Here is a 72089-nt window from a genome sequence, read left to right on the forward strand (position 1 = left end):
TCTGACAATCCTTTTGTGATGTGTGCATTCATCTTACAGAGTTGAACCTTAGTTTTCATTAAGCAGTTTTGAAACCCTCTTTATTTATTAATTATTATTATTATTATTGTTATACTTTAGGTTTTATGGTACATGTGAGCAATGTTCAGGTAAGTTACATATGTATACATGTGCCATGCTGGTGCTCTGCACCCACTAACTCGTCATCTAGTATTAGGTATATCTCCCAATGCTATCACTCCCCCCACCCCACAACAGTCCCCAAAGTGTGATGTTTCCCTTCCTGTGTCCATGTGTTTTCATTGTTCAATTCCCACCTATGAGTGAGAATATGCGGTGTTTGGTTTTTTGTTCTTGCGATAGTTTACTGAGAATGATGATTTCCAATTTCATCCATGTCCCTACAAAGGACATGAACTCATCATTTTTGCAAATCAAAACCACAATGAGATACCATCTCACACCAGTTAGAATGGCAATCATTAAAAAGTCAGGAAACAACAGGTGCTGGGGAAGATGTGGAGAAATAGGAACACTTTTACACTGTTGGTGGGACTGTAAACTAGTTCAACCCTTGTGGAAGTCAGTGGGGCGATTCCTCCGGGATCTAGAACTAGAAATTCCATTCGACCCAGCCATCCCATTACTGGGTATATACCCAAAGGACTATAAATCATGCTACTATAAAGACACATGCACACGTATGTTTATTGCGGCATTATTCACAATAGCAAAGACTTGAAACCAACCCAAATGTCCAACAATGATAGACTGGATTAAGAAAATGTGGCACATATACACCATGGAATACTATGAAACCCTCTTTTTGTAGAATCTGCAAGTGGATATTTGGAGCTCTTTGAGGCCTGCAGTGGAAAAGGACATATCTTCACATTAAAACTAGACAAAAGCATTTTCACAAACTTCTTTGTGTTGTGTACATTCACCTCACAGAGTTGAACCTCAGTTGTCATTGAGCAGTTTTGAAACCCTATTTTTATAGAATCTGCAGGTAGACATTTGGAGCGCCTTGAGGCCTGTGGTGTATAACAAAGTATCTTCATATAATAACTAGACAAAAGCATTCTGATAAACTTCTTTGTGATGTGTGTACTCATCTCACGTATGTGAACCTTTCTTTTGATGGAGCAGCTTTGAAACACTCTTTTTGCAGAATCTGCAAGTGGACATTTGGAGCACTTTGAGGCCTATGGTAGGATAGAAAATATCTTCACATAAAAACCAGCCAGAAGCATTCCGACGAACTTCTTTGTGATGTGTGCATTCGTCTCTCAGAGATGAACCTTTCTTTTGATTGACCAGCTTTGAAAAACTAATTTTGTAGAATCTGCAAGTGTACATTTGGTGCACAGTTAGGCCTATGGTGGAAAAGGAACTATCTTCAGATAATAACTAGACAGAAGCATTCTGACACACTCCTTTGTGATGCATGTGTTCATCTCACAGAGTTGAAACTTACTTTTCATTGTGCAGTTTTGAAACCCTATTTTTGTAGAATCTACAAGTGGACGTTTGGAGCGCTTTGAGGTCTATGTTGGAAAAGAAAATTTCTTCACACAAAAAGTAGACAGAAGCATTCTGACAAACTTCTTTGGGATCTATGCATTCAACGCACAGAGTTGAACCTTTCTTTTGATTGAGCAGTTTGAAACACTCTTTTTATAGACTCTGCAAGTGGACATTTGGAGTGCTTTGAGGCCTATTGTGTAAAAGGAAATATCTTCACCTAAAAAACACCGAGAAGCATTCTGACAAGGTTCTTTGTGATGTGTGCATTCATCTCACGGAATTGAACCTTTCTTTTGATTGAGCAGATTTGAAACACTATTTTTGTAGAATCTGAAATGAATATTTGGAGCGCATTTAGGCCTATGTTGGAAAACGAAGTATCTTCAAATAATAACTAGAGAGAAGCATTCTGACACACTTTTTTGTGATGTGTGCTTTCATCTCACAGAGTTGAACTTTACTTTTCATTGAGCTGTTTTGAAACACTCTTTTTGTTGAATCTGCAAGTGGTCATTTGGAGCGCTTTGAGGTCTATGATGGAAAAGGAAATATCTTCACATGAAAATTAGACAGAACCATTCTGACAATCTTCTTTGTGATGTGTGCATTCTTCTCACAAAGTGCAAACTTTCTTTTGATTGAGCAGCCTTCAAACACTCTTTTTGTAGAATCTGCATGTGGACATTTGGAGTGCTTTGAGGTCTATGGTGGAAAAGGAAATATCCTCACATAAAAACTAGGCAGAAGCGTTCTCACAAACTTCTTTGTGATGTGTACATTCATCTCACACAGTCGAACCTTTCTGTTGATTGAGCAGTCTTGAAACACTCTTTTTGTAGAATCTGCAAGTGGACATTTGGAGCGCTTTGATACCTGTGTTGGAAAAGGAAATATATTTACATAAATACTACAGAGAAGCATTCTGACAAACTTCTTTGTAATGTGTGCTTTCATCTCAAAGAGTTGGAGTTGAACCTTACTTTTTATTGAGCAGTTTTGAAACACTCTTTTCATATAATCTGCAAGTAGACATTTGGAGTGCCTTGATGCCAATGGTGGAAAAGAAAATATCTTCATATAATAACTAGACAGAAGCATTCTGAGGAACTACTTTCTGATGGGTGCATTCATCTCACAGAGTTGAACATTTCTTTTGATTGAGCAGCTTTGAATCACTCTTTTTGTAGTATCTTCAAGTGTACATTTGGAGCGCTTTGTGGCCTATGGTGGAAAAGCAAATATCTTATCATAAAAACTAGACAGAAGCATTCTGAAAAACTTCTTTGTTATGTGTACATTCATCTCAGAGAGTTGAACCTTACTTTTCATTGAGCAGTTTTGAAAAACACTTTCTGTAGAATCTACAAGTGGCCATTTGGAGCGCTTTGAGGCCTATGGTGGAAAAGGAAATATCTTCACATAAAAACCAGACAGAGGCATTCTGACAAACATTTTGTGATGTGTGCAATCATCTCACAGGTTTGGACATTTCTTTTTATTGAGCAGCTTTGAAACATTCTTTTTGTAGAATTTGAAATTGGACACTTGGAGTGCTTTGTGTCCTATGGTGGAAAAGGAATTATCTTCACATGAAAACTATACAGAAGCATTCTGACAAACTTCTTTGTGATGTGTGAATTTATCTCACAGAGTTGAACCTTACTTTTCATTGAGCAGTTTTGAAACTCTCTTTCTGTAGAATCTACAAGTTGACATTTGGAGCGCTCTTAGTCCTATGGTGGAAAAGGAATTATCTTAACATAATAAGGAGACAGAAAGATTCTGACAAATTCCTTTGTCATGTGTGCATTCGTATCACAGAGTTGAACCTTACTTTTGATGGAGCAGTTTTGAAAGACCCTTTTTGTACTATCTGCAAGTCAACGTTTGGAGTGATTTGATGCCTATGGTGGAGAAGGAAATAACTTCTCATAAGAACTAGAGAGAAGCATTATGAGAAATTTCTTTGTGATGTGTTCATTCATCTCACGGAGTTGAACCTTACTTTTGATTAAGCAGCTTTGAAACACTCTTTTTGTAGAATCTGCAAGTGGACATTTGGAGCGCTTTGTGGCCTATGGTGGAAAAGGAAATATCTTCACATAAAATTAGACAGAAGCATTCTGACGAACTTCTTTGTGACGTGTGCATTCATCTCACAGAGTTGAATTTTTCTTTTTTTTTGAACAGCTCAGAAACACCCTTTTTGTAGAATCTGCGAGTGGACATTTGGATTGCTTTGAGGCCTATGGTGGAAAAAGAAATATCTTCACATAAAAACGAGACAGAAGAATTCTTATAAACTTCTTTATGATGTGTGCGTTAGTCTCACAGAGTTAAACGCTACTTTTCATTGAGCAGCTTTACAACACTCTTTTTGTAGAATCTGCAAGTGGATATTTGTGATGTTTTCAGACCTATGGTGGAAAAGGAAATATCTTCACATAAAAACTATACAGAGGCATTCTGACAAACTTCTTTGTGATGTGCGCATTCATCTCACAGAGATGAACCTTTCTATTGATTGAGAAGCTTTGAAACACTGTTTTTGTAGAAGCTGCAAGTGGACATTTGTTCCGCTTTGAGGCCTTTGGTGGAAAAGGATATATCGCCACATTAAAAATAGACAGAAGCATTCTGACAACTTTCTTTGTGAAATGTGCATTCAACTCACAGAGTTTAACCTTACTTTTGATTCAGCAGATCTGGAAGACCCTTTTGGTCCTATCTGCAATGGACATTTGGAGTGATTTGATGCCTATGGCGGAAAAGGAAATATCTTCACAAAACAACTACACAGAAGCATTCTGGGAAACTTCTTTGTGATGTGTGCATTCATCTAACAGAGTTGAACTTTAATTTTCTTTAAATTCCAATAAATTCCATTGCATTAAATTTCATTCCCTTACTCTGCATTTAACTCCTCTCCATCCCATTGCACTGCATTCCACTCCACTCCTGTCCAATCAACTCCATTCCACTCCATCCCACTCCATTCTACTCCATTCCACTTCACTCCACTTCCCTCCATTCCACTTCATTCCTCTACACTACATTCCTTTCCATTCCATCCCATACCATTCCACACCATTCCACTCTACTCTGCTCCACTCCACTCAATTCCATTCCATCCCATTCCTTCCCATTCCATTCCATTCCTTTCCATTCCATTCCAACCCACACAACTCCACTCCAGCCCACCCCACTTCACTCCATTCCATTCCATTCCACTCTTTTCCCTTCCATTTCTTTTTTTGAGAGGATCTCACCCTGTCACGCAGGCTGCAGTGCAGTGGCACAATCTAAGCAAACATTTAATTTCACCATTCCATTCCATTGCATTGCATTCCATTCCATTCCACTCCGTTCCACTCCACTCCATGCCATTCCATCCCATTCAATTCTACCTCATTCCACTCCAATCCACTCCACTTTCCTCCACTAAACTCCACTCCATTCCGTCCCATTTCATTCCACTCCACTTCACTCCACTCCACTGAATTCCATTCCATTCCATCCCATTCCATTCCGTTCCATTCCATTGCAATCCGTTCCTTTCTTTTGACAGTATCTCACTCTGTCACACAGGCTGCAGTGCAGTGGCGCAATCTCAGCTCACATTTCATTTCACCATTCAATTACACTCCATTCCTCACAACTCCACTCCACTCCATTCCATCCCACTCCATTCCATTCCACTTCATTACTTTCCAGTCTTTTCTTTTGAAAGTATCTCACTCTTTCATGCAGGTGGGAGTGCAGTGGCACAATCACAGCTCACATTTCATTTAAGCATTCCTTTCCATTCCATTCCATTCCATCACATTCCATTCCTTTCCACTCCAATCGACTCCACTCCAATCCACTCCACTCCATTCCATTCCTTTTCGCTCCACTCCATTCCATTCAACACCGTTCCATTCCATCCCATTCCATTCCACTCTAATTCACCCTACTCCACTCCACTCCATTCTATTCCAATCAATCAAATTCCATTCCAACTCATTCCAGTCCACTCCACACCACTCCACTCCAATCCACTACACTCCAATCCACTGCACTTCACTCCATTCCATTCCATTCCATTCAATTCCACTCCATTCCATTCCATTACTATTTTCCAGAGGATCTCACTCTTTCACCCAGGCTGGAGTGCAGCGGCACAATCTCAGCTCACATTTAATTTAGCCATTCCATTCATTCCATGCCTTTCCATTCCATTCCACTCCATTCCACACCACTCCACTCCACTCGTCTCTACTCCACTCCATTTAATTCCATTTCATTCCATTCCACTCCATTCCAGTCCACTCCACTCCACTACATTCCAGTCCACTCCACTCCACTACATTCCACTCCATTAGATTCAATCCCATTCCTTTCCACTACATTCCACTCCACTCCACTCCACTCCGCTCCATTCCATTCCATTCAATCCCATTCCTTTCCACTCCATTCCACTCCACTCCACTGCACTACAGTCCACTCCACTAAACTCCAACCTATTCCAATCCATTCCATTCAACTCCATTACATTCCACACATTTCTTTCAACAGTTTGTCACTATTTCACAGAGTCTGGAGTGCAGTGGCACAATCTTAGCTCACATTTCATTTGACCATCTCATTCTATTTCATTCTATTTCATTCCATTCCAACCCACTCCACTCCACTCCTCTGCACTACATTCCATTCCATTCCACTCAACTGGAGTCCATTCCACTCCACTAGACTCCACTCCATACCATCCCATTCCATTCCACTGCATTCCACTCCCCTCGACTCCACTCCACTCCATTCCATTATATTACATTCCATTCCATTCCACTCCATTCCACTCCACTGCACTCCACTGCACTTCACTACATTCCATTCCATTCCATTCCATTCAACTCCATTCCTTTCTTTCGATAGGATCTCACTCTGTCCCCCAGGCTACAGTGCAGTACAACAATCTCAGCTCACATTTCACTTCACCATTCCATTCCATTCCATACCATTCCTTTCCATTCCATTGCATTCCTTTCCATTCCATTGCAGTCCACTCCACTCCACTAAAATCCATTCCATTCCATTACATTCTCTCTCATTCCAATCCATTGCATTCCACTCAACTCCATTCCACTCAATCCCATTCCTTTCCACTCGATTCCACTCCACTCCACTCCCTTGCATTCCATCCCATTCCATTCCACTCCACTCCACTCCCCTGTACTCCATTCCGTTCCACTCCATCCCATTCCACACCACTCTGTTCCACTCCACTCCACTCCACTCCATTCCATTCTTTCCACTCCCTTCCATTCCATTCCTTTCTTTCAACAGGATCACTCTCTGTCACCCTGGCTGCAGTGCAGTGGTGCAATCTTACCTCACATTCCATTTCACCATTCTATTCCATTGCATTCCATAGCATTCCATTCCATTCCATTCGACTAAACTCCACTCCATTCCACTCCACTCCACTCCATTCCACTCCATTCCATCCCATTCCATTGCATTCCATTCCCATCGATTTTACTCCACTCCAGAGCACACCACTCAATTCCATTCCATCCCATTCCATTCCACTCCATTAAACACCAGTCCATTCGACTGCACTCCATTCCACTCCATCCCATTCCACTGCATCCCATTCTATTCCACTGCATTCCCCTCCACTCCACTGCACTGCAGTCCACTCCACTCCATTCCACTCCATTCCATTCCACTGTATCCTGTTCCACTCCATTCCATTCCACAGTATTCCACTCCACTCTATTCCATTCCACTGTATTCCACTCCACTCCGTTCCATTCCATTCCTTTCTTTCGACAGGATCTCACTCTGACACCCAGGTTGGATTACAGTGCAACAATCTCAGCTCACAATTCGTTTCACCAGTCAATTCCATTCCTTTCCATCCCATTCCATTCCATTACATTACATTAAGTTCCATTCCTTTCCATTCCACTCCACTCCGCTCTGCTCCACCCCATTCTATTCCATCCCATTACATTGCACTCCATTCCACTCAACTTCATTCCACTCCACTCCACTCCTTTCCTTCACATCCCATTACATTCCACTCCAAACCACTCCACTCCACTCCACTCCAATCCATTGCATTCCATTGCATTCCATTGCATTCCATTCCATTCCTTTCTATTCCATTCCACTCCTTTCCATTCCATTCCTTTCTTTCGACATTATCTAAATCTGTTACACAGGCTGGAGTGCAGTGGCACAATCTCAGCTCACATTTCACTTCACCATTCCATTTCATTCCATTTCATTCCATTCCATTCCATTTCATTCCATTTCACTCCATCCCACTCCACTCCACTCCATTCCACCCCTTTCCAATCCATTCCGTTACACTCCACTCAACTCCACTCCACTGCAATCCATTCAATTACATCCCCTTCCATTACCCTCCATTGCACTCCACTCCACTCCCCTCCCCTCCACGCTATTGCATTCCATCCTATTCCATTCCATTCCATTCCACTCCAATCCTGTCCACTCAACTCCACTTCACTCCATTCCTATCCATTCCATTCCATTACATTCCACTCCATTCCTATCTATTCCTTTCTTTTGACAGGATCTCACTACATCACCCACGCTGGAGTGCAGTGGAACAATCTCAGCTCACATGTCATTTCACCATTCTGTTGCATTCTATTGCATTCTATTGCATTCCATAACATTCGACTCCCCTCCACTCCACTCCACTCCATTCAACTCCATTTCACTCCATTCCATTACAGTAAAATCCACTCGATCCCATTCCATCCCATTCAATTCCACTCTATTCCACTCCACTCCATTTCATTCTAATCCATCCCATCCCATTCCACTCCATTCCACTCTAATCCATTCCACTCCAGTCCATTTCACTCTACTCCTCTACATTCCACTCCATTCCACTTCATTCCGCTAAATTCGATTCCATTCCATTCTTTCAAAAGGATCTCACTCTGTCACTGGGCTGGAGTTCAAAGGCACAATCTCAGCTCACATGTAATTTCACCATTCCATTCCATTCCATTCCATTCCATTCAATTCCATTGCATTGCATTTCAATCAATTCCTTTCCATTCCACTCCACTCCACTTCACTCCATTCCCTTGCATTCCATTCCACTCTATTCCAGTCCACTTCACTCCACTACAGTCCACTCCACTCCATTAGATTCAATTCCATTTCATTCCATTCCATTCCACTCCTCTCCACTCCACTCCACTCTACTCCACTCCATTGAATTCCATTCAATGCCATTCCTTTCCACTCCATTCCAGTTCACACCACTACACTCTAATCCACTCCACTCCACTCCATTCGATTACATTCCATTCCATTCAACTCTATTCCATTCCATACTTTTCTTTCAACAGGATATCACTCGGTCACAGAGTCCAGAGTGCAGTGACACAATCTCAGCTCCCATTTCATTTCACCATTCCCTTCTATTCCATTCAATTTCATTCCATTCCAACCCAGTCCATTAAAATCCACCCAACTCCAATCCACCTCAATACATTCCATTCCATTCCACGCCACTCGAGTCCACTCCACTCCAATCCACTTCATACCGTCCCATTCCATTCCACCCCATTCCACTCCACTTGATGCCACTCCACTCTATTCCATTCCATTACAACCCATTCCATTCCACTTCATTCCACTCCACTGCACTCCCCTCCACTCCACTCAACTTCAATCCATTCCATTCCATTCCATTCCACTCCATTCCATACCATTCCATTCCTTTCTTCCGACAGGATCTCACTCTGTCACCCAGGCGGGAGTGTAGTACAACAATCTCAGCAAACATTTCATTTCACCATTCAATTCCATTCCATTCCATTCTATTCCGTTCCACTCCACTACAATCCATTCCATTCCACCCCAATGCATTTCATTCCAACCCGTTCCACTCCACTCTACTCCACTCCATTAAACTCAAGCCCATTCCATTTCACTCCATTCCACTCCACTCCATTCCAGTCCACTCAATTAAACTCCACTCCACTCCATTCATTTCCACTCCATTCAACTCCACTCTACTCCACTCCATTAAACTCAAGCCCATTCCATTTCACTCCATTCCACTCCACTCCATTCCACTCCACTCAATTAAACTCGACTCCACTCCACTCCTTTCCACGCCATTCCTTTCCAGTCCATTCCATTCCTTTCTTTTGACAGAATCTCACACTTTGATAAGGCTGGAGTGCAGTGGCACAATCTCAGCTCACATATAATTTCACTATTCCATTCCATTGCATTCCATTTTATTCTTTTCCATTGCATTCCATTCCATTCCATACCATTCCATTCCATTCCATTCTATTGCACCCCATTCCATTCCATTCCTTTCTTTTGACAGGATCTCACTCTGTCTCCATGCTGGAGTGCAGTGGCCCAATCTCAGCTCAAATGTCCTTTCACCATTCCTTTCCACTCCATTCATTTCCACTCCATTCCTTTCCATTACATTCCATGCAATTCCATTCCATTACACTCCACTCCACTCCGCTCCATTCAACTCCACTCCAATCCACCCCATTCAACTCCACTCCAATCCACCCCATTCCAGTCTTTCCAATTCCAGTCCATTCCACTCCACTACACTCCACACCACTCCATTCAATTCCATCCCATTCCATTCCACTACATTCCCGTCCACTCCACTCCACACCACTCCACTCCACCCCATTACATTCCAACACATTCCATTCCACTAAATTCCACTCCACTCCACTCAACTCCACTCCACTGCACTCCATTCCATTCATTTCCTTTCTTTTAACAGTATCTCAGTCTGTCTCCCAGGCTGAAGTGTAGTGGCACAGTCTCAGGTCACATTTCGTTTCACCATTCCATTCCATTCCATTCATTTCCACTCCTTTCCATTGCATTCTATTGCTTTCCATTCCACTCCACTCCACTCCATTCCAGTCCACTCTATTGCGTCCTATTCCACACCACTCCATTCCACTCCCGTCCACTACACTCCACACGACTCCACTCCATTTCATCCATCCCATTCCATTCCATTCCTTTCAACTCCACCCACTCCACTCCATTCCATTCCACTCCCTCCCATTCCATTCCACTGCACTCCACCACTCCATTCCATTCCACTCCACTACATGCCATTCCACTCCACTCCACTCCACTCCACTGAATTCCGTTCCATTGCATCCCATTGCATTCCATTCCATTCCATTCCATTCCATTTCATTCCATTCCATTCCATTCCATTCCATTCCATTCCATTCCATTCCTTTCTTTTCACAGGATCTCACTCCATCACACAAGCTGGAGTGCAGTGGCGCAAACTCAGCCCACATTTCATTTCACCATTCAATTACACTCCATTCCGCACAACTCCACTCCACTCCACTCCATTCCATCCCACTCCATTCCATTCCACTCCATTACTTTCCATTCCTTTCTTTCGAAAGGCTCTCACTCTTTCAAGGAGGGTGGAGTGTAGTGGCACAATCACAGCTCACAATTCATTTAAGCTCTCCTTTCCATTCCATTCTATTCCATCGCATTCCATTTCTTTTCACTCCAATTAACTCCACTCCTATCCACTCCACTCCATTCAATTCCGTTTCACTCCACTCCACTCCATTCAACACCATTCCATTCCATCCCATTCCATTCCACTATAATCCACCATACTCCACTCCACTCCATTCCTTTGAAATCCATCACATTTCATTCCACCTAATTTCAGTCCAGTCCACACCACTCCATTCCAATCCACTACACTCCAATCCAATCCACTTCACTCCATGCAATTCCATTCCATAACATTTCACTCCACTCCATTCCATTCTTTCCTTTCGAGAGGATCTCACTCTTTCACCCAGGCTGGCGTTCAGTGGCACAATCTCTGTTCACATTTCAATTCATCATTCCATTTCATTGCATTCTATTCCATTCCAATCTATTCCATTAGATTCCTCTCCACCCCACTCCACTCCATTCCACTCCCTTCCATTCCATTCCATTCCACTCCACTCCACTCCACTCCACTCCAGTCCATTACATCCCATTGCATTCCACTCCATTGCACTCCTCTCCACTCCACTCCACTCCCCTCCGCACCAGTCCATTCCATCCCATTCAATTCCACTCCGTACCACTCCACTCCACTCAAACCCAATTCACTCCACTCCATTCCATTATATTCCATTCCATTCCACTCCATTCCATTGCATTCCTTTCTTTCTATAGGATGTCACTCCGTCACCCAGGCTGGAGTGCAGTGGAACAAACTCAGCTCCCATTTCATTTCACCATTCTGTTGCATTCCATTGCATTCCATTCAATTCCACATCATTCGTCTCCACTGCACTCCACTCCCCTAAACTCCACTTAACTACAATCCATTCCATTCCATTCTATTCCAGTCCATTCCACTCCACTCCACTCCAGTACAATCCGCTCCATCCCATTCAATCCCATTCAATTCCACTCCATTCCACTCCAATCCACTCCATTCCATTCCAACCCGTCCCATCCCATTCCACTCGATTACACTCTACTCCACTCTCTCCACTCCACTTCACTCCACTCCACTGCATTCCAATCCGTTCCATTTCATTCTGTTCCATTCCATTCCATTCCTTTCTTTCGACAGGATCTCACTCTGTCAACCAAGCTGGAGTACAGCTGCACAATCTCAGCTCTATTTCATTTCACCATTCCATTCCATTCCATTCCAGTCCCTTCCATTGCATTCCACTCCACTCCACTCCACTCACTCCACTCCACTCCATTCCATTCCATTCCACTCCATTCCAGTCCACTCCACTCCACTCAACTACAGTCAACTCCATTAAATTCAATAACATTCCATTCTACTCCATTCCACACCACTCCACTCCACTCCACTCTACTCCACTTCATTCCATTCCATTCATTTCCATTCCATTCCACTCCATTCCACTCCACTCCACTACACTCCAGTTCACTCCAGTCGACACCATTCCATTCAACTCCATTCCGTTGCATACCTTTCTTTCGGCAGGATCTCACTCTGTCACTGAGGCTGGAGTGCACTGACACAATGTCAGCTCACATTTCTTTTCACCATTCCATTCCATTCAATTCTCTTTCATTCCATTCCAACCCACTCCACTCCTCTCAACTACACTCCACTTCTCTGTATTCCATTCCATTCCACTCAACTCGAGTCCACCCCACTCCACTCCATACCATCCCATTTCATTCTACCCCATTCTACTCCACTCGACTCCACTTCACTCCACTCCATTCCATTCCATTACATCCCTTTCCATTCCACTCCATTCCACTCCAATGCCCTCCACCCCACTCCCCTCCACTCCACTTCACTCCATTCCTTTCCATTCCATTCCATTCCATTCCATTCCATTCCACTCCATTCCATTCCATTCCATTCCATTCCATTCCATTCCATTCCATTCCATTCCACTCCATTCCATTCCATTCCATTCCATTCCACTCCATTCCATTCCATTCCATTCCACTCCATTTCATTCCTTTCCTTTCTTTAGACAGGATCTCACTCTGTCACCCAGGCTGGAGTGTAGTACAACAATCTAAGTTCACATTACATTTCATCATTCCATTCCATTCCATTCCAGTCCATTCCATTCCATTCCACTCCACTCCACTCCACTCACTCCACTCCTTTCCATTCCATTCTACTCCATTCCAGTCCACTCCACTACACTCAACTACAGCACTCCATTAGATTCAATCCCATTCCATTCCACTCTATTCCACACCACTCCACTGCACACCACTCCATTCCATTTCATTCTGTCCGATTCCATTCCACTCCATTCCACTCAAATCCACTGCACTCCAGTCCACTGCACTCCACTCCATTCCAATCTGTTCAACTCCATTCCGTTCCATACCTTTCTTTCGACAGGATCTCACTCTGTCACTGAGGCTGCAGTGCAGTGACACAATGTCAGTTCACATTTCTGTTCACCATTCCGTTCCATTCCATTCTCTTTCATTCCATTCCAACCCACTCCACTCCAATCCACTACATTCCATTCCATTCCACTCAATTCGAGTCCTCTCCACTCCACCCCACTCCATACCATCCCATTTCATTCTACTCCATTGTACTCCAGTCAACTCCACTCCACTCCATTCCATTCCATTACATCCCATTCCATACCACTCCATTCCACTCCAATGCACTCCACCCCACTCCCCTACACTCCACTTCACTCCATTCCATTCCATTCCATTCCATTCCACTCCATTCCACTCCATTTCATTCCTTTCCTTTCTTTCGACAGGTTCTCACTTTGTCACCCAGGCTGGAGTGTAGTACAACAATCTAAGGTCACATTTCATTTCAGCATTCCTTTCCATTCAATTCCATTCCATTCCTTTCCTATCCATTCCATTCCATTCATTTCATTCCAATCAATTCCACACCCCTCCCCTCCATTCCACTCAATCCCATTCCATTCCACTCGATTCCACTCCACTCCACTGCATTCCATTCCATCCCATTCCATTCCCCGCCATTCCACTCCATTCCACTAAACTACACTTCACTCCACTCCACTCCTTTCCACTCCATTCCATTCCATTCCATTCCTTTCTTTGACAGGATCTCACTCTGTGACACAGTCTGGAGTTCAGTGGCACAATCTCAGCTTACATTTAATTTCACTGTTAGATTCCATTGCATTCCATTTCGTTCCATTCTATTGCATTCCTTTCCATTTCATACCATTCGACTCCACTCCACTCCACACCACCTTAGTCCACTCCTTTCTGTTCCATTCCATTCCATTCCACTACATTCCAATCCACTCAACTCCATTCCACTCCATTCCATTCCATCCCATTCCATTTCACTCAGTTCCACTCCACTCCACTGCACTCCATTCCATTCCACTCCAACCCATTCCATGCCATACCATTCCACTCCACTCCACTCCAGTCAACTCCACTCCACTCCACTCCATTCAATTCCTTTACAATCCGTTGCACTCCATTCCATTCCATTCCATTCCTTTCGTTTCTTTTGACAGGATCTCAGTCTGTCACGCAGACTGTAGTAAAGTTGCACAATCTCAGCTCACATTTCATTTCACCATTCCACACCATTGCATTCCCTTGCATTCCATTCCATTCCATTGCTTTCCATTCCACTCCACTACAGTCCACTCCATTCCACTTCACTCCACTCCATTCCACTCCATTACATTCCATTCCACTCCACTCCACTCCATTCCACTCCATTACATTCCATTACATTCCACTACCCTCCACTCATCTCCATTCCATTCCATTCCATTGCAATCCATTCTATTACATTCCACTCCACTTCACTCCACTCCATTCCATTCCATTCTATTACACTCCATTCCATTCCCTTCCTTTCGATGAGATCTCTCTGTCACCCTGCCTGGAGTGCAGTGGCACAATCTCAGCTCATATTTTCTTTCACCATTCCATTCCATTCCACTCCACTCCCCTCTTCTCCATTCCACTCCAATCCACTCCATTCTACTCCATTCCACTCTTTTTATTTCCAGTCCTTTCCACTCCATTCTGCTCTACTCCATTCCATTCCATCCCATTCTATTCTACTACATTCCCCTCCACTCCACTCCACACTACTCCACACAACTCCACTCCATTCCATTCCATTTCATCCTATTCCATTCCACTCCATTCCACTAAACTCCACACCACTCAACTCCACTCCACTCTACTACACTCCATTTCATTCCATTCCATTCCACTTCATACCATTCAATTCATTTCTTTTGACAGGATCTCACTCTGTCTCCCAGGCTGGAGTTCAGTGGCACAATCTCATCTCACATTTCATTTTATCATTCCGTTCCATTACATTACATTCCATTCCATTCCACTCCACTCCACTCCATTCCACTACACTACACTCCATTCTATCCCATTCCATTCCACTGCATTCTACTCCACTCCACTCTATTCCACTTCATTCCATTGCTTTCTATTCCATTCCACTCCAGTCCATTCCACTCCATCCACTCCACTACACTGCACTCTACTCCCTTCAATTCCATTCTATTCCATTTCACTCCATTCCATTCCATTCCATTCCTTTCTTTCAACAGAATCTGACTCTGTCACACAGCCTGGAATGCAGTGGCACAGTCTCAGCTCTCATTTCATTTTACCATTCCATTTCATTCCACTTCACTCCTCTCCCCTCCACTCCATTCCATTTCATTCAACTCCAGTCTTGTCCACTCCACTCCACCCCTCTCCATTCCATCCCAATCCATTCAAATCCTTTCCACTCCACTCCATTCCGCTCTACTCCACTCCACTCCATTCCACTTCAATGCATCAAATTCCATTCCACTCCATTCAACTCCACTCCACTCCCATCCACTCAACTGCTCTACACTGCACTCCATTCCATTCCTTTCCAATACACTCCATTCCGTTCTTTCAACTGGATCTCACTCTGTAACCCAGGCAGGAGTGCAGTGGCAGAATCTCAGCTCACACTTCATTTCACCTTTCCATTCCATTCCATTCGATTAAATTTCATTCCACTCCATTCCATTCCATTCCCTTCTTTCAACAGCATCTTATTATGTCAAACAGGCTGTAGTGCAGTAGCACAATCTCATATCATATTTCATTTCACCATTCCATTCCACTCCATTCCACTCCACTCCACACCACTCAATGCCATTCCACTCCATTCCATTCCTCTCCATTCCATTCCACTCCATTCAATTCCATTTCTTCAACAGGATCTCATTCTGTCACCCAGGTTGGAGTGCATTGCCACAATCTCAGCTAACATTTCATTTCAACATTCCAATCCATTCCAATACATTCCATTCCATTCCACTCCACTCCACTCTACTCCACTCTACTCCTCTGCACTCCATTCGATTCTTTTTCACTCCACACCACTCCACACAACTCCACTCCATCCCATTCCTTCCCACTCCATTCCACTCCACTCCATTATACTCCACTCCACTCCACTCCATTCCGTTCCACTCCATCCCATTCCATTCCACTCCATTCCACTCCACTCCACTCTACTTCACTCCACTACACTCCATTCCTTTATTTTCCACTCCCTTCCATTCCATTCCTTTCTTTTGGCAGTATCTCACTCTGTCACCCTGGCGGCAGTGCAGTGGCACAAACTCAGCTCCATTTCATTACACCATTCCATTCCATTGCATTCCATTGCATTCCATTACCCTCCATTCCATTTCATTCCATTGCATTCCTTTCTTTCGACGTGATCTCACTCTGTCACCCAGGTTGGATTACAGTGCAACAATCTCAGCTCACAATTCATTTCACCAGTCTATTCCATTCCATTCCATTCCATTCCTATAAATACCATTCCTTTCCATTCCACTCCACTCCACTTCACTCCACTCCTCTCCACCCCATTCCATTCCATTCCATCCCATTCCATTCCACTCCATTCCACTGCACTCCACTCCAGTCCTTTCGATTACATCCCACTACATTCCAATCCAATCCACTCCACTCCACTCCATTCCATTCCATTCCATTCTACTCGTTTCCATTCCATTCCGTTCTTTCAACATGATCTCATTCTGTGACACAGCAGGAGTGCAGTGGCAGAATCTCAGCTCACATTTCATTTCACCATTCCATTGCATTCCATTCTATTCCACTCCACTCCACTCCACTCTGCTCCATTCCTTTCCATTCCATTCCATTATATTATATTACATTCCACTGCATTCCACTCCACTCTAATCCACTCCAATCCACTCCACTCGTCTCCATTCCATTTCATCCCATTCCATTGCACTCCATTCCACTCCACTCTGTTCCAATCCATTCCAATCTATTGCATTTCATTCCTTCCTATCCCATTCCACTCCATTCCGCTCCACTCCACTCCACTCCACTTCATTCCGTTCAATTGCACTCCATTCCATTCCATTCCACTCCATTCCATTCCATTCCCTTCCATTTTACTCCACTCCACTCAGCTCTATTGCATCCCATTCCATTCCACTTCCACTCCATTTCGACCACACCAATCCACTCCACTCCACTCCACTCCAATCAATTCCATTCCATTCATTTCTATCGACAGGATCTCACTCTGTCACATAAGCTGGAGTGCGGTGGCACAATCTTTGCTCACATTTTATTTTATGATTGCATTGCATTCCATTCCATTCCCTTTCATTCCACTCCACTCCACTCCCCTACACTACATTCCATTCCACTCAACTCCACACCACTCCACTCCACTCCTCTCCTCACCATTCCATCCCATTCCATTCCAGTCCTTTCCTCTCCACTCCACTCTACTCCACTCTACTTCACTCCACCACATTCCATTCCATTGCATTCCATTCCATTCCATTCCATTCCACTCCTTTCCATTCTATTCCTTTCTTTAGACACGATCTCACTCTGTTGCACAGGCTGGAGTGCAGGGGCACAATCTCAGCTCACATTTCTTTTTACCATTCCACTGCATTCCTTTCCATTCAATTCGATTACATTCCATTCCACTCCATTCCACTCTCTTCCATTCCATTCCATTCCATTCCATTCCACTCCACTCTAATCCTCTCAAATCCACTCCATCCCATTCTATCCCATTCGATTCCACTCCATTCCAATACACAACATTCCATTGCATTCCTTCCCATCTCATTCCATTCCATTCCACTCCAATCCACTCCACTCCACTACATTCCTTTCAATTCACCTCCGTTCCATTTATTTCCACTCCATTCTATTCCATTTCTTTCAAGTCCACTCCACTCCTTTCTATTCCATCACATTCCATTCCACTCCATTCGCCTCCACTCCAATTCACTCCACTCCACTCCACTCCAATCCACTCCAATCCATTGTATCCCATTTCATTCCATTCCATTCCATTCCACTCCATTCCCTTCCTTTCCTTTCTTTCAACAGGATCTCACTATTACACACAGGCTGGAGTGCAATGGCACAATCTCAGCTCACTTTTCTTTCACCATTTCATTCCATTGTATTCCATTACATTCTATTGAATTGCATTCCATTCCATTACACTTCACTCCGCTCTATTACACTACACTCCATTTCACTCCTTTAAATTCTATTCCATTCCACTCCACTCCATTCCATGAAATTCCATTCCACTCTATTTCATTCCGTTCCATTCCACTCCATTCCATTCCATTCCTTTCTTTCAACAGGATCTCACTCTGTGACCCAGGCTGGCGTGCAGTTGCACTCCATTCCATTGCATTCCATTTCATTCCATTCCCTTGCCTTCCATTCTATTCCATTCCATTCCATTCCATTCAATTCCATTACATTACATTACATTACATTCCCCTACACTACACTCGACTCCATTACACTCCACTCCTTTTCATTCCATTCTTTTCCGTTTCATTCCATTCCACTTCTTTCCACTCCAATCCACTCCACTCCACTCTACTCCAATCTATTGCATTCCATCCCGTTACATTGCACTACGTTCCACTCCACTCCACTCCAATCCACTCCAACTCACTCTATTCCCCTCCATCGCATTTCCTTCCACTCCATTCCCCTCCACTGCAGTGCACTGCACTCCAGTCCACTCCACTCCACTCCACTGAATTCCACTCCATTCCACTCCTTTCCATTCCGTTACACCCCATTCCATTCCATTCTTTTCTTTTGACAGTATCTCACTCTGTCCCCCAGTCTGGTGTGCAGTTGCACAATCAGCTCACATTTCTTGTCACCATTCCATTCTATTCCATCCCATTCCATTGCACTCTATTCCACTGCACTCCACACCACTCCACTCCACTGCATTCCATTCCATCGCATTTCATTCCAATCCTTTACACTCCACTCAACAACACTCCACTCCACTTCTTTCCATTCCATTCCAATCCATTACATTACATACCAATCCATTCCATTCCATTCCTTTCTTTTGAAAGGATCTCACTCTGTTACCCAGGCTGGAGTGTAGTGGCACAATCTCAGGTCATATTTCATTTCACCATTCTATTCCATTCGAATCCATTCCTTTCCATTCCATTCCATTCCATTCTACTCCACTCCACTCCATTCCATTCTACTCCACTCCACTCCATTCCATTTCATCCCATTCCATTCCACTCCATTCCACTCCAGTCCACTCCAGTTCAAACCACTCCACTCTATTCCACTCCATCCTATTCCATTCCACTCCATTCCACTCCATTCCACTCCACTCCTCTCAAATCCACTCCACTCCACTCCATTCCATTTCAATCCATCTCATTCCATTCCACTCTACTCCACTCCATTCCTCTCCACTCCACTCCATTCCTCTCCACTCCACTCCATTCTATTCCATTTTTTTCCTTTCGACTCCATTCCATTCCATTCATTTCTTTCGACAGGATCTCCGTCTGTCATACTGGTTGGCGTGCTATGGCACAATATAGATCACATTTCATTTCACCATTCAATTCCATTAAATTCTATTCCATTCCATTCTACTGCACACCTCTCCACTTCACTCAACTCCACTCCACTCCACTAAATTCCACTCAATTCCACTCCTCTCCACTCCACTGCATTCCATCCCATTCCATTCCAATCCATTTCCACTGAAGTCGACTCCACTACACTCCACACCTTTCCATTCCATTGCATTCTATTCCACTCCATTCCTTTCCATTCGTTTCTTTCAACAGGATCTAACTTTGTCACCCAGGCTGCAGTACAGGGAAACAATTGCAGATCACATTTCTTTTCAGGATTTCATTGCATTTCATTCCATTCCATTGCATTCCACTCCACTCCAATCTACTCAACTCCACTCCATTCCATTCCACTCCACTCCACTCCACTCCACTCCTCTCCTTTCCATCACATTCCATTCCAGTCCATTCCACTCCACTCCACTCGATTCCAATCCATTCCACTCCATTCAACTCCACTCCACTCCAATTCACTCCACTCCTTTCCATTGCATTCCAATTCACTCCATTCCATTCCATTCCTTTCTTTCAACGGGATCACACTCTGTCACCTAGGCTGGAGTGCAGTGACACAACCTTAGCTCACATTTCATTTCACCATTCCATTCCATTCCGTTTCTTTCCATTAAATTCCATTCCATACCACTCCACTCCACTCCACTCCATGTCACACCAGTCCACTCCACTTCCTTCCACTACATCACATTCCATACCACTCCATTCCACTCCAATCCACTCCACTCCACTCCACTCCACTTCACTCCACTACACTCCATACCATGCCATTCCACTCCATTACATTCCATTCCTCTCTTTTGACCGGATCTCACTCTGTTGCCATGGCTGCAGTGCAGCGGCACAATCTCAGCTCACATTTTATTTCACAATCCATTCCGTTCCATTCCATTCCATTCCAGTACACACCCCTCCACTCCATTAAAATCCATCCCATTCCATTTCACTTCATTTCACTCCACTGCAGTCCTCTCTATTCCACTCCATTCCACTCAATTCTATTCCTTTCAATCCTGTTTCATTTAATTCCATTCCACTCTACTGCATGCCACTACACTACACTCCATTCCATTCCGTTACTTTCTATTCATCTCCATTACATTCCATACCTTTCTTTCGACAGGGTCTCCCTCTGTCAAACAGGCTGGAGTACAATGGCACAATCTCAGCTCACATTTCATTTCATCATCCCATTCGATTAAATTCCATTCCATTTAACTCTACACCACTCCAATCAACTCAACTCCACTCCTCTCCATTCCATTCCACTCCATTCCACTCTACTCCACTCCAGTCCACTCCAGTCCACTCCATTCCCTTCCATTCCATTCCTCTCCATACCACTCTGATCAACTCTACTCCACACCACTCCATTACGTTCCATTAGATCCCATTCCATTCCACTCCATTCCATTTCACTGCACTCCTTTCCAGGCAACTCCACTCCACTCCACTCCATTCCATTACATTCCATTCCACTCTATTCCATTGCATTCATTAATTTCGACAGGATCTCCCTCTGTCACCCAGGCAGGAGTGAAGTGGCACAATCTCAGCTCACATTTCATTTCACCATTGCATTCCATTCCGTTCCATTCCTTTCCATTCTTTGCTATTCCACTCCACTCCACTCCATTCCACTCTTTTCCATTACATTATATTCCATGTCATTGCACTCCATTCCCATCCATTCCATTCCACTCCACTGCACTCCAGTACACTACACTCCATTCCTTTCCATCCCATTCCATTCCAATCCTTTCTGCTCCACTCCCCTCTCCTCCATTCCATTTCATCCCATTCCATTCCACTCCATTCCACTCCAGCCCACTCCACTCCAATCTTTCCTATCCAATCCATCCTTTTCCATTCCACTCCATTGCACTCCACTCTACTCCACTCCATTCCATTCTATTACAACACATTCCATTCCAATCCATTTCATTCCACTCCACTCCACTTCTCTCCATTCCATTCCATTCCATTCCATTCCATTCCATTTCAATACTTCGACAATATCTCACTGTTTTATATAGGCTGGAGGTCAGTGGCACTATCTCAGCTCAGATTTCATTTCACCATTCCATTCCATTGCATTCCATTCAATTCTGTTCCATTCCATTCCACTCCACTCCACTCTACTACAATCTATCCACACATTTCCATTCTACTGCATCGCATTCCGTTCCACTCCATTCCACTCAACTAAACTCCACTCCACCCCACTCCAGTCCACTCCATTCCATTTCATTCCATTCCGCTCTATTCCATTCTATTCCTTTCTTTTGACAGAATCTTACTCTGTCACCCAGGCTGTATTGCAGTTGCAAAATGTCAGCACACATTTCATTCCACCATTCCAATCCATTCCCTTCTATTCCGTAACATTGCATTCCATTACACTCGACTCCTTTCCATTCCATTCCATTCCATTACACTCCACTCCACTGAACTCCACTCCATCCTGTTGAATCCCATTTGATTCCTCTCCATTCCACTCCACTCCACTCGACACCACTCCACTCCACACCACTGCACTCCACTTCAGTCCAGTGCATTCCATCCCATTCCACTCCCCTCCAATCCACTCCACTGCACTACACTCAACTCCACTCCTCTCCACTCCATTCCATTCCATTGCAATCCACTCCATTCCATTCCATTCCATTTCTTGCTTTCGACAGCATCTCACTACATCACCCTGGCTGCGGTGCAGTGGCAGAATCTCAGTTCCCATTTCATTTCACCATTCCATTCCACTGCATTCCACTCCATCCCATTCCATTACTTGCTCTTGACCGGATCTGACTCCATCACCCAGGCCGCAGTGCAGTGGAGCAATCTCAGCTCACATTTCTTTTCACCACTCTATTCCATTCCATTCCATTCCAGTCCATTCCACTCCATTCCACTAAACTCCACTCCACTCTCCTCCACTCCATTCAATTTCCTCCCATTCCATTTCACTCCACTCCAGTCCCCTTTTCTCCATTTCATTCCATCCCATCCCATTCCACTCCACTCCACTCCAGTCCACCCCATCCAATGAACGCCACTCCATTCCTTTCCATCCCGTCTCCCTCCATTACACTCCACTCCACTCCTCTCCAGTCAACTCGACTCCACTCCATTCCAATCCATTCCATTCCATTCCATTCCGTTCCATTCCATTCCATTCTTTCGACAGGATATCACCCTGTCACCCAGGTTGGATTGCAGTGACAAAATATTAGCTTACATTTCATTTCACCATTACATTCCAATCCATTCTTTTCCATTCCATTCCATTTCATTCCACTCCAATCAACTCCAGTCCATTTCATTCCATTCCTTTCCATTTCATTCCACTCCATTCCACTTCATTCCACTCCAATCCACTCCACTTCACAACACTCAATTCCATGACATTCCATTGCATTCCATTCCATTCCACTCCATTCCACTCCACTCCATCACTTTCCATTCCATTCATTCCACTCCAGTTCACTCCAATAAACTCCACTCCACTAAGCTACATTCCATTCCATTCCATCACATTCCATTGCACTCCACTCCACTCCTCTCCATTCATTTGTATTCCGTACCATTCCACTCCATATGATTCCATTTCTTTCTTTCTATGGGCTCTCACTCTGTCACCTAGGCTGGAGTGCAGTGGCACAATATCAGCTCATGATTCATTTCACCCTCCCATTCTTTTCCACTCCAATCCACTCCACTCCACTCCATTCTATTCCATTCCAATCCACTCCATTCCACTGCATTCAACTCCGCTCCACTCCATCCCTTTCCATTTCATTCCATTCCAATCCATTCAACCCTACTTCAGTCCCCCAGACTTCACTCCACTCCACTCCACTTCTTCCAATTCCATCCCATTCCTTTCCACTCCATTCCACTCCACTCCACTCCATTCTATTCCATTCCATCCCATCCCATTCCACTCCACTCCACTCCACTACACTACACTGCACTACACTACACTACTACACTACACTACACTACACTCTATTGCATTCCTTTCTATTCCATTCTTCTACATTCCATTCCTTTCTTTGTTTTCGAAAGAATCTCACTCTGCTACCCAGACTGGAGTGCAATGGCACAATCTGAGCTTACATTTCTTTTCATCATTCTATTCCATTGCATTCCATTCCATTTCATTCCATAGCATTCCATTCCATTCCATAACATTCCATTCCATTCCATTCCAATCCATTCCATTCCATTCCACTCCACTCCACTCCATGCCATTCCATTCCATTCCATTCCAATCATTTCAAATCCATTCCACTCCACTACAAAACACTCCACTTCAGTCCATTCCATTCCATCCCATTCCATTCCACTCCATTCCCCTCCAATCCACTCCACTCCACAACACTGCTCTGCATTCCTTTCCATTGCATCCATTCAATTACACTCTATTCCACTCCTCACCACTCCACTCTATTCCTCTCCATTCCGCTTGGCCTTAATGAACTCCACTGCAATTCTTTCCATTCCGTAACATTCCACTCCATTCCATTCCATTCCTTTCTTTTGCCAGCATCTCACACTGTCAAACATGATGGAGTGCAGTGACACAATCTCAGCTCACATTTCATTTCACCAATCTTTTCTATTCCCTTCCATTCCATTTCACTACACTCCACTCCTCTCAACTCCACTTCACTCCATTCCATCACATCCCATTCACTCAAGTGCACTCCAGTCCACTCCACTCCACTCCACCCCATTCCATTCCACTCCATTCCCTTCCATTGCACTCCATTCCATTCCATTGCACTCCATTCCATTCCATTCTATTCTTTCGAGAGGATCTCACTCTGTCTCCCAGGCTGGAGTGTGCTAGCACAATCTCAGCTCACATTTCATTTCACCATTCCATTCTATTGCACTCCGTTCCATTCCATACCATTGCATTCCGTTCCATTCCATTCCCGTCCATTCCATTAAACTCCACTCAACTCCACTTCACTAAATTCCACTCCACTCCGCACCTTACCCCTCCACTCCACTCAATCCCATTCCATCTCATTCCATTCCACTCGATTACAGTCCACTCCACTCCACTCCGCTCCATTCCATTCCATTCAATTCCATTCCTTTCCACTCCTCTCTTCTCCATTCCATTCCATCCCATTTCATTCTGCTCCATTCCACTCGACGGCACTCCACTCCACTCCACTCTACTCCAATTCATTCCATTCCATCCCATTCCACTCAAGTGCACTCCAATCCACTCCACTCCAGTCCAATCCACTCCACCCCATTCCATCCCATTCCATTCCACTCAATTCCACTCCATTCCACTCCACTCCACTCCACTCCATTAAATCCCATTCCATTACATTACATTCCTCTCCACTTCATTCCACTCAGCTCCACTCCACCCCACTCCACTCCGTTCCATTCCACCCCATTCCATTCCACTCCATTCCTCTCCATTCCACTTCACCCCATTCCACTCCACTCCACTCCACTCCATTCCATCCCATTTCATTCTGCTCCATTCCACTCGACGCCACTCCACTCCACTCTATTTCAATCCATTCCATTCCATCTCATTCCACTCAAGTGCACTCCAATCCACTCCACTGCCATCCATTCCACTCCACCCCATTCCATCCCATTCCATTCTACTCAATTCCACTCCGTTCCACTCCACTCCACTCCATTCCATTCCATTCCTCTCCACTACACTCCACTCAGCTCCACTCCACCTCACTCCACTCCATTCCATTCCATCCTATTTCAATCCAATCCATTCCTCTCCATTCCACTTCACCCCACTCCACTCCAGTGGACTTCACTCCTCTCCTCTCCATTCCATTCCATTCCACTACATTCCACTCCATTCCATTCCATTGCACTCCTTTCCATTGCATTCTATTTTTTCGAGAGGATCTCACTCTGTCTCCCAGACTGGAGTGCAGTAGCACAATCTCAACTCACATTTCATTTCACCATTGCATTCCATTGCACTCCGTTCCATTCCATTCCATTGCATTGCAATCCATTCTATTCCATTTCCGTCCATTCCATTACACTCCACTCAACTCCACTCCACTACATTCCACTCCACTCCACTCCTTACCACTCCACTCCACTCCATTCCTTTCCATCCAATTCCATTCCTATTGATTCCACTCCACTCCCCTCCACTTCACTCAATTCCATTACATCCCATTCCATTTCACTCCACTCCACTCCACTCTACTCCACTCCACTCCATTCCATTCCATTCCATTCCATTCCATTCCATTGCACTCCATTCCATTCCATTCCATTCCATTATTTCGAGAGGAACTCACTCTGTCACCCAGGCTGGAGTGCAGTGGCTGCTCTCACCTCACATTTCGTTTTACCATTCCATTCTGTTGCATTCCATTCCTTTCCATTCCATTCCATTCTATTCCACTCCACTCCACTCCTCTCTATTCCATTACATTCCATCCAATTCCATTCCCCTCCATTCCACTCAACTCCACTCCACTCCTCTCTATTCCATTACATTCCATCCAATTCCATTCCCCTCCATTCCACTCAACTCCACTCCACTCCACACTACACCACTGCACTCCATTCCGTTCCTTACCATTCCATTCCACTGCATTCCCCTCAAATCCACTACAATGCACTCCACTCCACTACATTCCATTCCACTCCATCCCGTTCCATTCCAGTCCACTCAACTCCACTCCCCTCCACTCCACTACATTCCATTCCACTGCATTCCATTCCATTCTTTCCTTCAACAAGATCTCACTCTGTCACACATGCTGTAGTGCAGTGGCACAATATCAGCTCACATTTTATTTCAACCTTCCATTGCATTCCATACCATTCCATTTAATTCCACTGCACTCCATTCCACTCTGCTCCATGCCATACCATTCCATTATATTCCAGTCTATTCCACTCCATTCCTCTCCCCTCCACTCCATCCCTTTCTATCCCATTCCATTCCTGCCCATTCTACTTCACTCCACTCAACTCCACTCCACTCCACTCCATTCCATTCCATTCCACCCCATCCCATTGTACTCCATTCCACTCCTCTCCTCTCCACTCCATTCCATTCCACTCCTCTCCAATCCATTCCATTCCTTTCCTCTCCATTCCTTTCCATTTCTTTCTTTCTACAGCATCTCACTCTGTCACCCACGCTGGAGTGAAGTAGCAGAATCAAAGCTCACATTTCATTTCACCGTTGCATTCCATTCCATTCCATACAACTCCACTGCACTCCACTCCACTGTACTCCATTCCTTTCCATTCCATTCCACTCCACTATACTCCACTCCTCTCCACTCCACTCAACTACATTCCATTTCATCACATTCGATTCCACTCCAATCCACACCACTCCTCTCCCCTCCTCTCCATTCCATTCCATCCCATTCCATTCCATTCCATTACATTCCACTCCATTCCATTCCATTCCTTCTTTCGACCCAATCTCACTCTTTCACTCAGGCTGGAGTGCAGTAGCTCAATCTCAGCTCACACTTAATTTCAGCATTCAATTCCACTCCTTTCTCATCCACTCCACTCCAGCGCACTGCATTCCACTACACTAAATTCCTTTCCATTCCACTGCATAACACTCCATTCCCTTCTTTCAACAGGATCGCTCTGTTTCACGCAGGCTGGAGTGCAGTGACACAATATCAGCTCTCGTTTCATTTCCACATTCCATTCCCGTCCATTCCTTTCCATTCCCTTCGATTCCATCCATTCCACTCCATTCCAGTTAATTCAACTCTTCTCCACTCCAATCCACTCCATTCCATTCCATTGCATTCAATTCCATTCCACTTTATTCCAGTCCACTCCATTCCACTCCACTCTATCCATTTCCATTCCACTCCATTCCACTGCAGTCCACTAAACTCCACTCCACTAAGCTATATTCCATTTTATTGCATCACATTCCATTGCACTCCACTCCAGTCTGCTCCATTCATTTCGGTTCTGTACCATTCCACTCCATTCCATTCCATTACTTTCCTTCCACAAGATCACACTCTGTCACCCAGAATGGAGTGCAGTACCACACTGTCAGCTCACCCTACATTTCATCTTTCCATTCCATTGCACTCCACTCCACTCCACTCCATTGCCTTCCATTCCATTTCATTCCATTCCAATCCAGTCCATTCCACTCCACTCAACTCCACTCCACTCCGTGCCTTTCCATCCCATTCTATTCCACTACATTCCACTCCAATCCAGTCCACTCACCTTCATTCCACTACACTCCACTCCATGCCATTCCATCCCATTCCGTTCCACTCCATTCCATTCCACTCCACTCCCCTCTACTCCATTCCATTCCATTTCATTCCATCCCATCCCATTCCAGTCCATTCCACTCCAATCCACTCTACTCCATTCCACTCCACTCCACTCCACACCACTCCACTAAACTACACTCCATTGCATTCGTTTCCATTCCATTGTAATCCATTCCATTCCATTCCTTATTTTCAACAGTATCTAACTCTGTGACCCAGGCTGGAGTGCAGTGGCACAATCTCAGCCCACATTTCATTTCACCGTTCCATTCAGTTGCCTTCCATTCCATTCCATTCCATTCCATTGCATTCCATTCCATTCCATTCCACTCCATTGCATTCCATTCCATTCCATTCCACTCCACTCCACTCCACTGCATTCCATGCCATGCCATGCCATTCTTTTCCATTACATCCCATTCCACTCCACTACACTCCACTTCACTCCATTCCATTCCATCCCATACCATTCCACTCCTTTCCACTCCACTCCACTCCAGTCTACTCCACTTCACTCCATTCCATCCCATTGCATCCCATTCCATTCCACTACATTCCACTCCACACCACTCCCCTCTACTCCACTTCACTCCTCTCCATTGTACTGCACTCCACGGCAAACCTTTCCATTCCATAACATTCCACTCCATTCCATTCCATTCCTTTCTTTCTCCAGTATGTCCTTCTGTCACACAGGATAGAGTGCAGTGGCACAATCTCAGCTCACTTTACATTTCACCATTCCTTTCCATTCCATTCCGTTACATTCCACTCCACTCCACTTCACTGTATCCAGTCACATCGCATTACACTCAAGGGCATTCCACTCCACACCACTCCAGTACACTAATCTCCATTCCCTTCCATTCCATCCCATTCCATTCCACTCCATTCCAGTCCACTCCACTCCACTCCATGCCACTCCACTCCACTCCATTCCACTCCACTCCATTCCATTCTATTCCATTACACTCCATTCCATTCCATTCCACTCTACTCCATTCCATTACACTCCAATCCACTCCACTCCATTCCATTACATTCCACTCTACTCCATTCCATTACACTCCAATCCACTCTGCTCCATTCCATTACATTCCATCAATCTCCATTCCTCGCCACTTCACTTCATTCAACTTCACTCCACTCCAATCCATTCCATTCCACTCCACCCCATTGCACTCCACTCCATTCCACTCCCCTTCATTGCATTGCATTCCATTCCAATCCATTTCATTACACTCCACTTCAATCCAATCCACTGCATTCCTCTCCACTTCACTGCACTCAACTCCGTTGCATTCCTTTCTATTCCTCTCCACTCCATTCCACTCCACTCCATTCCATTCCGTTTATTTCCACTGCACTCCACTCCACTCCATTCCACTCCATTCCACTCCACCCCATTCCACTGCACCCCAATCCATTTCATTCCATTTCATTACACACCACTCCAGTGCATTCCAATCCATTACTCTCCATTCATTGTCATTCCATTCCACTCCACTCCAATCTATTCTATTACACTCCATTCCATTCCATTCTACTCCATTACAGTGCATTCCACTCCACTTCACTCCTTTCCAGTCCACTCCACTCCATTCCACTCCAACCCACACTTCTTCACTCAACTCCATTCCATTCAATTCCATTCCACTCCACTTCATTCCACTCCAGTCCACTCCATTCCTTTCCTTTTCATTCCACTGCACTACACTCCACTCCTATCCATTCCAATCCATTCCATTGCTCTCCACTCCACACCACTCCTTTCCACTCCATTCCACTCCAATCCTATCCAATCTATTCCACTCCACTCCATTCCGGTCCATTCAACTCCACTCCAATCCACTCCGGTAGATTCCACTAAATTCCACTCCATTCCACTGCATTCCATTCCATTCCACTCCTCTACACTCTATTCCAGTCCATTCCACACCATCCCACTCCACTCACATCCAGTCCACACAACTCCAATCCACTGCATTCCATTTCAATCTGTTCCATTCAACACCATTCCACTCCACTCCACTCCATTCCATTCCACTCCATACTATTCCATTCCACTCCACTCCACTCCACTCCATTCCTCTCCACTCCACTCCACTCCATTCCACACCATTACACAGCACTGCCCTCCATTCCACTCCACACCACTACACTTCATTCAACTCCACTCGACTGCATTCCACTACACTGCACACCATTCCATTCCAATCCACTTATTTCCAATGCATTCCATGACATTCCATTCCATTCCACTCCATTCCATTCCATTTCATTCTATTCCAATCCATTAAAGTTCAATCCACTCCATTCCACTCCACTCCACTCCACTCAACTCCATTCCATTCCATTCCCCTTCACTCCATTCCATTCCACTACACACCATTCCATTCCATTCTCAGCACTCCACTCCACTCCACTCCCCTCCACTCCAATCCTTTCCACGTCATTCCATTCCAAACCATTACACTCGATTCCATTCCATTCCATTCCACTCCACTCCTCTCCACTCCATTCCAGAACATTATATGCCACTGCACTACACTCCATTCCACTCCATTCCATTCCATTTATTCCATTCCATTTCATTCCACTCGACTACACTCAAATCCACTCCATTCCACTCCACTACATTCAAATCCACTCCATTCCTTTCCATTCCATTCCACTCTGCTCCATTCAATTCCGATCCATTCCATTCCACTCGACTCTATACCATTCCACTCCACTCCACTCCATTCCACTCCATTCCACTCCACTCCTCACTACTCCACTCCACTCCACTCCTCACTACTCCACTCCACTCCACTCCACTCCAGTCCATTCCATTCCACTCCATTCCATTAAAAAGTTTTCCACTCCACTCCATTATAGTCCTCTACATTCTTTTACATCCGATTACGTTCGACTCCATTCTACTCCTCTCCTTTCCACTGGACTCCTCTCCACTCCATTCCACCACACTCCAATATATTCCATTGTATTCCACTGCACTCCACTCCTCTCCGTTCCACTCCACTCTCCTGCACTCCACTAAACTCTTTTCCACTCCGATCCATTCAATTCCATTCCATTCCTTTCCACTCCACTCCACTCCACTCCATTCCATTACTTTCCACTCCATTTCTTTCTATTCCACTCCATTCCTGTCCATTCTAGTCCTTTCCACTTCACTCAATATCACTACATTCCACTCCATTCCACTCCATTCTATTCCACTCTATTCCACTCCTCTCCATTCCGTTCCATTCCACTCAACTCCACTCCACTCCATTCCATTCCGCTCCATTAATTTCCTCTCCTTTCTACTCCACTCCAGGTCATTCGGCTGCATTCCTTTAATCTCCAGTTTACTCCACTCCAGTCCATTCCACTCCATTCCATTACATTCTTTTCCGTTCCACTGCACTCCATTCCATGGCATTCCATTCCATTCCACCTCACTCCATTCCATTCAACTCCACTCCACTCCATTACAATCCATTCTATTGCAGTCCATTCCATTCCACTGCATTAAATTCCATTGTACTCCACCCCAGTCCACTGAAATACATTCCACTCATCTCTACTCCACTCCACTCCACTCCATTACACTCCATGCCATTCCATTCCACTGCACTCCATTCCATTCCATTCCACCATATCCCTTTCCATTCCATTCCACTCCACTACACTGAAATCCACTCCATTTCATTTCTTTCCATTCCAATCATCTCCAGTCCTTTCCATCCCATTCCATTGCATTCCACTCCACTCCACTCCATTGCACTCCATTCCATGCCATTCCACTCCACTCCATTCCATTCTATTCCATTCCACTCCATTCCATTCCATTCTACTCCATTCTATTCCACTCCAATCCACTCCACTCCATTAAATTACATTCCATCTAACTCCATTCCTCGCCACACCACTCCATTCAATAGCACTCCACTCCAATCCATTCCATTCCATTTCCCGCCTCTCCGTTGCAATCCGTTCCATTCCACTCCATTCCATTACATTCCACTCCATTCCAATCCACTCCACTGCATTCCACTCCACTTCACTGCACTCAAATCCATTCCATTCCATTCCATTCCTCTCCACTCCATTCCATTCCGCTCCCCTCCATTCCTTTCCATTCCCTTCCACTGCACTCCATTCCAATCTATTCCACTCCATTCCACTCTATTCTACTACACTCCATTCCACTCAACTCCATTGCATTCCAATCCATTCCACTCCTTTCCACTACATTCCACTCCATTCCACTCCACTCCACTGCACTCCACTGCATTCCATTCCACTCTATTCCATTCCATTGCATTCCATTCCATTCCACTCCATTCCATTCCAATCCATTCTACTCCATTCCACTCCATTTCACTCCATTCCTCTCCACTCCAGTCCACTAAACCCCACTCCATTCCATTCCACTGCACACAGCTCCACTCCATTCCACTCCAAATCATTCTGCTCCACTCCATTCCACTCCACTCCAGTCCACTCCATTCCATTGCAATCCATTCCATTCCTCTCCAATCCACTCAACTCCACTCCATTCCACTCCACTCCATTCCATTCCCTTCCCCTCCACTCCATTCCACTACAATGCGTTCCATTCCATTCCATGCCATTCCATTCCATTCCATTCCACTCTATTCCAATCCATTCCTTTCCATTCTTTTCCTTTCCATGCCATTCCATTCCTTTCCAGTCCTTTCCACTCTATTCCAATCCACTACCCTCCATTACACTCCATTCACCACCATTCCACTCCATTCGAATCCATTACCCTCCATTACACTCCATTCGCCACCACTCCCTTATATTCCACAATATTCAACTCGACCCAATTCCAGTCCATTACACTCCACTGCACGGCACTCCATTCCCATCCACTCCATTCACTCTACTCCTTTACAATCCACTCCACTCCTCTCCATTCCATTCCACTCGATTCCATTCCTTTCCATTCCACTCCATTCCACTCCAATCCATTCCACTCCACTCCATTCCATTTCATTCCAATCCTCTCCACTCCACTCCATTCCATTCATCTCTTCTGTGCTCCACTCCACTCCATTCCACTTCACTCCTTTGCAATCCACTCCATTCCATTCCATCCGTTCCATTTCATTCCACTCCACTCCATTCCACTCCACTGCATTCCTTTCCACTACACTCCACTCCATTCCATTCCATTCAATTCCATTTCATTCCATTCCATACCACTCCATTTCATTCCACTATACTCCATTCAACTTCAATCCATCCACTCCAATCCATTACATTCCATTCCATTCCACTGCATTCCTGTAAACTCCACTCCATACCAGTCCACTCCACTTCAAACCTCTCCACTCCACTCCAGTCCAATCAACTCCATTCCATTCCACTCCACCCCATGCCACTCATCTCCATTTCATTCCACTCCATTACACTCTACTCAATTCCATTCCACTCCACTTCATTCCATTCCACTCCATTCAATTCCTTTCCATTCCACTCAACTCCACTACATTCCATTCCACTCCTTTCCATTCCATTCCACTGCACTCCACACCATGCCAATCCAATCCACTCCATTCCATTCAACTCCACTCGACTCCATTCCACTCTATTCCACTCCATTCCAGTGTACTCCACTTTATTCCACTCCACTGCACTCCATTCCACTCCACCCCACTCGATTCCTTTCCATTCCATTACAATCCATTCTATTCCATTCCACTCCATTCCATTCCATTCCATTCCACTCTACTCCATTGTACTCCACTCCATTCCACTCCATTCCATTCCATTCCATTCAACTACATTCCACTAAACTCCACTGCATTCCACTACACTCCACTGCATTCCATTTCATTCCATTCCACTCCACACCATTCCACAACACTCCACTCCATTACATTCCACTCTACTCCATTCCATTTCATTTCATTCCATTCCATTCCATTCCATTCCACTCCACTCCATTCCATTCCACTCTACTACACTCCAATCCAATACACTCCACTCAACTGCACTCTGTTCCATTCCATCCCACTCCATTCCATTGCATTAGACTCCATTCCACTCCACACCACTCCACTCCACTCCACTCTACTGCACTCCATTCCATTGAATTCCTATTCACTCCATTCCATTCCATTCCATTATTTAGACAGGATCTCTCTCTATCTCCCAGACTGGAGTGCAGTGGCAAAATCTTAGTTCACATTCATTTCACCATTCCATTTCATTCCATTCCATTCCATTCCATCCCACTCCTCTCGATTCCATTCCACTCCAATCCACTCCTCTCCATTCCACTTCATCTCATTCCATTCAACTCCATTCCACTCCACTCCACGCCACTCCACTCCACTCCCTTCAATTCTATCCCTTTCCTTTCCATTCCATTCTACTCCTCTCCACTCCACTCCACTCCACTGCACTCCACTCCACTCCACTACATTCCATTCCATACCACTCCATTCCATTCCTTTCTTTCTGCAGGATCTCACTCCGTCACCCAGGCTGGAGTGCATTGGCACAATCTCAGCTCATATTTCATTACACCGTTCTATGCCATTCCATTCAGTTCCATTCAAATCCATTCCACTTCATTCCACTCCACTCTATTCCATTCATATCCACTCCACTTCTCTCCACTCCACTCCATACCATTCCAAAGCAATCCATTCCGCTCCATTCCACTCCACTAATCTCCATTCCACTCCACTACTTTCCATTCCACTCTACTCCACTACACCCCATTCCATTGCATTCCCCTCAAATCCATTCACTCTACTCCACTCCACTGCAATCCATTCCACTCCATTCCATTCCATTCTGTTCATTTCCACTCAACTCCAATCCACTCCAATCCACTCCACTCCACTCCATTCCATTCCATCCCATTCCATTCCGCTGCACTCCACTCCACTCCAATCCACTCCACTCCATCCGATTACATTCCATGACATTCCATTCCACTCCATTCCACGCCATGCCACTCCACTCCTCTCCACTTCAGTCCACTCCACTCCATTCCATTCTATCCTATCCCTGTCCACTCCATTCCACTCCACTCTTCTCCACTCCACTCCTCTCCATTACATTCCACTCTATTCCCCTCCACTCCACTAAAATTCACTGTATTCCAACCCATTCCATCCACTCCACTACACTCCATTCGAGTGCACTCGACTCAACTCCATTCCATTCCATCCCCTTCCATTACACTCCAATACATTCCAATCCACTCCACTCCAACAAACTCCATTCCATTCCATTCCACTAAATTCCATTTCATTCCACTTCACTCCGCTCCACTCCAATCCACTCCACTCCATTCGGTTACATTCCATCCCATTCCATTCCACTCCATTCAACTCCATGCCACTCCACTCCTCTCCACTCCAGTGCACTCCACTCCATTACATTCCATCCAATCCTTTTCCACTCCATTCCACTCCACTCTTCTCCACTCCACTCCTCTCCATTACATTCCAATCCATTCCACTCCACTCCACTACAATCCACTGTATTCCATCCCATTCAATCCACTCCACTACACTCCATTCGACTCCACTCTACTCCACTCCATTCCATTCCCTTCCATTCCACTCCAATCCACTCCAATCCACTCCACTCCACTAAACTCCACTCCATTCCATCCCATCCCATTCCATTCCATTGCATTCCACTCCATTCCATTCCATTCCTTTTTTTCTACATTATATTACTCTGTCACCCAGACTGGAGTGCAGTGGCACAATCTCAGCTAACATTTCATTACACCATTCCTTTCCATTGCATTCCATTTCATTCCACTCCATTCCATTCCACTCCTCTCCACTCCACTACACTCCCTTCAATCCCATTCCATTCCACTCCTTTCTACTCCATTTCACTCCACTCCACTCCACTGCACTCCATTCCATTGCTTTCCCCTCCATTCCGTTCCTTTCTTTCAAAAGTATTTCACTTTGTCACCTAGGCTGGGGTTCAGTGGCACAATCTTACTTCACATTTCATTTCACCATTCCATTCCATTCCATTCCATTCCATTCCATTCCGTTATGTTCGTCTACATTAAATTCCATTCCTCTGCACTCCAGTCCACTACACTACATTCTGCTCCACTCCTCTTCACTCAACTCCGCTTCACTCCACTGCATTCCATTCCATCCAATTCCTTTCCACATCATTCCACTCGACTCCATTTCTTTCCAATGCATTCCAGTCCACTCCAATCCATTTCATTCTATTCCATCCCATTCCATTCCTATCCATTCGAGTACACTCAACTCAAATCCAGTCCAGTCCACTCTACTCCATTCCACTCCACTCCATTCCATTCCACTCCACTCCATTCCAATCCATTTTAATCCATTCCACTCCATTTCATTCCTTTCCACTCATTTCATTCCATTCTTCCTTTCAACAGGATCTCAATCTGTAACCCAGCCTGGAGTACAGTGGCACAATCTGAGTTCACATTTCATTTTATCATTCAATTCCATTCCATTCCATTCTATTGCATCCCATTCTATTAAATTGCATTCCATTCCCTTCCATTCCTTTCCACTCCCTTGAACTCCATTCCACTCAACTCTACTCCACTCCACTTCAATCCACCCCACACCATTCCACTCTATTAGTTTGTATTCCATTCCATTCCTCTCCATTCCACTCCATTCAATTCCACTCCACTCCACTTCACTCTACTCCATTCCATTCCATTATGTTACATTCCACTACATTCCATTCGATTTCTTTCTTTCAACAGCTTCTCACACTGTACCAAGGCTGGAGTACAGTGGCACAATCTCAGCTCACATTTCATTACACCATTCCATTCCATTCCATCCTATAACATTCCACTCCATTCCACTGCACTCCGCTCAACTCCACTCCACTCCACTTCATATCTTTCCATTCCACTCCAGTCCATTCCATCCAATTCCACTCCACTACATTCTATTCCACTCCATGCCATTCCATTCCACTCCATTCCACTCCACTCTACTCCACTCCACTCCATTCCACTCCATTCCATTCCACTTGTCTCCACTGCACTCCTCCCCCTTCCACTCCATACCGTACCATTCCACTCCACTCCTCTCCACTCAACTCCACTACATTTGAATCCATTCCGTTCAATCACATTGCATTCTACTCCTGTCCACTCCACTCCACTCCACTCTACCCCTTTCCAATCCACTCCATTCCATTCCTTTCCATTCCTTTACACTCCTTTATATTCCATTCCTTTCTTTGTACATTATATAACTCTGTCACACAGGCTGAAGTGCAGTGGCACAATCTCAGCTCACATTTCATTTCACAATTCCATTCCATTCCATTCCATTCCATTTAATTCCATTCCACTCTATTCCATTCCGTACTACACCACTGCACTTCTTTCCGTTTCCTATCATTCCATTCCACTCAATTCCACTCCACTCGCCTTCACTCCGCTCAATCGCATTCTATCCCATTCCTTTCCACTCCGTTCCCCTCCTCTCCAATCCACTCCACTCCACTCCATTCCTTCCAATTCCATCCCATTCCATCCTATTCCATTAAACTCCATTCAACCCCAATCCATTTCACTCCACTCCACTTCTCTCCATTACATTCCGTTTCTTTCCATTCCATTCCATTCCACTTCATGCCATTACATTCCTTTCTTTCAGCATGATCTCACTGTCATCCAGACGGGAGTGCAGTGGCACAATCTCAGCTAACACTTCATTTCACCATTCCATTCCATTCCTTCCCATTCTATTCCACTGTATTCCATTCCATTTCTTTCCACTTCGCTCCATTCCACAACATTCCACTCCACTCAATCCCACCCGTTCCACACCACTCCACTCCAATCCACTCTACTCCACTCCATTCCATACCATCACGCTCCTTTCTTCTCCATTCCACTACACTCCACTCCACTGCATTCTTCTCCAATCCAATACATTCCATTCCATCCCATTCGATTCCACTCTATTCCATTCCATCCCATTCCATCCCATTCGATTCCACTCTATTCCATTCCATCCCATTCCACCCCATTCCTTTCCACTCTATTCTACTCCACTCCATTGCACTCCATTGCATATCATTCCATCCCATTCCATTAAACCCCATTCCACAACACTCCACTCCACTCCACTCCATTCAATTCCATTCTATTCCATTCCATTCCATTCCTTTCCACACCATACCATTCCATTCCTTTCTTTTCACAGGATCTCATGCTGTTACCCAGGCTGCAGTGCAATGGCACAATCTCAGCTCACATTTCACTGCACCATTCCATTCTGTTGAATTCCATTCCATTCCATTCCATTGTATTGCATTCCTTTCCATTCCATTCCATTCAACACCATTCCACTCCACTCCATTCCACTGCACTCCACTCCACTCCCTTCTATTCCATCCAATTCCATTCCTATGAATTCTGCTACACTCCACTGCACTGCACCCCATTCCATTTCATATCATTCCATTACACTCCATTCCACTCCACTCAACTCCACTCCACTTGATCCCATTATATCCCATTACATTCCAATCCATTCCACTCCCCTCCACTACACTCCAGTCCATTCCATCCCATTCCATCCAATTCCATTAAAATCCATTCCACCCCACTCCAATCCACTCCACTGTGCTCCATCTATTCCATTCCATTCCATTCCATTCCAATCCATTCCATTCCTTTTCATTCCTTTCCACAATATACTATTCCATTCTTTTCTTTCCAGAGGATCTCACGCTGTCACCCAGGCTGCAGTGCAGTGGCACAATCTCAGCTCAAATTTCATTTCACCATTCCATTCCGTTGCATTCCTTTCCATTATATTTCATTGCATTCCATTCCATTCCAATTCACTGAACTCCATTCCACTCCACTCTGCTCCAGTCCACACCATTCTATTCCATCCAATTCCATTCCCATCCTTTCCACTGCACCCCACTCCACTCGACTCCCCTCCGTTCCATTCTATTCCATTCGACTCCATTCCATTCTATTCGACTCCCTTCCATTCCTTTCCTTTTTTTTGACAGGATCTCACACTGCCACCGAGGCTGGAGTGCAGTGGCACAATCTCAGTTCACATTTCATTTCACCATTCCGTTCCATTCCATTCAATTCCATAGCATTCCATTCCATTCCATTCCATTCCACTACACTCCACTCCACTCCATTCAATTCCATTCCATAACACTTGATTACGTTCCATTCCTTTTGACAGGATGTCACTCTGTCACAAATGTTGAAGTGCAGTGTCAAAATCTCAGCTCGATTTTCAGTTCTCTATTTGATTCCATTCCATTAAATTCGAGTCCACTCCACTCCACTCTACTCCATTCCATTCCATTCCATCAAATTCCACTGCACTCCCTACACCACACTCTACTCCATTCTATTCAAATCCATTCCAATCCATTCCACTCCACTCCAGTCCACTACACTGCTCTCCATTCCATTCAAATCCATTCCACTCCATCCCACCCCACTGCTGTTCACTCCACTGCATTTAATTACATCCCATTTCACTCCACTCCATTGCACTCCACTCCATTTCACTGCATTCCACACCAATTCATTGCACCTCATCCCATTCCATTCCACTCCACTCCACTCCCCTGCAATCCACTCCACTCCAATCCACTCCATTCCATTCTATTCCATTCCACTCCATTTCATTCCACTCTGTACTTTTGACAGGATCTCACTCTGTCACACAGGCAGGAGTGCAATGGCACAATCTCAGCTCTCATTTCATTTCACCATTCCATTCCTTTCCATTCCATTCCGCTCCACTCCATTCCGTTCCATTCCATTTCATTCCATGCCACTCCACTAGACTCCAGACCATTCCACTTCATTCCACTCCATCCCTTTTCCTTCCACTCCTTTCCACTCTACTACACCCCACCCCACTCCACTCGATTCCATTCAATTGCACTCCACTCCACTCCATTCCACTCTATTCCTTTCTATTCCACTCATTTCCACTCCAATCCACTCCACCCTACTCCACTCCTTTCCATTCCGTTCCATCCCATTCCATTCCACTCCATTCCACTACACTCCAAGCCACTCCACTACACACCACTCCACTTCATTCCGTTTCATTCCATCCCATTCCATTCCACTCCATTCTACTCCAGTCCATTGGACTCCACACTACTCCACTCCACTCCACTCCACTCCACAGCACTCCAGTCCACTCTACTACATTCCATTCCAGTCATTTCCATTCCACTCCATTCCATTCCATTCCTTTCTTTTGACACGATCTCACTCTGTCACCCATGATGTTGTGCAGGGACACAATCTCAGCTCACATTTTATTTTACCATTTCATTCCATTGCACTCCATTCTATTCCATTCCATTCCATTGCATTCCATTCCATTCAATTCCATTCAATTCCATTCGAATCCCTTCCATTCCGTTCCACTCTCCTCCACTCCACTCCATTCCTCTCCACTCCACTCCTTACCACTCCAATCCACTCCAATCCAATCAACTCCATTCCATTCAATCACATTAAATTCCAATCCATTCCACTGCAAACAACACCACTCTATTCCACTCCACTACATTCCATTCCTTTGCATATCATTCTATTTCACTTCATTCCACTCCAATCCATTCTAGTAGACTCCACTCCCTCCCATTCACTCCACTTCACTCCACTCCACTCCACTCCACAGCACTCTATTCCATTCCGTTCCATTCCACCTCATTCCTTTCCATTACTTTCCTGCGACTGGATCTAACTCTGTCACCCCTGCCGGAGTGCATTGGGACAATGTCATCTCACATTTCATTTCACCGTTCCATTTCATTCCATTCTATTCCATTTAATTCCACTCCAATCCACTCCACTACACTGCATTCCATTCCACTCCACGCCATTCCATTCCATTACATTATAGTTCATTCCACTCCATTGCACTCCCCGGCAATTCACTCCATTCCACTCTATCCCATTCCATTGCACTCCATTCCACTCCACTCCTTTCCATTCCATTCCACCCATCCCATTAAAATCTATTACACTCCTGTCCACTTCACTCCACTCCATTCCACTCCACTCCACTCCACACCTCTCCTCTCAATTCCATTCCATTGCATTCCATTCCATTCCATTCCTATCCATTCCATTCCATTCCATTCCATTCATATCTTTCGACAGCATCTCACTCTGTAACCGAGGATGCAGTGCAGTTTCATAATCTCATCTCTCATTTCATTTCACCATTCCATTCTATTCCATTCCGTTCCAGTTCAGTGCACTCTACTCCACTCCACTCATTTAATTCCATTCCATTCCATTCCATGCCATTCCATTCCACACCATTCCACTCCACTCCACTCAATTTAATTCCATTCCATTAGAATACACTCCATTCCACTCCACTCCAATCCACTCCCCTCCATTCCATGCCTTTCCATTCCACTCCATTCCATTCCACACCATCCCATCCCATTCCATTCCATTACCCTCCTGTCCACTCCACTCGACTCCACTCCACTCCTCTCCTCTCCATTCCATTCCATTCCATTCCATTCCATTCCATTCCTTTCAACTCCATTCCATTCCATTTCTGACTTTCGACGGCATATCACTCTCTCATGCAGGCTGGAGTGCAGTTTCAGTTTCAGCTCACATGTAGTATCACCATTCAATTCCGTTCCATTCCATTCCAGTCCAGTGCACGCTACTCCACTCCACTCCGCTCAATTCGGTTCCATTCCATTCCACTCCACTCAAGTCCTCTCCTTCCAATCAACTCCCCTCCATTCCATGCCATTCCATTCCACTCCATTCCATTCCACTCCTCTCCACTCCACCCCATTCCATTCCTTTCAATTCCACTCCATTCCATTCCACTCCTCTCCACTCCCCTCCACTCCACCCCATTCCATTCCTTTCCATTCCACTCCATTCCATTCCATTCCATTCCACTCCATTCCTCTCCATTCCACTCCACTCTGCTACACTCCACTCCCTTCCATTCCATTCCATTCCATTCCATTCCACTCCACTCCACTCCACTCTAGTCTGCTCCCATCCATTCCATTCCATTCCATTCCATTCCATTCCATTTCTTTCCATTCCATTTCACTCCATTCCACTCCATTCCATTCTAATCCTTTCTTTTGACAGATCTCTCTCTGTCACACAGGCTGGAGTGCTGTGGCACAATCTCAGGTCTCATTTCATTTCACCATTCCACTCCATTATATTCCATTCCATTCCATTCCACTCCACTTCAGTCCATTTCATTCCATTCCATTCCACTCCACTGCACTCTTCTCCACTCCAGTTCACTCTATTCGATCCTATTCCATTCCATTCCATTTCACTCCACTCCACTCCAATCCATTCCATTACATCCCAATCAATTCCACTCCTTTCCAATCAACTCCACTCCACTCCACACCACTCCATTCCATTCCATTCCATTCCAGTACACTCTATTCCATTGCATTCCTTTCTTTCGATGGGATGTCACTCAGTCATACAGGCTGGAGTGCAGTGGCAAGATCTCAGCTCACAATTCATTTCACCATTCCACCCTACTCCACCCCAGTCCACTCAACTCCATTCGACTCTAGGCAACTCCACTTCATTCCACTCCATCCCATTCCATTCCACTCCATTCCACTCCACTGCACTCGATTCCATTCCATGCCACTCCACTCCACTCCACTGTACTTCATTCCGATCCATTCCATTAAACTCCATTCCACTTCAATCACCTCCACTCCACTCCACGGTACTTCATTCCAATCCATTCCGTTAAACTCCATTCCACTTCAATCACCTCCACTCCACTCCACCACACTCCACTCCACTCCATTCCATTCCATCCTATTCCATTCCACTCCATTCCACTCCACTCCACTCCATTCCATTCCATGGCATGCCATTCCATTTCACTCCTTTCCTTTCCACTCCACTCCACTCCACTCCACTCCACTCCACTCCATTCAACTCCACTCTACTTCACTCCAGTCCACACTACTTTATACCACTCCAGCACATTCCATTCTACTCCATTCCACTCCAATCCACTCCACTCCACTGCACTCCACTTCACTCTGCTGCAATGCAGTCCATTCCCTTCCACCCCATTCCATTCCATACCTTTCTTTCGAGAGAATCTCACCCTGTCACCCAAGCTGGAGTGTAGCGGCACAATCGCAGCTCACATTTCATTTCACAACTCCATTCCATTCCATTCCTTTCCATTCCGTTCCTTTCCATTCCGTTGCATTCCACACCACTCCACTCCACTCCACTCCATTGAAATCAATCCCATTCCTTTTCACTCTATTCCTCTCCACTCCTTTCCACTCCACTCCACTCCACTGCATTCCATTCCATTCCATCCCATTTCTTTCCACTCCATTCGACTCCACTGCACTCCACTCCACTTCATTTCATTTCATTCCATTACATTCGATTCCATTCCATTCCATACCTTTCTTTCAAAAGAGTCTCAGTCTGTTACACAGGCTGGAGTGCAGCGGCACAATCTCAGCTCACATTTCATTTCACCATTCAATTCCATTTTATTACCTTCCCTTCCACTCCACTGACCTACACTCCATTCCTTTCCATTACATTCCCTTTCATTCCATTCCGTTACACTCCACTCCACTCCACCTCACTCCAATCCCTTCCATTCCATCCAATTCCATTCCACTCCATTCCACTTCACTCCACTCAACGCAATTCCATTCCATCTCGACACATTCCACTCCATTCCACTCCTCTCCACTCCACTTCACTCCACTCCATTCCACTCAATTTCATTCCATTCCATTCCATTCCACTCCTTTCCTCTCCACTCCACTCCACTCCACACCACTCCACTCCAATCCATTCCATTCCATTCCATCCAGTTCCATTATGATCCATTCCACTCCACTCCACTCCATTACATTCCATTCCATTCACTCCACTACATTTCTTTCCATTGCTTGTTATCGAGAGGATCTCACTCTGTGACACAGGATGGAGTGCAGTGGCACAACCTCAGCTCATACTTCATTTCACCATTCCATTCCATTGCATTCCATGATATTCCATTCCATTTCATTCCATTCTTTTCCATTCCATTCCATTACATTCCACTCCACTCCACTCCACTCCATTCCATTTGATTCCATTCCATTCCATTCCCTTCCCCTCCATTCCATTCCACTTCATTTCACTGCACTCCTCTCCACTAAACTTTGCTCCATTCCATTCTGTCCCATTCCATTCCACTCCATTCCACTCCACTCCACACTTTACTACACTCCACTCCACTGTACTCTACTACACTCCACTGCCTTCCTTTCCAATCCACTCCATACTTTACTACACTCCACTCCACTGTACTCTACTACACTCCACTGCCTTCCTTTCCATTCCACTCCATTCAACTCCATTCCATTCCATTCCTTCCTTTTGACAGGATCTCATTCTGTCACCCAATATAGAGTGCAGTGGCACAATCTCAGCTGACATTTCTTTCACCGTTCCTTTCCATTCCATTCTATTCAATTACACTCCATTCCACTCCACTCTGCTCATTTTCGCTCCATTCCATTTCACACCATCTCACTCCATTCCACTCCATTCCACTCCATTCCTGTCCACTCCACTCCTCTCCATTCCATTCCATTCCACTTGATTTCGTTCCATTCCACACCACTCCTATCCACTCCATTCCATTTCATTCTATTCCATTCCATTCCATTCCATTCCATTCCATTCCTTTCCTCTCCACTCCACTCCACTCCACACCACTCATCTCCACTCCATTCCATTCCATCCCCTTCCATTCCACTCCATTCCACCCCAATCCACTCCGCCCCATTCCTTTGTATCCCATTTCATTCCACTCCATTCCGTTCCATTCCTCTCTTTCGACAGTATCTCACTCTGTCATGCAGGCTGGAGTGCAGTGGAACAATCTCAGCTCACATTTCATTTCACCATTCCCTTCCATTCCGTTAATTTGATTCCATTCCACTCCACCTCCCTCCATTCCATTCCATTCCATTCCATTCCATTCCATTCCATTCCTTTACATTGCAGTCCCTTACACTCCACTCCACTCTACTCCACTCCATTCAATTCACTTGAATTCCAATCCGCTACACTCCATTCCACCCCACTCTGTCCCATTCCGTCCAATTCCATTCCACTGCATTCCACGACACTCCACTTCACTCAACTCCACTCCAATTCATTCCATTCCATTCCATCTCATTCCACTCTAGCCATTCCACTCCACTCCACTCTACTATACTCCCCTACTCTCCAGTCCACTCCATTGCATTCCATTCCATTCCGTTCCACTCCATCCTTTCCATTCCTTTCAATCTGGAGAATTTCACACTGTCACCAAGGAAGGAGTGTAGTGGCACAATCTCAGCTCATATTTTCTTTCACCGTTCCATTCCGTTGCTTTCCATTCCATTCCATTCCATTCCTTTCCATTGCATTCCTTTCGATTCCATTCCATTCCAATCCATTCCATTCCACTCTCCTTCACTCCACTCCACTCTATTCCATTCCATTCCACTCCATGCGATTCCACTCCACTCCACCCCACTCTACTCCATTCCAACCCACTCTACTCCAGTCCAGTCCATTCCATTCCATTCCAATCCATTCCATTCCATTCCATTCCATTCCATTCTATTCCACTCCATTCCATTCCATTGCTTTCTTTCGACCAGATCTCACTGTGTCATCAAAGCTGAAGTGCAGTGACACAATCTCAGCTCACATTTCATTTCACCATTCCATTCTATTCCGGAGCATTCCATTCCATTCCATTCCACTTCAATCCACTAGACTCAATTCCATTCCATTCCATTAAACTGCATTCTACTCCACTCTCCTCCAGTCTACTCCACTGAACTCCACTCCACTCTACTCCATTCCATTCCATTCCAATCCATCCCATTCCATTCCTCTCCATTCCACTCCATTTGACTCCACTCCATTGCACTGGACTACACTACATTCCATTCAATTCCATTCTTTTCCATTCCACTCGATTCCATTGCATTCCTTTGTGTTGACAGGATCTCTCCCTGCCACACAGGCTGGAGGGCAGTGGCACAATCTCAGGCCACATTTCATTTCACCATTCCATTCCCTTGCTTTCCACTCCTTCCCTTTCCAAGAAATGGGATGGTATGGACATGGAGTGTTGTGGACAGGAGACGAGTGGATGGAGCAGAGTGGATTGCAGTGGAATGGAAAGGGATGGAATGGGATGGAGTGGAGTGGTGTGGAGTGGAGTGGAATGGAGTGTAGTGTAGTAGACTGGGGTGTAATGTAATGTAATGTAACAGATAGAAATAGAATGGTGAAATGAAATGTAAGCTGATATTGTGCCACTGCACTCCAGTCTAGGTGACAGGGTGAGATCCCGTTGAAAGAAAGGAATCTAATACAATGGAGTTTATTGGAATGCGATGGAATGGAATGGAATGGAGTGGAGTGGATTCGAGTGGAGTGGAATAGAATGGAGAGGAATGGAATGGGATGCAATGGAATGGAATGGAGTGGAGTGGATAGGAGTGGATGGAATATAGTGGAATGAAATTTAGTGGCATTTAGTGGAGTGGAATGGGATGGAGTGGAATGGAGTGGAATAGAATGGAGAGGAATGGAATGGGATGCAATGGAATGGAATGGAGTGGAGTGGACAGGAGTGGATGGAATATAGTGGAATGAAATTTAGTGGCGTTTAGTGGAGTGGAATGGAATGGAAAGGAAAGGGATAGAATTGAGAGGTGTGGAGAGGAATGGAGTGGAGTGCAGTGGAGTGGAGTGGAATGGAATGGATTTTAGAGGAGTGGAGTGGAGTGGAGTGAAATGGAATGAAATGAAATGGAATGGAATGGTGAAATGAAATGTGAGCTGAGATTGTGCCACTCCACTCCAGCCTGGGTGACAGCGTGAGATCCTGTCGAAAGAAAGGAATGCAATGGAATGAAGTGGAATGGAATAGAATGGAATTGAATCGAGTGGAGTGTAGTCAAGTGGAGTCGAGTGGATTCGAGAGGAGTTGAATGGACTTGAATGGAATGGGATGGAAACTAATCAAATTCAGTGGAGTGGATTGGAGTGCATTGGTGTGGAATGGAGTGGAATGTAATGGGATGGAATGGAATGGAGTGGAGTGGAGTGGAGAGGAGTGGAGTGGAATGGAGTGGAATGGAAAGGAACGGATTGGAGTGGAGTGAGGTGGAGTGGAGAGGAGTGGAGTGCAGTTGAGTTGAATAAAATGGACTAGACTGGAATGGAAAGGAATGGAATGGAATGGAATGGCGTGGAATGGATTGTAATGGAATGCAGAAATGAAATGTGAGCAGAGATTGTGCCACTGCACTCCAGCCTGTGTGAAAGAGTGAGTTGTTGTCTAAAGAAAGGAGTGGAATGCATTGGAATGGAATGGAATGGAATGGAGTGGAGAGTAGTTGAGTGGAATTGAGTGGAGAGGAGTGGAAAGGAGTTTAATCGGATGGGATGGAAAGGAATGGAATGGAATGGAATGAAATGGAATGCAATGGATAAATGAAATGTGAGCTGAAATTGTTCCAATGCACACTAGCCTCGGTTACAGAGACATACTTTTGAAGAAAAGAATGCAATGGAATGGAGTGGAGTGGAGTGCAGTTGAGTGGGGTGGAGTGGGCCGGAATTTAATGGAGTGGAGTCGAGTGGAGTGGAATGAAGTGGAGTACAATGGGATGGAATGGAATAGAGTGTAGTGGTGCAGAGAAGAGTGGACTGGGGTGGAATGGAGTGGAATGTAATGGGATTGAATGGAATGGAGTGGAGAGGAGCGGAGTGGAATGGAATGGAATGGAATGGAATGGATTGGTATGGAATGGAATGGATTGGTATGGAATGAAATGGAAAGGAATGGAATGGAATGGAATGGAATGGAAAGGAATGGAATGGAATGGAATGGAATAGAAAGGAATGGAATGGATTGGAATGGAATGGAATGGAATGCAATGCAATGCAATGGTGAAATGAAATGTGACCTGAGATTGTGCCACTGCACTCCAGTTTGTGTGACAGAGAGATCCTGTCAAAAGTAAGGAATGTAATGGAATGGAGTGGAATGGAAAAGAATGAAATTGATTGGAGTGGAGTGGAGTCGACTGCAGTGGAGTGGAGACGAGTGGAGTGGAGTGAAGTGGAATGGAATTGGAAGGAAAGTAATGGAGTGAAGTGGAGTGGAGTGGAATGGAGTGGAATGGAGTGGAATGGAATGGATTGGAGTTGAGTGGAGTGGAGTGGAGTGGAGCTCAATGGATTGGAACAGAATGGAATGGATTGGAGTGGAGCGGAGTGGAGTGGAGTGGAGTTCAGTTTAGTTGAATAAATTGGACTGGACTGGAATGGAAAGAATGGACTGGAATGGAATAGAATGGAATGCAGAAATGAAATGTGAGCAGAAATTGTGCCACTGCACTATTGGAAAGGAATGGAATGGAGTGGCGTGGAGAGTAGTGGAGTGGCGTGGAGAGTAGTGGAATGGAGTGGAGTGGAGAGGAGTGGAATGGAGTGGAATGCAATGGTGAAATGAAATGTGAGCTGAGATTGTGAACTGCAATCCAGCCTGTGTGACAGAATTACATCCTGTTGAAGGAAAGGAATGGAATGGAATGGAGTGGAATTGAATGGAATGGAGTGGAATTGAATGGAAAGCAATGGAATGGAGTGGAGTGGAGTGCAGTGCAGTGGAGTGGGGTGCATTGGAGTGGTGTGGAGTGGAATTTGATGGAGTGGAATGGAATTTAATGGAGTGGAGTGGAGTGGAATAAAGTGGAATACAATGGGATGCAATAGAACATACTGGAATGACGTGGAGTTGAGTGGACTGGGCTGGAATGGAGTGGAATGGAATGGAATGGAATGCAACTGAATGGAGTGCAATGGATTGGAGTGTAGAGGAGTGGAGTGGAATGGAGTGGATTGGAATGGGGAGGAATGGAAAGAGATGGATTTGAAAGGAATGGAGATAAGAGGAGTGGAGGGGAGTGGAATGGAATGGAATTGAATGGAAACGAATGATGAAATGAAATGTGAGCTGAGATTGTACCACTGCACTCCATCCTGGGTGACAGAGTGAGATCCTGTCAAAGAAAGGAATGGAATGGAATTCAGTGGAATGGAATGGAATGGAAAGAAATGCAGTGGAGTGCAGTAGACTGTAGTGCAGTGGAGTGGGGTAGAATGGAATGGAGTGGAGTGGAATGTAGTGGCATGGAATGGGATGCAACAGAATGCAGTAGAGTGCAGTGGATTGGAGTGGAGTGGAGTGGAGTGGAATGGAGTGGAATTGTATGAGACGGACTGGAATGGAGTGTAGTGGAGTGTAGTGGAGTGGAGTGAAATGAAGGGGCATGGAATGAAATGGAATGGAATGGAAAGAATGAAATGGAATGTTGTGGAGTGGAGAGGAGGGGAGTGGAGTGGAATGGAAGGGAAGGGAAGGGAAGGGAAGTGAATGTAATGCAATGGAATGGAATGGAATGGAATGCGATGGAATGGAATGGAATGTAATGGAAGTTAATGGAAAGGAATGGAATAAAATGGATTGGAATGGAATAGAAATGAGTGGAGTGGACTGGAAGGGAATGGATTGGAATGGAATGGAATGGAATGCGTTGGAATGCAGAGGAGTGGATTCGAATGGAATGGATTGGATTGGAATGGAGTGGAAAGGAATAGAATAGAATGGAGTGGAGTGGAGTGGAGTGCAAAGGAGTGGAGTAGTATTAATTGCAATGGAATGGAGAGGAGTGGAGTACGGTGGAATCGGATGGAATGGAGTTGAGAGGAATGGAGTGGATTGGACTAGAATGGAGTGGAATGAAGTGGATTGGAGTGGAGTGGAATGGAGGGGAATGGAATGGAGTGGAGTGGAGTGGAATGCAATGGAATGGAAAGCAGTGGAATTGAATGGCATGAAGTGGAATGGAACTGAATGGAATTGAAAGCAATGGAATGGAGAGAGTGGGGTGGAACAGAAGGGAATGGAACAGAGTGGAGTGGAGTGGAGTGGATTCGAGTGGTGTGGGGTGGAATGGAGCGAATTGGAATGGAGAGAGGTGGAATTGAGAGGAATGGAGAGGCATAGAGTGTAGCGGAATGGAATGGAATGGAATGGATTGGAATGCAGTGGAATGGAATGGAATGGAGTGGAGTGGAGTGGGATGGAATGTAGTGGAATGTACTGGATTAGAGTGGAATGGAATGGAATGGAAAGGAGTAGAGTGGTGTGGAATGGAATGGAGTGGAGTGGAGTGGAGTGGGGTGGAATTGAGTGGAGTGGGGTGGAATTGAGTGTAATGGAGTGGAATGGAGTGGGGTGGATTGTCGTGGAATGGAATGGAGTGGAGTGGAGTGGAATGGAACGGAAAGGAGTGGAATGGAATGGAGTGGAGAGGAAATGAATGGCATGGAATGGAGGGGAGTGGAGTTGAATGGAGTGGAGTGGAAAAGAGTAGAATGGAATGGAATGGAATGGAATGGAATGGAATGGAATGGAATGGAATGGAATGCAGAGGAGTGCAGTGGAATGGAGTTAAGGGGAATGAAGTGGAGTCGAGTGGAAAGGAATGGAATGGAATGGAATAGAGTCGAGTGGAATGGAGTGGAGTGGAGTGAAGTGGAATGGAATAGAGTGGAGTGTAGTTGAATGGAATGGAATAGAGTGGAATGGAATGGAAAGCAATGGAATGGACTGGAATGGAGTGAGTTGGAATGGAGTGGAATGGAATGGAGTGCACTGGAGCGTAGTGGAATGGACTAGAATGGAGTGGAATGGATAGGATTTGATTGGAGAGTAGTGGAATGGAAAGTAATGGAGTGGAGTGGAATGGAGTGGAATGGAGGAAAGTGGAGTGGAGTGTAATGGAATGGAATGCAGTGCAGTGGAATGGAGGGGAACGGAATGGAATGCAGTGGAGTGGAAAGGAGTGGAGAGGATTCGAGAGGAATCTAGTGGAATGGAATGGAATGGAATGGAGTGGAATGGAGTGGAAAGTAATGGAATGGAAAGGAGACGAGTTAAATGTAATGCATGGAATGGAATTGAATGCAACGGAGAGGAAGGGAATGGAGAGGAGTGGGGTGAAATGGAATGGAATGGAATTTAGTGGAGTGGAGTGGAGTGAAGTAGTGTGGAATGGAGTGGAGTGGATTGGATTGGTATGTAATGGAGTGGAGTGGAATGGAATGGAATGGAGTGGAAAGGAATTGAAAAGAATGGAGTGGAATGGAATGGAGTGGAGTGGAGCGGATTGGGATGGAATATAGTGGAATGGACTGGAAAAGAGTGAAAAGGAATGGGTTGGAATGGAATGGGTTGGAATGTAATGGAATGGAGTGGAATGGAATGGAATGGAATGGAATGGAATGGAGTAGAGAGGAGTGTAATGGAATGTAGTGGAGTGTAGTGGAGGTTATTGGAGTGGAGTGGAATGGATGCGAGTGGATTGGAGTGCAATATAACGGAGTGGAGTGGATTGGAATGGGATACCTTGCAGTGGAATGGAATGCAGTGGAGTGGAATGAAATGGCTTAGAATGGAATGGAGTTCAATGAAGTGGAGTGGAGTGGAAAGGAGTGGAATGGAATGGAACTGAATGGAATGGAATGGAATGGAATGCAGAGGAGTGGAGTGGAATGGAGTGGAGTGGAATGGAATGAAGAGGAATGGAGTGGAGTCGAGTGGAAAGGAGTGGAATGTATTGGAGTAAAGTGGAGAGGAATGGAGTAGAATGCCATGGAGTGGAATGGAATGGAGTAGAGTGGTGTGGAATAAAATGGAATGGAGTGTTCTGGAGCGTAGTGGAATGGAATGGAATGGAGTGGAGTGGAGTGGAATGGTGTGGAATGGATTGAGTGGAATGGAGTGGAGCAGAGTGAAATGGAGTGAGGTGTAATGGAATGGAATGGAATGGAGTAAAGTGAAATGGAATAAAGAGGAGTGGAGTGGAGTGCAGATGAGGGCAATGAAGTGGAGTGTAGTGGAGTGGAGTGGAATGGAAGGGAGTTGAGTGGAGTCGAATGGAGTGGAATGGAATGGAGTGGAGTGGAATGGAGTTGCATGGAAAGGAGAGGAATGGAGTGTAGTGGAATGGAATGGAATGGAGTGGAGTGGAAAGAAGTGGAATGGAATGGAGTTGAATGGATTGGAGTGGAGTGGTGTGGAGTGGTTTGCAGTGGAATGGAATGGAACGAAATGGAGTGAGGTGGAATGGAATGGAATAGAATAGACTGGACTGTAGAGGAAAGGAATGGGGTGGAATGGAGGGGAATCGAGTGGATTGGAGTGGAGTGGAGTGGAATGGAGTGGAATGTACTGGAATGGAGTAGAATAGAATGAAAAGGAATGGAATTGAGTGGAGTGGAGTGGAATGGACTGGAATGCAGTGGAATGAAATGGAATACAGAGGAGTGGTGTGGAATGGAGTGGATTGTATTGGAAGAGAGTGGAATGGAGTGGAGTGCAATGGAATGGAATGGAGTGGAGTGGAGTGGAGTGGATTGCAATGGAGTGGAGAGGAATAAATTGCAAAGGATTGGAGAGGAGTGGAGTGGAGTGTAATGTAATGGAATGAAGTGGAATGGAGTGACGTGGACTGGAATGGAGTGGAAAGTAGTGGATTTGAGTGGAATGGAATGGTGTGTAATGGAATGGAATGGATTGGAATGGAGTAGAGAGAATGGAATAGAGTGGATTGGAGTGGAATTGAGTGGAGTTGGGTGGAATGGAGTGGAGGGTAGTGGAGTGGAATGTAATGGAGTGGAGTGGTGTGGAGTGGACTGGACTGGAATGGAATGGAGTGGATGGGAGTGGAATGCAATGGTGTGTAATGGAATGGAATGGATTGGAATGGAGTAGAGAGAATGGAATGGAGTGGAGTGGAGTGGAATTGAGTGGAGTGGAGTGGAATGGAGTGGAGGGGAGGGAATGGAATGGAATGGAATGGAATCGGGTGATGTGGAATGCAATTGAACGGAGTGGAAAGAAATGCAGTGGAATGGAATGGAGTGGAGTGGAATGGACTGGAATAGAACGGAATGTAATAGAGAGTAGTGGAGTGGAATAGTATGCAGTGGAATGGGGTGGAGAGGAGTGGAATGGTATGCAGTGGAATGGGGTGGGGTGGAGTGGAGTGGAATGGCTTGGAATGCATTGGAATGGAATGCAATGGAGTGGAGTGGAATGGAATGGCATGGAATGTTTTGGAATATAGGGGAGTGTAGTGTAGTGGACTGGAATGGAGTGGAATGGAAAGGAATGCAGAGGAATGGAATGGAATGCAGCAGAATGGAATGGAATGGAATGCAGAGGAATGGAATGGAATGCAGCGAAATGGAATGGAATGGAATGGAATGGAATGGATTGAATTGAAATGGCATGGAGTGTAATAGAGTCCAGGGTAATGGAATGGAGTGGAGCAGAGTGGAATGGAATAGAATGGCATAGAATGGAGTGGATATAAGTGGAGTGGAGTAGAAAGGAGTGTAAAGGAATGGAGTGTAATGGAATGGATTGGAGTGGAGTGAGTGAAGTGGAATGGAGTGGAATGGATTGGAATGGATTGGAATGGAATGTAAGTTAATGGAATGGAATGGAATAAAATGGAATAGAAATGAGTGGAGTGGACTTGAGTGGAAACTAGTGGATTGAAATGGAATGGAATGCAATGGAATGCAGTGGAGTGGAATGGAATGGAATGGATTTGATTGGAATGGAGTGGAATGGAATGGAATAGAATGGAGTGGAGTGAAATAGAGTGGAGTAGTGTTAATTGGAATGGAATGGAGAAGAGTTGAGTGCAGTGGAATGGAATGGAATGGAGTTGAGAGGAGTGGAGTGGATTTGACAGGAATGGAGTTCAATGGATTGGATTGGAATGGTGTGAAATGGATTGGAATGGAATGGAATGGAGTAGAGTGGAATGGAATGGAATGACATGGGGTGGAATAGAATGGAATGGAACGGAATGGAATATAATGGAATGGGAAGAAATACAGTCGATTGGAATGGAGTGGAGTGGAATGGACTGGAATGGAATAGATTGGAGTTGAGTGGAGAGGAGTGGAATGGAATTGAATGGAATGGAGAGGAATGGAATGGAATGGAATGGAGTGGAATGGAGTGGAATGGAATGGAATGGAAAGGAGTGGAGTTGAATGTAATGGAGTGGAAAGGAAATGAACGGAATGGGAAGGAATGGAATGGAGAGAAGTAGAGAGGAGTGGAATGGAATGGAATGGAGAGGAATGGAGTGGAGTTGAGTGAAGTGGTGTGGAATGGAGTGGAGTGGAGTGGATTGGAATGTAAAGGATTGGAGTGGAGTGGAATGAAAAGGAATGGAGTGCAGTGGAATGCAAAAGAATGGAGTGGAAAAGAGTGGAATAGAATGGAGAGCAATGGAGAGGCGTTAAGTGGAATGGAATGGATTGGTGTGGAATTCAGTGGCATGGAATGGAATGGAAAGGAGTGAAATGGAATGGAGACGGGTGGGATTGAATGTAGTGAAATGGACTGGAATGTCGTGGAATGGAATGGATTGGAATGGAATGGTATGGAATGGAATGGAATGGAATGGAGTAGAATGGAGCCGAATGGAATGGAGTGGAGTGGAGTGGATTGGAGTTGAGTGGAGTGGAGTGGAATGAAGTGGACTGGAATGCAGTGGAGCAGAATGGAATGGAAAGAAAGGGAATTTAATTGAATGGAATAGAATGGAGTAAAATGGAGTGGAATGCAATAGAATGGAGTGGACTGAGGTGGAATGGAATGGAGCAGAATGGAGTGGACTGGAGTTGAATGCAGGGCAGTGTAGTGGAATAGAGTGGAATGTAGGAGTGGAATGGAATGGAATGGAATGGAAGGGAATGCAGTAGAGTGGAATGGAATAGAGTAGAGTGGAGTGGAAAGGAGTGGAGTTGAGTGCAGTGGAGTGGAATGGAGTGGAGTGGATTGGAGTGGAATGCAACGGAGTGGAGTGTAGTGGAATGGAATGGAATAGAGTGGAATGGAATGGAGTGGAGTGGAAAGAAATGACATGGAACGGAGTGGAGTAGAGTTGAAAGGAGTGGAGTGGAGAGGAGTGGAATGGAAAGGAATGGATTGGAATGGAATGGAAAGGAATGGAATGGAATGGAATGGAAAGGAATGGAATGGAATGGAATGGAATGGAATGGAATGGAATGGAATGGAATGGAATGGAATGGAATGGAATTCAGAGGAGTGGAGTGGAATTGAGTGGAGTGGAATGGAATGGAAAGGAATAGAATGAAATGGAATGGAATGCAGAGGAGTGGAGTGGAATGGATTGGATTGGAATGGAGTGGAGTCGAGGGGAAAGGAGGGGAATAGAATGGAGTAGAGTGGAGTGGAATGGAGTGGAGGGCAGTTCAGTGGAATGGAATGGAGTGGAGTGGAGGGGAACAGAATGGAATTGATAGGAAAGGAATGGAATGGAATGCATTGGAGTGAGGTGGAATAGAATGGAATGGAATGGAAAGGAGGGTAGTAGAATGGAGTGTAATGGAATGGGGTGGAAAGGCGTGCAGTGGAGTGTGGTGAAAGGTAGTGAAATGGACTGGAATGGAGTGGAATGGAATGGATTGGAATGGAATGGAATGGAGTGGAATCAAATGCAATGCAATGGAATTGAATGGAATGGAATAGAGTGAAATGGAATGAAATGGAATGGAATAGAATGGAATGGAATGCAGTAGATTTGAATGGAATGGAGTGGAGTGGATTTGACTGGAGTTGAGTGGAATGGAGTGGAATGGAGTTGAGTGGTGTGGAGTGGAATGGAATGGAGTTGAGTGGAGTTGAATGTAATGGAATGGAGTGAAAGGAATGGAGTGGAGTGGATTGGATTTGAGTAGAGAGGAATGGAGACGAATGGAGTGGATTGGAGTGGAGTGGAAAGGACTGGAGCGAAATGGAGTTGAATGGAATGGAATGGAGTTTAATGGAATGGAGTGGAGTGTAACGGACTTGAATGGAAAGGGATGGAGTGGAACGTAGTGGGATGGAATGGAATGGAGTGGAGTGGATGGAATGGAATGGAATGGATTGGAGTGGAGTGCAGTGGAGTGGATTGCATTGGAATGAAATGGAATGAAATGGAGTGGAGTGTAATGGAATGGAATAGAATGGAGTGGAATTTGGAAGAATGGAATGGAGTGTAATGAAGGGGAATCGAGTGAAATGGAGTGGAGTGTAGTGGAATGTAGTGGAATGTACTGGAATGGAATAGAATGGATTGGAATAGAATAGAATTGAGTTGACTGGAGTGGAATGGACGGTAATGGATTGGAATGGCATTTAAAGGAGTTGAGTCGAATGGATTGGAATGAAATGGAGTTGAGTGGATTTGAATGTAATGGAGTGAAGTGGAATGGAATGGAGTGGAGTGGTTTGGATTTGAGCTGAGTGGAATGGAGAGGAATGGAGTGGACTGGAGTGGAGTGGAAAGGAATGGAGTTGATTGGTGTTGAATGGAATGGAATGGAGTGGAATGGAATCGAGTGGAGTGTAATGGAGTTGAATGGAAAGGAGTGGAGTGGAAAGTAGTGGGATGGATTTGAATGGAGTGGAGTGGAAAGGAGTGGAGTGCAAAGGAGTGGAATGGAATGGAGTGGAGTAGAGTGGAGTGGTTTGCATTGGAATGGAATGGAATGAAATGGAGTGGAGTGTAATGGAATGCAATGGAATGGAGCGGAATTTGGAAGAATAGAATTGAGTGGAATGGAGGACAATCGAGTGGAATGGAGTGGAGTGTAGTGGAATCGAGTGAAATGTACTGGAATGGAGTAGAATGGAATGGAATTAAATAGAATTGACGTGACTGGAGTGGAATGGACTGGAATGCAGTGGAATGGCATTTAATGGAGTGGAGTGGAATGGAGTGGAGTGGAATGGAGTGGTGTAGAGTGGAATGGAGTGGAGTGGAATTGAGTGGAATGGAGTGGAATGGACTGGAATGGAGTAGAATCGAATGTAGAGGAGTGGAGGGGAATGGATTGGATTGGATTGGAATGGAGTGGAATGGAATGGAGTGGAAGGCTATGGAATAGAATGGAGTCGAGTGTAGTGGAGTGTAGTGGAGTGGATAGGAATTAATTGAAATGGAATGGAGTGCTGTCAAATGGAGAGGAATGGATTGGAGTAGAATGACATGGAGAGGAGTGGAGTGTAGTGGAGTGGATTGCAGTGGAATGGAATGGAATGAAATGGAGTGGAGTGTAATGGAATGGAATAGAATGGAGTGGAATTTAGAAGAACGGAATGGAGTGGAAGGGAGGGGAATCGAGTGAAATGGAGTGGAGTGTAGTGGAATGTGCGGGAATGGAGTCGAATGGAATGGAATGGAATAGAATTGAGTTGACAGGAGTGGAATAGACTGGAATGGAGTGGAAAGAAATTTAATGGAGCGGAGTGGAGTGGAATGGAGTGTAGTGGAGTGGGACTGGAATGGACTGGAATGGAGTGTAGATGAGTGGAGTGGAATGGAGTGGATTGGATTGGAATGGAGTGGAATGGAATGGAGTGGAAGGCAATGGAATAGAGTGGAGTGGAGTGCATTTGAGTGCAATGTATTGGAGAGGAATTAATTGGAATGGAATGGAGAGGAGTGGAGTGCAGTGAAATGGAATGGAATGGAGTGGAATGGCGTGGAGTGGACTGTAATAGAGTGGAATGGAGTGGATTGGAGTGGAGTGGAATGGAGTGTAATCAAATTGAATTGAATGGAATGGAGTAGAGTGGAATGGAATGGAGTGGAGTGAAGTTGAGTGGAGTGGAGGGGAGTGGAGTGGAATGGAATGGAGTGGAGTGGTGTGGAATTGAATGGAATAGAAAGGAATTTAGTGGAATGGATTGGACTGGAGTGGAATGGACTGGAATGGAATGGAGTGGAGTGGAGCGGAGTGGAATGGAATGGAATGGAGAGGAATGGAGTAGAATGGTATTCAGTGGAATGGGGCGGAGTGAAGTGGAGTGGAATGGAAAGGCATGGAATGCAGTGGAATGGAATGCAATGGAGTGGAGTGGAATGGAATGGCATGGAATGGAATGGAGTGTATGGGATTGGAGTGGAATGGAGTAGAATGGAGTGTAGTGGACTGGAATGGTGTGGAATGGAATGGAATGCAGCGGAATGGAATAGAATGGAATGGAGTGAAGTGGAATGGAGTGTAAAGCAATGGAGGGGAGTGGAGTGGCATGGATTGGATGGCATGGAATGACGTGAAGTGGAGTGGAGTGGAGTGTAATGGAAGGGACGGGAGTGGAGTGGAAAGGAATGGAATGGCATGGAATGGAGTGGAATTAAGTGTAGTGGAGTAGAAAGGAGTGGAATGGAATGGTGTAGAATACTGTGGAATGGAGTGGTGTAGAATACAGTGGAATGGAATGGAATGAAATGGAATGGAATGGAGTGGAGTGGAGTGAAGTGGAATGAAGTGGAACAGATTGGAATGGGTTGGAATGGAATGGAATAAAATGGATTGGAGTGAAATAGAATTAAGTGCAGTGGAATGGAATGGAATGCAATGGAATGCAATGGAAGGCAGAGGAGTGGAGTGGAATGGAATGGATAGGATTGTAAAGGAGTGGAATGGAATGGAACGGAATGGAATAGAATGGAGTGGAGTGGAGTTGAGTGGAGTGCGATGGAGTAGATTGATATTAATTGGAATGGAATGCAGAAGAGTGGAGTGCAGTGGAATGGAATGGAATGGAGTTGAGAGGAGTGGAGTGGATTGGACTGAGAGGAGTGGAGTGGATTGGACTGAGAGGAGTGGAGTGGAGTGGCATGGTGTGGATTGGACTGGAATGGAGTGGAATGGAGTGGATTGTAGTGAGGTGGAATGGAGAGCAATGGAATGGAATGGAATGGAGTAGAGTGCAATGAAATGAAGTGGAGTGGGGTGGAATGGAATGGAATGGAAAGAAATGCAGTGGAATGGAATGGGGGGAGTGAAATGGACTGGAACGTAACGGAATGGAGTTGATTGGAGCACAGTGGAATGGAATGGAATGGAATGGAATGGAATGGAATGGAATGGAGAGGAATGGAGTGGAATGGAATGGAGTTGAAAGGATGTGGAGTAGAGTGGAGTGGAATGGAATGCAATGTAATGCAGTGGAATGGAATGGAATGGAGTGAAGCGCAATGGAATGGCATGGAATGGAGTGGTATGTAGGGGAGTGAAGTGGATTGGACTGGAATGGAATGGAGTGTAGTTGACTGGAATGGAGTGGAATGGGGTGGAATGGATCGGAATGGAATGGAATGGAGTGGAGTGCCGTGGAGTGCAGAATAGTGGAATGGTACAGAGAGCTGTGGATTGGAGTGGAATGGAAGGCAAGGAAAATTGAATGGAGTGTGGTGGAATGGTGTTGAATGGAACAGAGTGGCACTGAGTTGAATAGAATTGAGTGGAGTAAAATGGAATGGAGGGGAATGGACTGGAATGGAGTGGAGTGGAATGGAGCGGAATGGAATTGAATGAAATGGAATAGAGTGGAGTGTAGTGGAATGGAGTGGAATGGAGAGGAATGGATCGGAGTGGAAAGGAATGGAATAGAGTGGAATGGAATGGAGTGAAGTGGAGTGAAGTAGAGTGGTATGGAATGGAGTGTGTTGGAGTGGAGAGGAATGAAATAGAGTAGAACAGAGTGCATTGGAAAAGAGTGGCTTGGAATGGATTGGAATGGAGTGAAATGGAGTGGCATGGAAAGGCGTGGAATGGAATGGAATGCAGCAGAGTGGATTTTGGTGGAGTGGAGTGGAGAGGAATAGAGTGGAGTGGAGTGGAAGAGAATGGACTGGATTGGAGTGGAATGGAATAGAAGGGAGTCGAATGGAATGCAATGGAATGGAAAAAAATGGAGTGTAATTAAGTGGAGTGGAAGAGAATGGACTGGATTGGAGTGGAATGGAATAGAAGGGAGTCGAATGGAATGCAATGGAATGGAAAAATATGGAGTGTAATTAAGTGGAGTGGAATGGAATGGAGTGGAGTGGACCTGAATGGATTGAAATGAAATGGAGTGGAATGGAATGGAGTGGTGTGGAGTGGAGTGGATTGCATTGGAATGGAGTGGAATGGAAAAGAACCGAGTGGAATGGAATGGAATGGAATGTAGTGGAGTGCAGTGGAGTAGATTGGAATGGAATGGAATGGAGTAGAATGGAGTGGAATGGAATGGAGTGGAATAGAGTGGAGTGTATTCGAGTGTAGTGGAGAGGAATGGAGTGGAATGGAATGCAATGGAATGAAATCTGAGATTCTGCCACTGTGCTCCAGGCTGAATGACAGAGTTAGATACTCTCGAAATTAAGGAATGGAATGGAATGCAGTGGAATGGAGTGGAATGGAGGGGAATGGAGAGGAACGTAGTGGAGTGGAGTGGAAGTGAATGGACTGGATTGAAGTGGAATGGAATGGAAAGGATTGGAGAGGAATGGAATGTAATGGAGGGGAGTAGACAGGAATGGAGTCGAGTGGAATGCAGCGAATCAGAGGGTAGTGGAGTTCAGTGCAATGGAATGGAAGGGAGTGGAGTGTAAAGGAGTGGAATGGAATGGAATGGAGTGGAGTGAAAAGGAGTGGAGAGGACTGGAGAGGAATGGAGTGGAATGGAATAGAATGCAATGGAGTGGAATTGAATGGAATGAAATGGAATGGAATGGAGTGGAGTTGAATGGAATGGAATGCAATGGAATGGAAAGGAGTGAAGTATAATATAATCGAGTGGAATGGAATTGAATGGAATAGAGAGGAAGGGAATGAAGAGGAGTGGAGTGGAATGGAATGGAATGGAGTGGAGTGGAGTGTTGTTGAGTGGAGTGATGTAGAGTGAAGTGGAGAGGATCAGAATGTAATGGAGTGGAATGGAGTGGAGTGGAAAGGAGTGGAGAGGAATGGAATGGAAAGGAATGGAATGGAAAGGAATGGAGTGGAATGGAATGGAGTGGAGTGGAATGGAATGGAAAGGAATGGAGTGATATGGAATTGAAAGGAATGAAGTGGAATGGAATGGAGTGGAGTGGAATGGAATGAAGTGGAGTGGGATGGAGTGGCATGGAATGGAGTGGAATGGGGTGGAATGGAGTGGAGTGGAGTTGGATGGAGTGTAGTGTAATGGACTGGAATGGACTGGAATGGAATGGATTGGAATGGAATGGAATGGAGTAGAACGTAATGGAATGGAATAGAGTGGTGTGGAATGGAATGGAGTGGAGTGGAGTGGAGTTGAGTGAAGTGGAGTGGAATGGAGTTAAGAGGATTGGAGTTCAATGGAATGGAGTGGAGTGGAATGGAATGGAATGGAGTGGAATGGAATGCAGTGGAGTCGAATGGAATGGTATGGAATGGAGTGGAGTGTAGATCAATGGAGTGGAGTGGAGTGGAAAGGAGTAGAATGGAATGGAATGGAATGGAAAGCCATGGAATGGAATGAAATGCAGAGGAGTGGAGCAGAATGGAGTGGAGTGGAATTGAGTGGAGTCTAGTGGAAAGGAGTGGAATGGAATGGAGTAGACTGGAGTGGAATGGAATGGAGCGGAAAGGAATGGAATGGAATGGAGTGGAATAGAATGGAAAATAATGGAGTGGAATGGAATGTAATGGAGTGGAATAGAATGGAAGGAAATGGAGTAGAATGAAATGGAATTAGGTGGAATGGAGTGGAATGGAATGGAGTGCACTGGAGCATAGTGGAATACAATGGAATGGAATGGAGAGGAATGCAGTGGAGTGGAATGTAGTGGAATGGAGTGGGGGGGAGTGAAGTGCATGGGGGTGGAATGTAGTGGAATGGACTGGAATTGAATGGAATGAAATGGAATGGAATAGATTGGAGTGGAATGGAAGGATTGGAGTGGAGTACATTGGAATGGAGTCGAGTGGAATGGAGTGCAGTGGAGTGGAATGGAGTGGAGTGGAGTGGAATGGAAAGGAATGGAGCGGAATTGAATGGAGTAGAGTGGAATGGAGTAGAATGTTAAGAAGTGGAGTGGAGCATAGTGGAGTGGAATGGAATAGAGTGGAGTGGAATTGAGTGCAATGGAGGGTAGTGGAATGGAGAGGAGTGGAAAGGAGTGGAATGGAATTGGATTTAATGGAATTTAGCGTAGTGGAGGGAACTGGAATGGACTTGAATGAAATGGAATGGAAAGGATTAGAATGAAATGGAACGGACTGGTGTGGAGTGAAATGGAATAGAATGGAATGGAATGGAAAGGAATGAAAAGGATTGGAGTGCAGAGGAATAGAATGGGACAAAATGGGATGGAGAGGATTGCAGTGGAGTGGAGTGGAGTGGAATAGAATGGAATGGAAAGGGATGAGATAAAATGGAGTGGAGTGGAGGGGAATGGAGTGGAGAGGAGTAGAACGGAAAGGAATGGAATGGAGTGGAATGCAGTGGAATGGAAAGAATGGTACTGGAGTGAAGTGGAATGGAATGGAATGGAGTGAGCTGGAATGGAGTGGATTTTAATGTAGCGGAATGGAGTGGAATGGAGTGGAATGGAGTGGAATGGAGTGGAGTGGATTGGACTGGAATGGAGTGGAATGGAAGAGAATGGAGTGGAATTTAATGGAAAGGATTGGAAAGGCATAGAGTGGAGTGGAATGGAGTGGAATGGAGTGGAATGGAGTGGAGAGGGATGAAATGGAATTTAATGGAGTGCAGAGGAGTGGAATGGAACGGAGTGGAGTGGAATAGAGTGGAGTTCAACGGAGTGTAACGGAATGGAATGAAGTGGAGTGCAAAGGAGTGGAGTGGATTGGATAATGGAGTGGATTGGAATGGAATGGAGAGGAGTGTAATGGAGTGGAATGGAGAGGAACTGTTGGTAGTGGAGTGGATTGTAATGGAATGGAACGGAGTTGAGTGGAATGGAGTGGAATGGAATGAAATGAAGTGGATTGGAAAGGACTGGAGAGGAATGGAGTGGAATGGAATGGAATGTAGAGGAGGGGAATGGAGTGGAATGGAGTGGAAAAAAGCGATGTAGAGTGGAGTGGAATGGAATAGAATGGAGTGGAGAGGAATGGAGTGGAGTGGAATGGAGGGGATTGGAGTGGAATGTAGTGAAATGGAGTGGAGTGGAATGGGGTGGATAGGAGTGGAGTGGAGTGGAATGGAGTGGAATTGACTGGAATGAAGTGGAATGAAATGGAGTGGAGTGGAATGGAATGGCATGTAATGGTATCGAATGCAGTGGGGATGTTTGGAACGGAATAGAATGGATTTGAGGGAAGTGGAGTGGTAGGGAGTGGAACGAAATGGAATGGAATGGAATGGAGGGAATGGAGTGGAATGGAATGGAGAGGAGTGTAGTGGAATGCAATGGAATAGAAAGGAGTGGAGTTGAATGTGATTTAGGGGAGTAGAATTGAATGGAATGGAAATAATTGAATGGAAAATGGTCGAGTGGAGTGGAATGCAATGGAATGGAGTGGCGGGGAGTGGAGTGGAGTGGTGTGGAATGGAGTGGAGTGGAGTGGAATGGAATGTACTGTGGTGTAATGGAATGGAAGGAAATGGAGTGGACTGAAAAGGAGTGAATTTGAGTAGAGTGTAATGGAATGGAATGGAACGGAGTGGAATGGAAAGTAATGGAGAGGAAATGAATGGAGAGTTGGAATGGAGAAAAATGGAGAGGCGTGGAGTGGAGTGGAATGGAATGGATTGGATTGGATTGGAAAGCAGTGGCAGTGAATGCAGTGGAATATAGTGGAATGGAGTGGAGTGGAGTGGGATGGAATGTAGCTGAATGGATTCGAATGGAGTGGAAAGGAATGGATTGTAATGGAGTGGAATGGAATGGAATGGAATTAAATGGTATGGAGTGGAGTGGAGATGACTGGCGTGGAGTGGAATGGAATGGAGGGGATTTGAGAGGAATGGAATGGAGTGAAGTGTAATGGAATGGAATGGAATGGGGTGGAATGGATTGGAGTGGAGTGGAATGGAATGAAATGGAATGGATTGCAGAGGAGTGGAGGGGAATGGAGTGGAGTGGAATGGAGTGGAGTCGAGAGGAAAGGAGTGGAATGGAAAGGAGTAGAGTGGAGTGGAATTGAAAGGTGTTGTCTGGAGAGTAATGGAATGGAATGGAGTGGAATGGAATGGATAGGAATGGAGTGAGGTGGAATGGAATGAGGTGGAATGGAGTGGAATGGAATGGAGTGCACTGAAGCATAGTGGAATGGAATGGAATGGAGTGGAGTTGAATGGAGTGGAATGGAAAATAGTGGAATGGAGTGGAGTGGAGTGAAGTGGACTCGAGTGGAATGTAGTGGAAAGGATTGGAATGCAGTGGAATGGAATGGATTGCATTGCAATGAAATGGAGTGGAATGTAATGTAATGGAATGGAGCAGAGTGGAGTGGAATGGAATGCTGTGGAGTGTAGTGGAGTGCAGTGCAGTGGAGTGTTATGGAATGGAATGGAGTGGAATGGAATGGAATGCACTGGAATTGAATGGAGTGGAGTGGAATGGAGTGGAATGGAAAGGAGTGGAGTGGAGAGTAGTGGAATGGAATGGAATGGAATGGAGTGGACAGGAGTGGAATAAAATAGAGTGGAATGGAGTGGATTGTAGTGGAGTGGATTGCAGTGGAATGGAATGGAATGAAATGGAGTGAGGTGGAATTGAGTGGAATAGAATGGAGTGGATTGTAGAGGAATGGCATGGAGTTGAATGAAGGGGAATCGAGTGGAATGGAGTGGAGTGTAGTGGAATGGAGTGGATTCTACTGGAATGGAGTCAAATGGAAAGGAATGAAATGGAATTGAGTAGAGTGGAGTGGAATGGACTGGAATGGAGTGTTAGGGAGTGGAATGCAGAGAAGTGGAGTGGAATGGAGTGGATTGGATTGGAATGGAGTGGAATGGAATGGAATAGAGTAGAGTGGAGTGGAGTGAACTGCAATGGAGTGTAGAGGAATTCATTGGAATGGAATGGGGAGGTGTGGTGTGCAGTACAACGTAATAGAATGGAGTTGAGTGGAGTTGAGTGGACTGGAATGGTGTGGAATGGAGAGGATTGGAGTGTAATGGAATGTTGTGTAATGGAATGGAATGGAATGGAATGGAGTACAGAGAATGGAATGGAGAGGATTGGAGTGGAATTGAGTGGAGTGGAGTGGAATAGAGTGGAGTGGAGTGGAATAGATTGGAGTGGAGTGGAGTGGAAAGGAATGGAGAGGAATGGAATGGAAAGGAAGGCAGTGGAATGGAATGGAGTGGAGTGGAATGGACTGCAAAGGAACGGAGTGGAGTGGAGTGGAGTGGAGTGGAATGGAATAGAAAGTAATGGACAGGAATGGAGTGGAATGTTATGCAGTGGAATGGGGTGGAGTTGAGTGGTGTGGAATTGAATGGCATGGAACGCAGTAGAATGGAATGTAATGGAGTGGAGAGGAGTGGAATGGCAAGGAATGTTGTGGAATATAGGGCAGTGGAATGGAGGGGACTGGAGTGGAGTTTAGTGGAGTGGAATGGAATGGAATGCAGCGGAATGGAACGGAATGGAATGGATTGAATTGGAGTGGAGTGGAGTGGAGGGTAATGTAATGGAGTGGAGTGGAGCAGAATGAATGGAATGGCATAGAATGGAGTGGAAATAAGTGGAGTGGAGTAGAAAGGAATGGAATGGAATGGAGTGGAACGGAGTGGAATGGAGTGGTGTGGTATGGAGTGGAATGGAATGGAGTGGAATGGAATGGATTGGAGTGGAGTGGAGTGAAGTGGAATGGAGTGGAATGGATTGGAATATAATGGAAGTTAATGGAATGGAATGGAATGAAATGGATTGGAATGAAATAGAAATGAGTGGAGTGGACTGGAGTGGAATATAGTGAATTGAAATGGAATGGAATGCAATTGAATGCAGAGGAGTGGAGTGGAATGGAATGGATTGAATTGAAATGGAGTGGACTGGAACGGAATTGAACGGAGTGGAGTGGAGTGGAGAGCAATGGAGTGCAGTTTTATTAATTGGAATGGAATGGAGAAGAATGGATTGCAGTGGAATGGAAGGGAATGGATTTGACTGGAGTGGAGTGGATTGTACAGGAAAGGAGTGGAATGGCGTTGATTGGAATGGAGTGGAATGGGGTGCAATGGAATGGAATGGAAAGGAGTAGAGTGGAATGAAATGGAGTGGAGTGGGTTGGACTTGAATGGAACGGAATGGAATGGACTGAAAAGGAATGCAGTGAATTGGAGTGGAGTGGAGCGGAATGGACTGGAATGGAATGGAGTCGAGTTGATTGGAGCAGAGTGGAATGGAAGGGAGAGGAATGGAGTGGAATGGAATGGAATGGAGGGTAATGGAGTGGAATGGAATGGAATGGAATATAGTGGAGTGGAGTTGAATGCAATGGAGTGGAATGGAATTGAATGGAATGGAATGGAGAGAAGTGGAGTGGAGTGGAATGGAACAGAATGGAGTGGAGTGGAGTGAAATTGAGTGGAGTGGTGTGGAATGAAGTCGAGTGGAGTGGAATGGAAGGTAATGGAGTGAGGTGGAGAGGAATGAAATGAAATGGATAGGAGTGGAATAAATTGCATGGAATTAAATGGACTGTAGCGGAATGGAGTGGAGTGGAGTGGGACGGAATGTAGTGGAATGGACTGGAATGTAGTGGAATGGAATGGACTGGGATGGAATTGTATGGAGTGGAATGGAATGGAATGGAATAGAGGGTAGTGGAATGGAATGGATTGAAGTGGAGTGGAGTGGAGTGGAGTGGAATGGAGTGGAGTGGATTGGATTGGAATATAATGGAGTGGAGTGGAGTGGAATGGAATGGAGTGTGTAATGGAATGGAGTAGATTGGAACGGAATGGCATGGAATTGAGTGGAGTGGAGTTGAAAGGAGGGGAGTGGAGTGGAGAAGAGTAGAATGGAATGGAATGGAATGCAGAGGAGTGGTGTGGAATGGAGTGGAGTGGAATGGAGTGGAGTCGAGTGGAAAGAAGTGGAATGGAATGGAGTAGACTTGAGTGGAATGGAGTGGAGTGGAGTGGAATAGAATGGAGTGGAATGGAGTGGAATGGAATGGAATGTACTGGAATGGAATGGAAAGGAATGGAGTGGAATTGAACGGAGTGAAGTGGAATCGAATGGAAAGGAATGGAGTGCACTGGAGCATAGTAGAATGGAATGGAATGGAGTGGAATGGAATGCAGTGGAATGGTATGGAGTGGAAAGGAGTGGAATAGAGTGGAGTGGAGTGAAGTGGAGTGTAGTAAAATGGAGTAGGGTGGAATGTTGTGGAATGGACTGGAATGGAGTGGAAAGGAATGGATTGGAGTGGTATGGAATGGAGTAGTATGGAACAAAATGGAATGGAATGGAAAGAAATGGAATGGAGAAGAGTAGAAAGGAGTGGAGTGGAGTGGAGTTGAGTTGAATGGAGTGGAATGCAGTGGAGTGGAGTGGAGTGGAATGGAATGGAGTTGAGTGGAGTGGAATGGAATGGAATGGAGTGGAATGGAATATAGTGGAGTGGAATGTAGTAGAATGGAAAGGAGTGGAGTGGAGGGTAGTGGAATAGAATGGAATGGAGTGGAGTGGAATGGAGTGGAATAGAATGCAGTTGAATGAAGTGCAGTAGAGTGGAGCGGAGTGGAGTGCATTGCAGTGGAATGGAATGGAATGAAATGGAGGGGAGTGTAATGGAATGGAACAGAATGGAGTGGAATGTAGAGGAATTGGATAGAATGGAATGGAGGGGAATCGAGTGGAGTGGAGTGGAGTTGAATGAAGTGGAATGTACTGGAATGGATTTGAATTGAATGGAATGGAATGGAATTGAGTGGAATGGAAATGAATGGACTTTAATGGAGTGGAATGGAATGGAATGCAGAGGAGTGGAGTGGAATGGAGTGGATTGGATTAGAATGGAGTGGAATTGAATGGAGTGGAATGGAATGGAATAGAGTGGAGTGGAGTGAAGTGGAGTGCAATGGAGTGGAGAGTAATTAATTGGAATGGAATGGAGAGGAGAGGGGTGCAGTGTAATGGAATGGAGTGGAGTGGAGTTGAGTGCAGTGTACTGGAATGGAGTGGAATGAAGCGGATTGAAGTGGAGAGGAATACAGTGTAATGGAATGGAATGGAATGGAGTAGAGTGGAATGAAATGGAGTTTAGTGGAGTGGAGTGAAGTGGAGTGGAATGGAGTGGAGGGAGTGGATTGGAATGGAATGGAGTGGAGTGCTGTGGAATGGAATGGAATGCATTGGAATGGAATGGAGTGGAGTGGAATGGACTGGAATGGAATGGAGTGGAGTGGAGTGGAGTGGAGTGGAGCGGAGTGGAATGGAACGGAATGGAATGGAGAGGAATGTAGTTGAATGGTATGCAGTGGAATTGGGTGGAGTGGAGTGGAAAGGAATGGCATGGAATGCAGAAGAATGGAATTGAATGGAGTGGATTGGAATGGAATGGCATGGAATGCAATGGAGTGTAGTGGAGTGGAGTGGAGTGGAGTGCAGTGGGATGGAGAGTAGTGGACTGGAAGGAAGTAGAATGGAATGGAATGCAGCGGAATGGAATGGAATGGAATGCAGTGAAGTGGAGTGGAGAGAATTGTTGTGGAGTGTAATGGAATGGAGTGGAGTGGAGTGGAATGGAAAGGAAGGGCATAGAATGGAGTGGAAATAATTGGAGTAGAGAAGAAAAGAGTGGAATGGAATGCAGTGGAATGGAGTGGAATGTAGTAGTGTGGAATGGAGTGGAATGGAATGGAGTGGAGTGGTGTGGAATGGACTGGAATGGAAAGGAATGCAGTGTAATGGAATGGAGTGGAGTGGAATGGACTGGAATGGAATGGAGTGGAGTGGAGTGGAGCGAAGTGGAATGAAACAGAATGGAATGGAGAGGAATGTAGTGGAATGGTATGCAGTGGAATGGGGTGGAATGGAGTGGAGTGGATTGAAATGACAGGGAAGGCAGAGGAATGTAATGTAATGTAGTGGATTGGAAGGGAATGGCATGGAATGGAGTGGAGTGTAGGCGAGTGGAATCTTGTGGAGTGGAATGGAGTGTAGTGGACTAGAAAGTAGTGGAATGGAATGGAAGGCTGCGGAATGGAATGGAATGGAATGGAGTGAAGGGGAATGTTGTAAAGTAGAGTGTAGTGTATTGGAATGGATTGAAGTGGAGTGGAATGGAATGGAATGGCATAGAATGTAGTGGAAATAAGTGGAGTAGAGTAGAAAGGAGTGGAATGGAATGGAGTGGAATGGAGTGGTGTGGAATAGATTGGAATGGAATGGAGTGGAACGGAATGGAATGGAATGGAGTGGAGTGGAGTGAAGTGGAATGGAGTGGAGTAGAGTGAAGTGGAATGGAGTGGAATGGATTGGAATGGAATGGAAGTTAATGGAAAGGAAAGGAATAAAATGAATTGGAATGGAATAGAAATGAGTGGAGTTGACTGGAATGGAATGGAGTAGAATGGAATGGAATGGAATGTAATTGAATGCAGAGGAGGGGATTGGAATGGAATGCATTGGAATGGAATGGAGTGGAAAGGAATGGAAAAGAATGGAGTGCAGCGGAGTGGAGTGCAATGGAGTGCACTGGTATAAATTGGAATAGAATGGAGAGGAGTGGAGCGCAGTGGAATGGAATCGAATGGAGTTGAGTAGAGTAGAGTGGATTGGCCTGGAATGTAGTGGAATGGAGTGGAATGGAGTAGATTGGAGAGGAGTGGAATGAAGTGGAAAGGAATGCAATGGAATAGAGTAGAGTGGAATGGAATAGAGTGGAGTGGAGTGGAATGGAATGGAAAGGAGTGGAATGGAATGGAAAGGAATGAAGCGGATCGGAATGGAGTGGAGTGGAATAGACTGGATTGGAATTGAGTGTAGTTGAGTGGAGCAGAGTGGAATGGAACGGAATGGATTGGAGAGGAATGGAGTGGAATAGAATGGAATGGAATGGAAAGGAGGGGAATGGAGTGGAATGGAATTGAACAGAATGAAATGGAATGGAGTGGAATGAAATAGAATGGAATGGAACGAAATGGAGTTGAACGTCATGGAATGGAATAGAATTGAATGGAATGAAGTGGAATGGAATGGAATGGAATGGAGTGGAAAGGTATGGAAAGAAATGGAATGGAATAGAATTTAATGGAATGAAGTGGAATGGAATGGAGTGGAATGGTATGGAAAGTAATGGAGTGGAATGGAATGAAGTGAGGTGGAATGGAGTGGAATGGAATGGAGTGCCCTGGAGCATAGTGGAATGGAAGGGAGTGGAGGGGAATGGAGTGGAAAGGAATGTAGTGGAATGGAGTGGAATGGAGTGAAGTGGAGTGGGGTGGAATTTATTGGAATGGACTGGAATGGAGTGGAATCGAATGGATTAGAACGGAATGGAATGGAAGGGAGTGGAATGGAATGGAATCGAATCGATTGGAATGGAGTAGAGGGGAGTGGAATGAAGTGGAGTGGAGTGGAGTGCAGTGGAGTGGAATGGAGTAGAATAGAGTGGAATGGAATTGAATGGAGTGGAATTGAATGGATTGGCGTGGAATGGACTAGAATGGAAAGGAGTGGAGATTAACGTAATGGAGTGCAATGGAATTGAATGGAACGGAGAGGAAGGGAATGGAGAGGAGTGGAGTGGAGTGTAGGGGAAAGGAATGGATTGGAGTGGAGTGGAGGAAAGTGGAGTTGATTGGAGCAGTGTGGAATGGAGTGGAGTGGTTTGGATTGGAATGTAATGGAGTGGAGTGGAGTTGAATGGAATGGAATGGTGTGGAATGGATTGGAAAGGAATGGAGTGGAGTTGAGTGGAATGGAATGGAATTGAATGGAGTGGAATGGAGTGTCATGGAATGGAGTGGAATGGAGTGTAGTGGAGTGGGATGTAATGTAGTGGAATGGACTGGACAGGAGAGGAATGGAAAGCATTGGAATAGAGTGGAGTGGAATAGAAAGGAATGGAATGGAATAGAATGGACTGAATTGGATTGGAATGAGTAAACTGGATTGGAATGGAGTGGAGTTGAGTGGAGTGGAGTGGATTGGAGTGGAATGTAATGGAGTGGAGTGTAGTCGAATGGAATGGAATGGAGTGGAAGGGAATGGAGTGGAACGGAATAGAATGGCATGGAATGGAGGGGAGAGCAGTTGAGTGGAGTGCAGGGGAGTGGAAAGGAATAGAATGGAATGTAATAGAATGGAATGGAATGGAATGGAATAGAACGGAAAGTCATGCAGAGGATTGGAACCGAATGGAGTGGAGTGAAATGGAGTAGAGTGCAATGGAGTGGAGTCGAGTAGAAAGGAGTGGAATGGAATGGAATAGACTGGAGAGGAATGGAGTGGAGTGCAGTGGAGTGGAATGGAATGGAGTGGAGTGGAGTAGATTGTAATGGAATGCAGTGGAATGGAATGGAAAGGAATAGAGCGGAATGGAATGGAGTGAGGTCGAATGGAGTGGAATGGAATGGATTGCACTGGAGCATAGTGGAATAGAATGGAATGGAGTGGAGTCCAATGAAGTGGCATGTAACAGAGTGGAATGGAGTGGAGTGGAGTGAAGTGGAGTGGGTGGAATGCAGTGGAAAGGACTGGAAAGGAGTGGAATGCAATGGATTGGAATGGA

This window comes from Pongo abelii, chromosome 17, assembly GCF_028885655.2.
Source record: "Pongo abelii isolate AG06213 chromosome 17, NHGRI_mPonAbe1-v2.0_pri, whole genome shotgun sequence".
NCBI lineage: Eukaryota > Metazoa > Chordata > Mammalia > Primates > Hominidae > Pongo > Pongo abelii.